Source organism: Saccopteryx leptura, chromosome X (assembly GCF_036850995.1).
Source record: "Saccopteryx leptura isolate mSacLep1 chromosome X, mSacLep1_pri_phased_curated, whole genome shotgun sequence".
Classification (NCBI taxonomy): domain Eukaryota; kingdom Metazoa; phylum Chordata; class Mammalia; order Chiroptera; family Emballonuridae; genus Saccopteryx; species Saccopteryx leptura.
The window spans coordinates 35,750,585-35,822,673 of NC_089516.1; the positions used below are offsets into that span (position 1 = coordinate 35,750,585).

A 72,089-nucleotide genomic window follows, 5' to 3' on the forward strand; every position below is an offset into this window, starting at 1 on the left:
ACTCCAACTTTCCACATTTATCACTTTCACTTCCCACATGAAGGTTTTCCTGCCTTTGTGGCATTGCACTCTAAACACAGTGAGAAATCCTGGAAGCGGTTTCCATCTTTGCTCTTTGGATCCAGCAGTGAGGAGGTTACAGGGGAGGTGAGGAATCACAAATGCTTTCTGTGAGACCCTCAGGGATGGATTGTCATATCCACTTTCTGTGCTCCAGTGTCAGAGCAGACAATGAGATGGCAGAAGGCCAGGCCTAGGATTCTGTCTACTTCATCAGTGGACTTCAAACAGATTTGCTCAATTCACCCTTGCCAAAAAAAAGAGCTTTGTGAAACTATGCCTGATACTCACACACAAATATAATTTATTTATTTATTCGTGTGTTTTTTTGTTTATTTATTTTTAAGTGAGGGTGGGAAATAGAGAGACGTACTCTGGCATATGCCCCTACTGGCAGCCACCAGCAACTCCCATCTGGGGCCAATGCTTTAATCCACTGAAGCTATTTTTAGTGCCTGAGGCCAAGGCTCTAATCAACGGAGCTATCCTCAGCTTCCATGGCCTGCACTCAAACCAATTAAGACATTGGCTTCAGGAAAGGAAGAAGGAGAGAAAAAGAACAGGAGGGGGAGATAAGCAGATGGTCACTTCTCTTGTGTGCCTTGACCAGGATTCAAACCTGGGACATACATACACCAGGCCAACACTTTATCCACTGAGCAAACTGGCCAGGGACACATACACCTTTTTAAACTTGTATTGAAAAATTTTCATATGGTTAAATTATTCCAAGGAATGATTTCCAGCTTACTGTAAATATTCATAATTTTAAATTACCCTTGCGTGCATTTTCCTTGAGAAAGTTCTGCCCATCTGGTGCCATGCTCGCAACCAAAATATTTGTAGCACCTGAGGTGGAGGCTCCAGGGAGCTATCCTCATTGCCCGGGCCAATGCACTTGAACAAATTGAGCCGTGGTTGCAGGAAGGGAAGAGAGAGAATAAGAGAGAGAGAGAGACAGCGAAGGGGGAGGGAAAGAGGTGACAAAGCAGTTTGTCACTTCTCCTGTGTTCCCTTATTGGGAGTCGAACCTGGGACATCCACACACTGGATCAATCAATGCTCTACCACTGAACCAACTGGTCAGGGCTCATCATCGATTCTAATAGGCTATGGTTTCCTGTGTTGCCATGGGAATTCTAAAGACACTGCCTCAAGGAAGAGTGTGTCCGTAGCAACAAAGCTTCCAGGGACTCGGTATCTGTGTATAGGGCTAGACCACAAAGTGCTCCATTACTTGCAGAGGCTGTTGTACCTGCCCCTGAGGCACTTTTGGATGCTGGGTTTTTACCTTCTGGGTGAACACCAGTGGGCACTGAGTCTGGTGACAGCAGATTTAGCCTGAACCTCCTCTTCCTCAAAGGAGTTAGAAATGCCTGCCACCACGGACTCAGAGCCACTCCACTGGCACAAATGCAGCTCCATCTTTAGCAACTGCTTTGGCTCTTGTGGCTGCCAGCCCTTGGCCTAAAGCTCAATCTTGAGCTCTTGAGCTTTTGAACCCATAGTTGTTTCTCTAACAACTGCCAGTAATAGTTTTCAGAGTCTAGGGAAACTAGAACTCTTGAACCTGAAATTACTTCTTCATCAATGGTTCAAGTTCAAGCTGTTGTTACTTCTCAGCCTGTAGCTCACTGGAGCTTCTCAGCCTGTAGCTCACTGGAGTTCTCAAAATTGGTCAGTCTCCTTCTCCAAAAACTGTTGTGGTTCAAGCCACTGTCTGCACTCAGTCCACAGCTCATCCTAGAGCTTTTGAGCTCATGCAGTGTCTTGCACAGAGCTTTTGGTTTCTTCTGCAGAGCTGTAAAAACCATGCAGCCTATGGCCCCCAACAGGATAGCTAAAGAGAACCGTATGCCAGAGAACAACAGCCACTCTTCTATTCCACCCATCAAGGTGTTGGTGGCTCCATACCGATCTGATCCGAATCCTACTCACAGCACAATATGTAATGCTGATGTTCGAGGCCAGGCAGGTTCACATTGGATTCGAGAAGATGGTAAAGGAACTGTGGAGACGGAAAGTGTTGGGCCATTTCCATTTAATAGATTCTCGCAATGGTGGACGAGCAAACAAGTTGAAAACACTGCATCTCAGAGCAGTACTTGGGCAAACAGCGAAATGGCCCCTTGCAGTGGCTGGCAAGAGATTCGCAATCTGCCCTCAGGGCAAGCACCCATAGCCTTACATAGGCGTCACCCACCTGGGTCTGCCACGTGCTCACACACTAATCATGCAAAGTGCAAGTGAGCAAGCCTAACACAGTTGTTTTCCCTACAGATACCCTGAGTTAGGACATGGAACTGAAATTCTCAGCACCAAGTTTGTGGTGTAGAGGACTAGGCAAAAAAGTGGCACAGAGTGAGGACTACATGTATCCTCAAAGGATCCCGCTGGAATATTCCACAGACCACTGATCAGCACAAGCATGTGAGGAAACTATGTGAAGCTGGGGGAAGAACCACCTGAAGAGAAGAAAGGTGACAATGCCCAGTGCTCAAGCAGGACAGGGACTGCTGACTGTCCCCACCGGCCAGGATGGCAGACCTTACAATTTGGGAGGCATCTGGTAGGGTGCTCCGAAAGGTCCCGCCTCAGTACTCTGAGAAAAAAGGACTCCTACACAGAAAGGGCCCACGCAGCAAATCTTCAAAACCAGACTCTAAAGGATCCAACTGATTCCAATTCAATGAGCAGCATCCAGAACAAAGCTCAAAAAAATACAGGTTGAGTTAAAGTAGGTTTACAGTTTTTCGTATGGCAAATAACACAATAATTCATAAATAATAATACAAAAATAAACACTGTGTTTCACATACAAATGTAAACCTACTTTTCCCCACACTGTATGATTAGTATTATAAAGATATCCAGCACTCGTCCAAATTATAATGTTTGGCATCCAATAAAAAACTACAGAAGCAGAAAAATCCAACCAACAATGAGGAGAGAAATCAAGCAATAGAGGCATCGAGGATGGAAAGAAAGAAAAACTGCCTTCTTTGCATATATGATCACCTACAGAGAAAAGCTGATGGTCTACAAAAGAACTACTAGACTAATTAGAGAAGGGTTTAGCAAATTTGCAGGATACACATATTTTTAGAGAGAGCTATTTTATTTATTTATTTTTTATTTTTTTACAGAGACAGAGAGAGAGTCAGAGGGATAGACAGGGACAGACAGACAGGAATGGAGACAGATGAGAAGCATCAATCATTAGTTTTTCATTGCGCATTGCGACTTCTTAGTTGTTCATTGATTGCTTTCTCATATGTGCCTTGACTGCGGGCCTTCAGCAGACTGAGTAATCCCCTGCTGGAGCCAGCGACCCTGGGTCCAAGCTGGTGAGCTTTTGCTCAAGCCAGATGAGCCCGTGCTCAAGCTGGTGACCTCGGGGTCTCGAACCTGGGTCCTTCCACATCCCAGTCCAACGCTCAATCCACTGTGCCACCGCCCAGTCAGGCAAGAGAGCTATTTTATTTTAAGAACATGCAAAAAAAAAAATAAGAGGCTTGGCTCTAGCTCAAGATCTCAGCAGTAGAGCATTGGCCCAGCATGTGGAAGTCCCAGGTTTGATTCACGGTCAGAGCACACAGGAGAAATACCTATCTACCCATCTGCTTCTCCACTCTTCCCCCTCTCCTTTCTATCTCTCTCTTCCCCTTCTGCAGCCAAGGCTCCATTGGAGCAAAGTTGGATCAGGCCTTAGGATGGCTCCATGGCCTCCGCCTCAGGCACTAGAATGGCTCCAGTTGGAACATAGCAACGCCCTGGATTGGGTAGAGCATCACCCCCTAGTGGGCATGCCCGGGGGTAGGGATACCAGTCTGGCGCATGCGGGAGTCTGTCTGCCTGCCTCCTGGATTCTCACCTGAGAAAAATACAAAAAAATAAAAAGAGGCTTAATTCTCTCTGTTGAAATAGGAGAAGAGACACATTCCTTCCTCTTTCTTGAAGCATTTACTTTAGAAAACCTGTTAGTTTCTCTTTGAAAGCATGTAAGTACTTTTTTATTTATTAGCGAGTGTGAGAGAGAGAGGCAGACAGACAGACACAGGAAGGGAGAGAGATGAGAAGCATCAACTCGTAGTTGTGGCACTTCAGTTATTCGTTGATTGCTTCTCATAGGTACCAATCCAGTGACCCCTTGCCCAAGCCATTGACCTTGGGCTCAAGCCAGCAATCATGGGCTTCAAGTTCTGGAACTTTGGGCTTAAGCCAGCAACCGTGAGATCATCTCTATGATCCCACGCTCAAGCCGGCAGTCCCACACTCAAGGTTGTGAGCCTGCACTGAAGTCAGATGAGCCCATGCTCAAGCTGGTGACTGTGGGGTTTCGAACCTGGATCCTAAGGGTCCAGGTTGATGCTCTATCCACGGTGCCACCACCAGTCAGGCAAAAACATGTAAATATTTTTTTTTTCATTTTTCTGAAGCTGGAAACAGGGAGAGACAGTCAGACAGACTCTCGCATGCGCCCGACCGGGATCCACCCGGCACGCCCACCAGGGGGCGACGCTCTGCCCATCCTGGGCGTCGCCATGTTGCGACCACAGCCACTCTAGCGCCTGGGGCAGAGGCCAAGGAGCCATCCCCAGCGCCCGGGCCATCTTTGCTCCAATGGAGCCTTGGCTGCAGGAGGGGAAGAGAGAGACAGAGAGGAAAGTGCGGCGGAGGGGTGGAGAAGCAAATGGGCGCTTCTCCTGTGTGCCCTGGCCGGGAATCGAACCCGGGTCCTCCGCACGCTAGGCCGACGCTCTACCGCTGAGCCAACTGGCCAGGGCACATGTAAATATTTTTAAAGACTAATAAAGCTTCTTGCCAGCTTTATGACCCAGGAATATGTTTTCAAGGACCTGGGAAACATCTCTTTAAAATGTAAACATCAAGCAAGCTTGTGTCCCTATCACTCAGTTTCTGTGGGAGGGTAGAAGCCTAACTTCAGTGGGCACCTGGCTCCAAGCTGCAAAACTAGATCCTGTCATAAAGATATGAGACACTTATTTTTCCCATGCAGAAAGCCAATTGTATTAGTCTACTCAAGCTGCTCTAACAAAATACCACACACTGGGTGCTTAAACCACAGAAATGTATTTTCTTATAGTTCTGGAGGCTAGAACCACAATCAAGGTGCCAGGAAATTCAGTTTCTGGTGAGGACTCTCTTCCTGGTTTGTAGACAGCCACCTTCTCCTACGTCCTCACATGGCCTTTCCTCAGTGCGTGCAGAGGGAGAGAGGGAGGGGAGAGCGCAGGTAAGCTCTGATGTCTTCTTATAAGGACACTGGTCTTTAGGACCTCATTTAACCTTAGTTACCTCTCAAAAGGCCACATCTCCAAAGACAGCCACACTGGGGTTTTGAGCTTCGATATATGAATTGGAGGAGTGGGGAGACACAAACATTCAGTCCAAACACTGGTGTACTGATACATATGGTACCCCAGTTGCCAGGTAAATTTCAGATAAAGTATGTGTGAGACCTGGTGGTGTCAAGGCCTCTTATTTGAGGACTAATACGTATATCTTGGGACTATATATGTAATCAGTTATATCTGCTTGCTATATATAGGGGTTAGATTTGTGTTTGCCTTTGGAATCTCTTGGCAGATTGCCTGTGATGTACATCACATTCTGGTGCAATGTTCACTCAGTAATAAACTTCTCCTTCGACCTCTGTGGAGACTTTTTCTAGGTTGGCAGAAGCTGCTGTTCTATTTTTTATTTCATAGCTCCTGAAAGTACCTGAAAAGAGCCCTCTTCAGAGTTGAGGAGACAGGGAAGGGTGGGCAGGAAAACAGGTATCACCATTGTCCATCCATTTCAAAGACGTCACATAAGGTTTCAAGGTGTAAGAGGACCTGGGAGAATAAGGAAGCACTGGGAAGCCTGGATTGGGCTTCTTGGCACCCTGCGTTTCTCTTCTACTTTTCCTGCATTTGTCCACTCCTCCATTTTTCCTTAGTCACATGGAGGTTCCGCAGAGCCATCAAAAGGAAACTCACTATCTCAGCTTCCTGGCAGCTTCACGTGGCAGTGCTCAGGTTGGTATGACACTGTGGCCAAGAGAGTGGGTGCTTGTATCAAACAGGTCAAGATTCAAGTTCTGCCTCTGCCACTTCCTAGCTGAGTGACCTTGAGAAAGTCACTTCGTTTCTCTGAGCTTCAATTCTTAGCCTATAAAATGTGTAACAGCACCTAGCTTAACGGGTTGTTGTGAGAATTATGTATAATAATGTAGGTAAAGTACATCGCATAGTGCCTCCACAAAGATAATTTTGTTTTTAATTATATTTTCCTAAGACTACACTACACTGCCTCCTTTCCTCCCCCAAACAATTAACCAGTTGTCCTGGCACTTTTCTTCTCTGATCTGAAACTAGGGCAGTAAAGCACAAAATTCTTAGTCTAGTGTTTCTGGATTCTCTGCTATGCTCATGCAAACTGGGCTATTTATTTATTATTTACGGCAGGAAACAAATGCAACAGTGACAGGGATGTGGGAAAACCAGCATTCTGGTGGGGGTGGCACAGTCTCTGGAGAGCTAGTTTGTATTGTAGCTTTACCTCTTGGAGTCTATATTAAGAAAACAACCAATCATGCAGAGGTTTATGAACACTAATCCCATTAAAACATTCTGTACAATAGGGAAAAATGAGTACGATTTAAGCATTGAACAATTACATTATAATACATCTTCTATGCATCCATTCAAGAAGATGTTTTTGAATAATTTTTAGACAAAGGAAAGGCTCAGATGTTGGATGAGAAAATTTCAGGAAAATAATTAGTGCTAACTTTGCAAAACTTAACTTGTTCAATGACTGTTATATATATATAATGTAGACCTAGAACTCTAAAAGTATAAAAGTATTTTAAAATGCTGACCGTAGTTAATGCTGGAAGAGAAGACACAGTAATTTTCATTTTCTTTCATTTCCTAAACTGTTTCAACTGCTTGTACTACTTGAATATTTGAACCCCAGAACCTTCCCTCCAACCCAAGGACAAAGGCAATAAAATCTAGATGTTGGAAAGAAACTCGGATACCACGTTTCTGCTCAGTTTTATTATCTGCTGAAGGCAATATTTAAGCACCAATCAAAACAAGAGGGCAGAGTGCCAAAGGGCCAGTACATGCAAACAATTGGGCCCCGCACAAATAAAGTGGCAACTACTGTAAAATTAATGGTCCAAGGTAACGATGCATTACCCAGGACAGGATAACCTTGTGGCCTCACACCCCTTTTGTGCGCTGAAATTTGGTAAAAAGCGGGGGTTCATAGTGCTGTATGTTCTGAAACATCATGTAAAGCCGGTTCATCAAGGAGGCAGCGGCATTTTGCAAGAGGTCAGAATCTTGAGCAATTAATCGGCTAAGAGGGGAAAAGAAAATCACTTTAGAGGCCATAACTCCTGGCCTTCCTCACGCCCCCCCCCCCCGTAACAATTAGACATACCCCTTGATTAGAGAGGTCCACAGGCTGTGACAGACCTGGGCCCCCTGGCCCTGCTTCACCAACCCGTGGCTGTCTGCACATCTCCAATAGAGTGCCCCACAAGCAGAGATTGGCCCCACCTCCTCCTGCTGCTACTCCCACCGAGTCCCTTCTAGAACTTACACTGTCAGCCAATTGCCAGTCACTGTGAACTCCCAATGCACCACCCCGCGGTAGGGCTCAGCACCTTCGCTCAGGACCATGCGGGCTACCTCCGCATTCATGTAGGATCGGAAAGGCACTGTGAGGGTGCTGCTGGAGTTAAGGAAAGTGCACCATCCGCACAGATTTCATGGTTCAGGCCCCCATGCTGTCAAGAGGCCAGGCATCCACCGGGCTGCCTCTCAGGCCACCCTCCAGGATGACCCTTCAAGGACCTCTGCGTCACAGCCCCTCTCAGACCACCCGTATGCCTCCAGGCCACCGCAGCTGCTCCTCTGGCCACCCTGGGTCCCCATTTTCCCCTAGGTCCCCACAGAAGTCTACCCCGCTCCTACCAGCCCGCAAAGCCTGTCCTGCCCATCCTCCTGTGTCCCCCTACCTCCTGTCCATCCCCTCACCCTTTACTTCCATGGGGAAAAGGAGACTATTTGAAAAAGATACAACACCAGCCCTTGGCTTTCCATGGGTCTGTCCGAGGCAGCGGCCTGTGCAGCCTGCCCCGAGTCCACGGATACCTCCTCGCCCTGGGGAGCGCCCTCAGCTGCTGCGCGCTCCCCTGCCACACTGCCTGTGTCTCCAGGGTCCACGGGGTTCCCCCCTGGGCTCCTGGGTGGTCCAGCACCACGGACCACACTGCCTGAGCCTTCCTTGTCCTCGTCCTCGGGGGCCTCCATGGCAGCTCGCGGGCCTCAAACGCCAACACACCGGGCGCTCACCACTAAGAGACCGGCCCTCCGCAAAGCCCCGCCCCTCCGCACGCAGCGCCTGCGCACACAGACCTTGGGGAGGCTCCTGCCATGGGATTGGTTCCCACAAATCCAGCCTTGCCACCTACTCTGCCCTTTCTCGAAGACCCCGTTGCTAGGGAGACACTGGCCCCCTCACGAAGCTCCTCCTCTCTGTGCCCCTCTCTGTGCCTGAGGCCCACACTGCAGACCCTCTCCATCTTAGAGGAGAGAGTGAGCGTGAAAGCCCGGGGTGCTACGGCCCCCAAGTAAGTTAAGGTGCAGAGTGGCAGAACGAGTGTAGATGAGTATAGATGGAGGGGCGCAGAAAGATGGGGCAAATGTGGCAGAGAAATAGGGTCAGGATGTGGCCAATTTAACCTTGCAGGGGGACTGGGAGAGCTGTTCCCTGAGGGGAAGAACTGGTCCAGGTCCTTGTGGGCCTTATGTGTCCATTTGTAAATGGTGAGTGTCAGAGTGCACGTAGGGAAACTGAGTCGTCTTAAGAAGTCTCTACTAGGCCCTGGCCGGTTGGCTCAGCGGTAGAGCGTCGGCCTGGCGTGCGGGGGACCCTGGTTCAATTCCCGGCCAGGGCACATAGGAGAGGCGCCCATTTGCTTCTCCACCCCCCCCCCTCCTTCCTCTCTGTCTCTGCGCTGGGGATGGCTCCTTGGCCTCTCTGCCCTAGGCGCTAGAGTGGCTCTGGTGGCGGCAGAGCGACGCCCCGGAGGTACAGAGCATCGCCCCCTGGTGGGTAGAGCGTCGCCCCTGGTGGGCGTGCCGGGAGGATCCCGGTCGGGCGCATGCGGAAGTCTGTCTGACTGTCTCTCCCCGTTTCCAGCTTCAGAAAAATTAAAAAAATAAATAAAGAAGTCTCTACTCGCCTCAGACTTTTAGAATTCTGAGAATAACTAGTATTTCTGAAAAAAAATGTATTAATGAGCTCCTTTCCCAACCAGTTCCCTCGGGCGAACCCAGAAACTTTTACCAAGGACGTGCTGTGAAAGTGCCCAAGTGCCCACAGAGACGCCCCCCCCCTCCCCACGCCAAGAAATTAAGTAGAGTTTTCCACTCCCCCGGCCTTGACAGCAGTTCCCAAACCACGCTCCGCCAGGCATGCAATAAGGGCTACTGCCTTATCCCAACAACCCCGTCCACCACCCCCACATAAAACCAAAGATGAAACAAAACATCAGATGGGGAAGCATGTGACTTCCAAGAAAAGGGGTCTCCCCCAAACTGGGAGATTAGTGCTGAGAAGTGTGTTCATGGCTGGTCACTCATCACGGCAGGCCCCGCCTTCACGACCTCATCTCAGCTCTATTACCTCCCCAAAGCCCCACTTCCAAATACCATGTTGGTGGGCGTCAGGGCTTCAATATATATATATATGAATTTTGCTGTGAGAGGACTCGAACATTCAGTCCATAGCAGAGTGCAACTCACTGACTTTATCTTTCTCTATGTGATTATTTTTAACAGGGAGCCGAGGTTTTATGTGACCAAACATAGAAACAACGTTTTCACTGATCGATAATCCATGCTAGCTGTTGTGAGAGGTATGACAGGAGGAGGAACCAAGGTCTCACAGGTCATCTTAGGTGAGGGCCAGGACAGAGACAGTAAACTAAGATTTTGAGATAAATATTTTTTAAACAATTCAAATCCAGTGCCCTGGTGGAGCTCCTGGAATCCAAGGAGGTATCGGGGTCAAGATCTGTGATGACGGCTATTTTACTTTCTTTCACCTTCACCCTTCCCCTCCTTGCCTGGGGACAGTGCTTTCCCAGCTCTCCTTTTCAGTGCTGCTGACTGCTCACCCTCTTGTGCCAGGCCCACCCCTCACACCTCAGGCCCAGGAAGTGACAGCGGCCATGTGTAGGTTCCTGTCTCTTATTTCTGGGCCACCCTTCTTCCTGCGGTTCTGGTTACCTACCTTCCCCAGCTCTTCTGTGACCTGTCGGCTGCCCTGGTGGATGTCGCTACTAAGGAGGCTCCCTTTACAGGCTGCCAATTGGGCTCAGCCAATGGAGGGTACTGGCAGGAGACCAGAAAGTGTGAGGACTGAGAACCAGGGCGATTTGTCCCCCACACACATTTTCTGAGACTCCCTGCAGTTCTGGGAGTGGCTGCATTCCTCAGCTCTTCCCAGGATGCAGTAGCACTGACCCCTATCCCTGCCCCTGTAGGCCCAGGCTTGCCCTGGTACCTGACCATCCCTTGGTAGCTGTGACATGCTGGTAAATGTTTAACAACTGGTTCTTAGGAGTGTGGGCAGATTGGGGGGAGTGGAAGTATGCATATACACATGTATATAAGTTTATTATAATTCTAATTTTGTTATAATTCTGACCCACATAAAGAATGTGTAGCACACAATTTACAAATAATAGTAAAATATAAAATACTCTTTATTGTAAATTTCATAGACCTCATGGATTCTCACAGATTGCTTTAGTTGACTTTTGACAAACTGTTGTGTCTGTAGCCAACCTGTGCTTGCAGGTGATGATAGGTGTGGCTCTGACACAAATGTCTCTTGATATTTTCATTCATGCGAATGAGTAAGGCAAAACTGAGACAACATATATACACATCCATCAGTCACGTGAACAACTTCTTTTCTGAGTCAAAAATAGTGTTGAAATATGGCAAAAGCATTTCCTCAAATTTTTAGGCTATTCACAATGGAACAACTACAGGCAAAACACAAACTTAAGACATTTAATGTCCTTATTAACATTTCCTCCATCACTTCCTGAGCAAAACAATAAACCAAGTCCGGGTTTGTAGCATTTGTTAATTTCTGTGGTGTCAGTATTCTAACCCTGGCCAATTTCAAGGCACCAGCAGATGTCATGGAACACAGTGTTGGGTAGAGATGTGTACTTGCTCACTATTATATAGTATTTCCACCATACAGCTCCAATAGACAAAATTAACCACAAGAGCACAGCAAACAGTAACATATAGTAAAGTAATTAGAAAGCAATATTTTCAAAAGATTTTATTTATTCCTTTTGGAGAGAGTGAAGTGGGGGAGGAGCAGGAAGCATCAACTCCCCTATATGCTTTCACTAGGGAAAATAATTTCACATGAGGTCTATGAAACTTACAATAAAGAGTATTTTATTCACAGGTATTTGAACTGGTGACCTCAGCATTCCAGGTCAATGCTTTATCCACTGTGCCACCACAGGTCAGGCAAAAAGCAATGGTTTTTTACCTTTTAAAAGTGTAATTTATTTAATCCTAAATTCATACAGTTAAAATTTTAATAATTATGCAAGATAAATGACTTCTGGAGACCACTATACAGCAAAGTGCCCATAGTCAACAATACTGTATTAATTACTTATAACGTGCTATGCAATGGGCAAAAATTAAAAACAATCCCTTTAAGAAAGTGGTTTTCAAACTTTTTGAAGTCGGGATGCATTTAAAATCCTACAAATAATTGTAGACACACTATATACAAATTTCTGAGAAATATATTATAATAATTAAGTCAAATATTAAAGAAAAAATATAAAATCCAAGTGTGCTTTTATGGTAATTAAATGAAATAAATATGACAAAATTCAATTTATTCTGACATTAAAAAACATTTTCAGCCCTGGCCGGTTGGCTCAGTGGTAGAGCATCGGCCTGGCATGCGGGAGTCCCGGGTTCGATTCCCAGCCAGGGCACACAGGAGAAGCGCCCATCTGCTTCTCCACCCCTCCCCCTCTCCTTCCTCTCTGTTTCTCTCTTCCCCTCCCACAGCCAAGGCTCCACTGGAGCAAAGTTGGCCCGGACGCTGAGGATGTCTCTTGGCCTCTGCCTCAGGCACTAGAATAGCTCTGGTTGCAACGGAGCAATGCCCCAGATGGGCAGAGCATCACCACCTGGTGGGCGTGCTGGGTGGATCGTGGTCGGGCGCATGTGGGAGTATGTCTGACTGCCTCCCCGTTTCCAGCTTCGGAAAAATACAAAAAAAAAAAAAAAGGAAAAAAAACCCAAAACATTTTTATGTTACATTTCTTCAGTTATGCTTTTTAGAATTTGTAAAAAAGAGGGGTTAAAAAATAAAAAATGACAAAAAGTTATCTTTTTATATATATAGTCACATTCTTAGTAAAATTTAGTAAATTCAACAGGTCCTGGCATGAATGTGTTGCTTTTTCATTCTTGTGTTTATGAGAAACATGAGCCTGATGTGTCCTAGCCATTTCTTCAATGTTTGGGCATATATTTGAAAGGCAAACTCTCATTTCCTCAACAATATATTGAAGAATTCCTCTCTTTTTACTCTTAATTGTGGTGAGTGCAGAAAACCCCCACCATACATATCATCTTAACTGGACACCAAACAAAGGATAGAAGAAACTTGCCTCCAGTCTTTCTGGGGAACATGGGGATAGTGTTCCACCAGAAAGCACCACAACTTAACAGCATTTTGCAACCTAATCAGGCAAATGAGGTGGGGGGTTGGGCAGACTGTCAACTTACAGCTAATTCCCCACACCTCTTTCCTCCAAAAATCTAAACTCCAAAATACCTGTTGGATTTTTGGTCTTCAACAGGCACATATTTCTCTGGAATACCATAGGGCGCACCTGGAAATCTTGTAGAGCGCACCGGTGCTCCCTGGCGCACACTTTGAGAACCACTGCTTTAAGATTAGGAACAAGTCAAGGGTGCCCCCTTTCACCACTCTTACTCAACGTAGTACTGTCACTCCTTTCCACAGCAATCAGACAAGAAGGAATAAAAGGCATCCAAATTGGAAAAGAAGAAGGAAAACTGTCATTATTTGCTGATGACATCATACTGTACATAGAAAACCCTAAAGTCTTAGTCAAAAAACTACTAGACCTGATAAATGAATTCGGCAAGGTGGCAGGCTTATAAAATCAATATTTAGAAATCAGTCGCATTTTTATACACCAACAATAAACTCTCAGAAAGAGAAATTAAGGAAACAATTCCCTTCACTATTGCAACAAAGTAATAAAGTACCTAGGTAAATTTAACCAAGGATGTAAAAGAATTGTACTTGAAAAATTATAAGACATTAAAAAAAGCAATCGAGGAAGATATAAACAAGTGGAAGCATAGACTGTGTTCATGCATAGTAAGAATAAACATCATTAAAATGTCTATACTACACAAAGCAATCTATAGATTCAATGTAATTCTTATTAAAATACCAATGGCATACTTCACAGATCTAGATCAAATGTTCCAAAACTGTATTTGAAACAACAAAAACAAAAAGAACCTGAATAGCCTCAGCAGTCTTGAAAATGAAGAACAAAGTGGGAGGTATCACGCTTCCTGATATCAAGTTATACTACAAGGCCATTATAATCAAAACTTTGTGGTATTGACATAAGGATAGGACACACAGATCAATGGAACAGAACAGAGAACTCAAAAGTAAACCTACGTAATTAGGGTCCATTGATATTTGACAAAAGAAGCAAGAGTATACAATGGAGTAGAGACAGTCTCTTTAATAAATGGTATTAGGAAAATTGGACTGTACATGCAAAAAAATGAAACTAGACCACCAACTTACACCATTCACAAAAGTAAATGCAAAATGCATAAAATACTTAAATATAAGTCATGAAACAATAAAAATCTTAGAAGAAAACACAGGCACTAAACTCTCTGATATCTCTCGTAGCAATATTTGTGCCAATATATTTTCACGTGCAAGTGGAATAAAGGACAAAATAAAAGGGACTATATCAATCTAAAAAACTTTAACACAGCAAAAGACACCATTAACAAAATAAAAAGACAGCCCACACAACGGGAGAACGCATTTGCCAATTTGTCTGATAAGGGGTTAATAACCAAAATTTATAAAGAATTTCTAAAACAACATCTGGAAGGTAAACAGTCCAATTAAAATATAGGCAAAGGACCTGAATAGACACTTCTCCAAGAGGACATGTAGATGGCCAATAGGCATATGAAAAAATGTTTAACTTCACTAATCATCAGAAAAATGCAAGATAAAACTACAATATAATACCATTCCACACTTGTCAGAATGGCTTTCACTAACAAATCAACAAAAAAGTGTTGGTGAGGGTGTAGAGAAAAGGGAACCCACCTGCACTACTGGTGGGAATGCAGACTGGTGCAGCCACTGTGGAAAACAGTATGGAGATTGCTCAAAACATTAAAAATGGAACTGCCTTTTGACCCAGATATCCCACTTTTAGAAATATATCCTAAGAACCACAAAACACTGATTCAAAAGATGATATGCACCCCCATCGTTATTGCAGCATTGTTTGCAATAGCCAAGATCTGGTAACAGCTCAAGTGTCCATCAGTGGAAGAATGGATAAAAAAACCATGGTTCATATACACCGTGGAATACTATGTGGCTATAAAAAGGAAGGAAATGTTACCTTTTGTGATGGCAAAGATGGACCTGGTGGTTATTATGCTAGGTGAAATAAGTCAAGCAGAGAAAGACAAGTATCATATGATCTCACTTATATGTGGAATCTAATGAACACAGTGAACTGAGGAATGGAATAGAGGCAGAGACGGGGTCAATGAGAGCAGAGCAACAGCTGTCAGAGGGGGATGAGGGGACAGGATCAGAGGTGAAGGGATTAGTGAAATTACATATACATAACACATAGATACAGATAACAGGACAGCATATCCCAGAGGAAAGGGAGGGAGGGAGTCAGAGGGAGAGGGGCAAAGGGTGTAATGAGGGGCACGTTTTGGGGAGTGAGGGTGTTATCTTGAGTGGGACACTTGAATAGATGTTAACACAATAAATTTTAAAAATTGATGTGTTGAACATGTAATAAAAAAACTTTCCCCTCCCCCCCAAAATTGATGTGTTAAGTATTATAAGTGTTCTTACCACACATACACAAAAAATAGTAAAGGGGATGGGAGAAAACCTTTGTTGATGACATGTCTGTGCCCCTGATGGTGCTGATGGTTACCCAGGGGCATGCTTTCCCCAAACTCATAGAGTTGTAGACATTAAATATGCACATCTTTTTACATATTAAACATTCCTCAGTAAAGTGATTTAGGGAATAAAATAAAATAAGCTTTTATTATTGGCTGCACTGAACATCCAGGTCTCAAATTTCTGACGATTTAGCTCTCAGGAGCCCACATGAGCCAGCTCCCACTCCCCACTGCTTATTTGTCCCTCGTCCTAGCTCACACCGCTCTACATAGTCCTTTCGTTAAGCACTCCTCAGCAAATGCTTTAAAGTTCCCACTTGTTTCCTGCTGGTGCCCGGACTAGCGCTCCAACAGTAGATGCAGGCATCTCAGAATTATTTGGGGTGTCCTCATGTATCAGTCGTGGTTCATTTGCAGATATCTCAAACTGCTCTGGCTCGTTTTACACAAGGAGTTTAACACAGAAACCTGGTGCTTGCAAACATTGTAAGGTCCAGAAGAATGGGTTGCAGGCTGAGGCTCTGGGAATGACTCAGAACACCACAGAAATGACCTGCCAAGGGCGGCGGTAGCCAGGCTATAAGGAAGGTAGGGAATCAGGAAGGTACCAACTCCACCATTGGTTCCAGGAACACGTACCCCTTGCTATGGTCCAAGTTATCAGAAAGTATTTAGGCTCCAGAGCCACACTGGCTGCTAGATCTGCACAGACCACAATAAAGGATACCTTGGACCCAGGCGTGTGCTGCTGAACTTTAACAATGTGCTCTCCAGAGGTTGGGAGGAACCCTGGTTTGTAGCAGTTGCTGATCACTATGGTGTACACATACACTGCCACCACAGCCAATTTCAAGCTGCCTATATGACGTCACTGCAAAACGATGCTCGTAGTCTGCTATCACCAGCAGGTCCAAGATGGCCCAGCACACCATCACTGCTTGCACCCTGCCCCTCAGCACACACAGACACTCTCTGATACTCACATGGAAAATTTGATATCTGGGACTTGCAGAAAGAAGGGCCAGAAGCAGACTTTCGCCTCATTTTGCATTCCGAATCACGGGTAAGTGCAATGAGTTGGCCAAACCTGAACAGTGTCCACAATGCTAGTTCCAAAATGAGCGAAGGAAGTGCAGTTTTTATTTCTTTACTGTGTGCAGCAGAAAAAAGCTCACTAGACAAAGGTTGGTAAGGGCCAAGCTGCAGAATCCACCAGTCCTCTCTTTGGCTGCTTGACATATATGCTTTTAATATGCAGTAATAGCTAGCACTTACTACGTTCCAGACACAAGCGGTTTACATGTATTAATCTATCACGTAAATTTTCAGACAATAATGGCTGTGACAGTCTCCCATTTGCCTTGATGAAACCATTCTACAAACAAATGATAACATACCCACTGTCTCACCAATGCTAACCACTCAAAGTCCAATCCATCTCACGGTGATGTTCTTTCCATCTCTTGGTATATGATGGAAAGTTCTATAGATATCATTAAGTCAAGTCCATCCAGTCTAATGTGTCATTTAAGGCCAATATTTCCTTGCTATTTTCTGTCTGGATGATCTGTCCAGTTTTGTAAGTTAGTTATTAAAGTCCCTTACTATTATTATATTATTGTCAATTTCTCCCTTTTAGTCTGTTGATAATTGCTTTGTATATTTTGGTGCTCCAAGGTTGGGTGTATAGTACTAAGTGATTGGTGAGTTCAGTCCATTTACATTTAGGGTGCTGATGGCTAGATGAAGACTTACTACAACCATTTTCTCATTTGTTTTTTTATTGCTCTGTGTCTCCTTGTTTATTTTCCCTCGTGTTTCTGTCTGCTATTTTAGTTGAGTGGTTTTCTATGGTTTTTCTGTTTCCTCTTTTTCTTTTATTCAGTGAGAGGAGTGGAGGCAGAGACAGACTCTCACGTGTGTCCTGACCAAGATCTACCCAACAAGCCCACTAGGGCATTGCTCCATTGCTCACCAACCGAGCTCTTCTCAGCACCTGAGGCAGAGGCCATGGAGCCATCCTCAGCGCCTGGGGCCAACTCGCTCCAATAGAGCCATGGCTGCAGAAGGGGAAGCGGGTGGGGGAAGGGTGGAGGAGCAGATGGGTGCTTATCCTGTGTGCCCTGACCGGGAATCAAACCCAGGACAAGCACACTCTGGGCTGTCACTCTACCACGGAGCCAACCAGCCTGGGCCTATTTCCTCCTTTTCTATCTTTCATGTCTCAGCTCTGGATTTTTGTTTTGTGATTACCATTAGGTCTGTATAAAATGTCTCATAGATACAATAGTCCTCTTTTTCCTGTTGCTATCTTATTTTATCCAGCTATACAAGTCCAGTCCTTTTTCTCTTCCTCTTTTATGTTTCTGTTATCAAAAATAACCCTTTCTTATGTTGTGAATTCATTACCGATTTGTAGCAGTTATAGTTATTTTTAGTGCCTTTTCAAAGGCACTAACGTGATACAAGTAAGTGTTTAATGCCCTATTTTGAGTTAGAGTTGCAATTTCCTGCTTCCAGCTGTCATGTTTTGAATATTCTTGCATTTTTGTTTTAGGTAGAACAGCTCCTTTCAACATTTCTTTTTTTATTATTAAAGATTCTCATTGTTTTTAAAGTATTTATTTTAATGTTTGTTGTATTGATTTTCTAGAGAGAGAAAGGGAGAGAGCTGGAGAAAGACAGGAATAATCTGTTCCTGTATGTGCCCTGACTGGGGATCAAACTGGCAACCTCAGCATTCCGGGATGATGCTCTAACCAACTGAGCGATATGGCCAGGGCTCAACATTTCTTATAATCCAAGGTTGGTAAATTCTCTCAATTTTTGTTTGTCTGGGAAATGACTTATTTCTTTTTTGTATCTAAAGGATAACTTTGCTGGGTATATTTCTTTTTTTAATTTATTGTGTTAACATGGTTTCAAGTGTCCCACTCCATATAACACCCTCAAACCCCCGCATCTTGACCCCCATGCCCCATGCAAAGTCTCTCTTTATTCCCATTTCACACTCTTTGCCCTTCCCCAGTACTTCCTTCCTCCTTTGGCTCTGGGACTTGCTGCCCTGTTATCTGTACCTATGTATTATGTAAATATAATTTGGCTAATCTCTTCACTTTCTTTGTTTCTTTTTCTTGAGGGTGTGTGTGTGTGTGTGTGTGTGTGTGTGTGTGTGTGTGTGTGTGTGTGTGTGTGTATGTGTGTGTGTGTGACAGAGACAGAGACAGAGAGAGGGACAGATAGGGACAGACAGACAGGAAGGAAGGGAGATGAGAAGCATCCACTCATAGTTGTGGCACCTTAGTTGTTCATTGATTGCTTTCTCATATGTGCCTTGACTGGGGGGGGGTACAGCAGAGCTAGTGACCCCTTGCTCAAGCCAGCGACCTTGGGCTTCAGTCCAGTGACCTTTGAGCTCAAGCCACCGACCATGGGGTTAGGTCTATGATCCCATGCTGAATCCAGAAACCCCGCACTCAAGCTGGTGAGCCTGCACTCAAGGCGGATAAGCTTGTGCTCAAACTGGTGAACTTGGGGTTTCGAACCTGAGATTTTGTGTCCCATTCCAATGCTTTATCCACTGCGCCACTGCCTGGTCAGGACCCTTCACCTTCTTTGATCCTATTTCCTTATCCTTCTTTCTTCTGATGGCTGTCCATCAGTTCCTTGTGACCCTGCCTGTTTCTATTTCATTCCTCAGTTTATTGTGTTCATTAGATTTCACGTATAAGTCAGAGCATATGATATTTGTTTTTCTCTTCCTGGCTTATTTCACTTAGCACAATAATCTCCAGGTCCATCCATGTTGTAGCAAATGGTAAGATTTTCTTCTTTCTCATGGCCACTTAGTTTTCCATCTTGTATATTCACCACAACGTTTTCATTTATTCATCCTCTGCTGAACACTTGGCTGTTTCCAGATCTTGCCTATTGTAAAGAATGCTGCAATAAATATGGGGGTGCATATCTTCTATTGAATTAGTGTTTTGGGATTCTTAGGATGTATTCTTAGAAGTGGGACAGGTAAGCCATAAAGAAGTTACATTTTCAGTTTTTTGAGGAAACCCCATACTGTTTTCCACAGTGACTACACCAGTCTGCATTCCCATCAGCAGTGCAGGAGGGTTCCCTTTTCTCCACACACTCGCCAGCAGTAGTTTGTGCTTTGTTAATGAGAGCCATTGTGAGAGATATGGGGTTGCATCTCATTGTAATTTTAATTTTTATTTCTCTAATGATTAGTGACATTGTGCATTATTTTCATATGCCTATTGGGCAACTGTATGTACTTTTTGGAGAAGTGTCTATTCAGGTTTTTTGTTCATTTTTTTTAGGTGAGAGGAGGGGAGATAGTAAGAGAGACTCCTGCATGGTCCCTGACCAGGACCCACTCCACCACCCCCATCTGGCACCAGGGCAAACAAAGCAATTGAAAGGTATATTTGAGAGGGCATGACCAGGTCGTTCCTGAGTGGGTCTCAGCCACAAATAGGTCATAAGTCATAATGACAGGAAGGAAACACTCAGCCAGTGCCAAAAAAGGCTTGAATGGTGATCTGCACAGAAGAACTATAGGACATGGTGGGAAAGTTCTGCAGAAAGTTGGCCACGATCAGTGGTACAGCGCTGGTGGAAATAGGCGATCTAATAAAGACAAGTCGTGGAGCTGAAAATTGACTCCTACCAGGAACATGATCATGCTGTTTCCTGCCGAAGTTACTCTGTAGAGAAACATCAGTGACAGGAGAGAACACTCTGGGATGTCTGGTGCTCAGACAGTCCCCCAAGAACGCATTCATTCACGTTGGTGTGGTTTCCAATTTCCTGGTAACACATTTTCTCTATCCTTAGTTCCAGGTGGGGAGAGAAAGCAAATGCACCACATCTTAATCAACAAGGAATGACGGATTATACTGTCTGGTTGGGTAAAGTGAACCAGCCCCTTGACACATGCTCATCTCTGAGGTTTTCAGCCTCTGAGCCAACAGCACCATCAGCAGCCCAGCCCGATCCTTGCATCTTCTGCTGGGAAAATAAAAAATAAAAAAGATCAGAACCTGGACTTGTGTGAACACAGTACTTGAAGAACAGAGAGCAGAGATTCGATCAAGGTTTCTGGGCAAGCCTCCCATGAAATTTCCCTTCAAGCTAAATGAGACCTGAACACAGGTAGAATCTGACTGTCTGTCATTCAAGGGCAGGAGGAAGATAGTGTGGTGGCACAGGAAAAGGGCCCAGGGACTCTTGTTTTACTCACTCAAACTCACCTCTCAAGGTCTTGGGCCCCTTCTCACCCTGAGGCTGGGACTTGAACATCTGCAATGGTTTTCTCCCACCATTCAACCAGCGAATCAGTGCTCCTCAGGGTGAAGAAGAAGGAAAGGAGAAAGTGAAGGTTGATAGGTCAGGAGACTCGGGGGAGCAGCTTTAACAACTGCCCTGTTGGGCACCTCTTGCTCTCTGATTCTTCTGTGCATGTGAACAGGTGGGTGGGGCTGGCAGGCCCAGCCAGCCAGCGCTGCTCTGGGCTTTGTCACAAGTATGCTTTTTGTTGGCAAGGTCTGGACTGGCTTCCCGTGCACTAGAATGATGAGATCTGAGAGCTTGGTGTGACAGCTGGCATGTGTCTGACTCTTACGACTGTGCTCTTGACTGAGCTCCTAACTACTGTGCTGAAATTTATAATCAATAAATCCCCAGGTGTGCACCTACATTTGGGCACCACTTGACTAATGTCAAACTCATTCCTATGCCCACTCCCCTCTAAGTCAATGCCATTTCCCACTTTGCATTCTATCGGTGTCTGGCACATATTAGGGGCTCACAAAAAGTTTGATCATTTTTTCAACTTATCCTAAAATCCCATCAGTCAAAAAGCTGTCCATTTCATTGAATAAACATTTATAGACTCTTGTTATGGAGCGAGGACTGAGAGGAATATTCCTTTAAATACCTCTCATATCCATTCCTTCTTCTTTACTGTTATGTTTTTAGAATTCAAGAATTTATTACCTTACACCAAGACTCACTACCAGCAACCTCTCAGACAGTCCATGGCCTCAAGGAGTTCACTATAGGATGGAAGTAACAGAAAAGGGAACAGACTATTATAATACAAAGTGACATGCAGTATATTGGGGAGGTTCAAGGGCCTACAAAAACACCCAGGCAGAGTACCTGACCAATTCTTATCAGGAGAGAAGTTACATCTCAGCGGAGACATGAGCAATGAGTAAGACCTAGCCAGTCAGTTCCTTCTACAGCCAGTCAGAGACAAGGAGGGAAGAGAGAAGAAACAAACGTCAATACATCCGTCTCTGCCAACCAACAACGGGGTGAGAAGATCTGACCCCTAATCTCGGATGAGGAGGGGTAGACAGTGGAAATAACTAACTCGATTCATAACTTTTCATCTCTGTTACCACGGACAGGTGCACGTGGTTAGAGCATCTCTTCTCTAGGTTGTGTCTGTGGACCAGCAGCATCAGCATCTTCTGGGACTTCCTAGAGAGTCCCAACTCAGGCCTACTGACTCAGGAACCCTGGAGGTAGAGCCTAGCAATCTGGGGACAGAGCCCTCTGGAAGGGGGTGGAGTACATGTACTGATGTCTCCGAAGTTTGAGAACTACTGGCTTCAAGTACACCTCACTCATTCCCTGGTGGTTTTCACTTTTGACCTAAAGCGAGAATGAGAGAACAGACATAAGAGGGTTTTCACATGTTCAATGATTGTACGGTTCCAACATCAGAATGAAAGTGAAAATACTCGCCCTCGTCCAAGAGAAACCAGCCTGCCCCCTATGCTTCTTCTGTGCCCAAGTAATCTGACAGCCTGGTGTTCTAAAAGAAATGCACCCTCCTGGCTGTTCCCCAGGGTTCTTAATCCACGTCTCTGTCATGTGACTCCAGCTTTTCACATTTCTCACTTTCACTTCCCACATGAAGGTTTTCCTGACTTCGTGGCATTGCACTCTGAACATAGTGAGAGATCCTGGAAGCAGTTTCCATCTTTGCCCTTTGGATCCAGCAGTGAGGAGCTCACAGGGGAGGTGAGGAATCACAAATGCTTTCTGTGAGACCTTCGGGGATGGATTGTCATATCCATTTTCTGTGCTCCAGTGTCAGAGCAGACAATTAGAGGGCAGAAGGCCAGGCCCAGGGTTCTGTCTACTTCATCAGTGGACTTCAAACAGGTTTGCTCAATCCGCCCACCCCCAATACAGAGAAAGATTTTTGTGAAACTATGCCTGATACTCACATACACAACATATTTATTTATTTCTTTGTTTATTTATTTATTTATTTATAAGTGAAAGGGGAGATAAAGTGACAGATTCCAGCATGGATCTTGAGTGGCATCCATCTTGCAACCACTGTCTGGGGCCGATACTCTAATAAAGTGAAGCTATTTTTAGTGCCTAAGGCAGATGCTCCAATCAACAGAGCTATCCTCATCTTCCAGGGCCAGCATTTGAACCAATTAAGCCACTGGCTGCAGGAAAGGAAGAAGGAGAAAAAAGGAAAGAGGGGGGGAATCAGACGGTTGCCTCTCTTGTGTGCCCTGACCAGGACTCTACCCTGGGACGTACATACACTGTGTCGACGCTCTATTCAATGAGCGACCAGCCATGGCCACACAGACATTTTTAAACTAGTTTTGGAAATTTTTCGTATGTTTAAATAGTTCCAAGGTATGATTTTTAGCTTACTGTAAATACTCATAAATTTTAACGACCCCTGCCTGCACTTCCTTGAGAAAGCTCTATTTAGCCTCAGCGGTGTGTGTGTGTGTGTTGGAAGAACAGGCACTAAGAGTACACAAGCTTCCAAAAGCCATGGATAGGGCTTGTTTCACAGCAACCTCCTGGGGAAGAGGTGGCTGCCATGTCATAAGGTACAGAACAGGCATTTTGGACGGTGGTCACCTCTTCATGGCACCAGTGTCACCTCGACCTTACACAGCTGTGCTTGTGTGAGCACACTGAGCCTTCTGTTGTGGGGACTCCGTCCCGAAGGTTAAGGAAAGCAGCCTCCACGCACTCAAAAATGACCTGTGTCAGCCCTGCTGGGTGGCTCTGTGGATAGAGTGTCATCCCAGTGCATTGAGCTCGTGGGTACGGTCCCATCAGGACACATATGAGAAGCAGGCACAGAGTGTACAACTAAATGGAACAACTAAGTGGAGCAGCAAGTTGATGCCCCCTCCTCTCACAAACGGAAAAATAAAAACTGAAAATGTCCTCCATCACTGAGACATTGGCGACATCATCCCCAAGGAGAAGACCCGAACGTGCTGTTACTGGGAACTCCACCGGCAGTATGTGTTTCTGGAAATGGCATTCCAGTCCCCCAGGCATAGCACAGAATCATGACAAAATTGCATCTGAGAGAGGGGCTGAGCAACTGGCTCTAATCGTCCTGGCTCCCCCCAAATTTGTAGCCAGGCCTCCTTGACAAGGAGCCCAAATTCTCAGAGATGGTGGTGGAGAAAATAAAAAAGAGAGCCTCTTCCTGATATGCCAAACTTTGTTTCCTCGAGATTAAATCCATTTTCAGATGAAGATAATGATATTATTGTAACCCTCCTCTTGTCAAGTCATAATACATTTGTCAGGCCTGACCGGTGGTGGCACAACGGATATAGTGTCAATGTGAGGTGCTGAGGAACTGGGTTCAAAACCCCGAGGTCTCCAGTTTAAGCACAGGGTTGCCAGCTCGAGCATGGGATCATTGATATGATCTCATGGTCTCTGACTTGAAGGCCAAGGTCGCTGGCTTGAGCAAGGGGTCACTGGCTCAGCTTGGGCCTCTGCCCTCCATCAAGACACATATGAGAAGCAAACAATAAACAACTAAAGTGACGCAACTACAAGTTGATGCTTCTCATCTCTCTCCCTCTCTCTCTCTCTCTCTCCAAAAAACAAAACAAAATGAGAAACTAAACCATATCTTTTTTATTTCAACCATGATGTCTTTAGTTACCCAAAACGTTGACTTTTTTCTTTTATAAATTTTAATATAATTTATTGTGTTTACATAGATTCTAGTGTTCCCCGGAGTGCATCCCCCCTCCACTGTGTTCCCCGCTACATCCCCCTTGTCCCCCTCCCTGTAACACCCTCCCCTCTTCCCTCCAGGATTTATTTTTCTGCTCTCATCCCATCCTATCATCCCCTTTCCCTCTGTCCGCTTTCCCTCTGGATCCTTTGATCCAGCCTCTGTCTCTGTTCTGTTCTTCAGTTCATATTGCTCATCGGATTCCTCTAATGAGTAAGATCATATAATATTTTTCTTTCTCAGCCTGGCTTTTTTCACTTAACATAGTAATTTCAAGGTCCATCCATGTTGTCGCAAAAAGTAGTATTTCCTTTTTTTTTCATGGCCACGTAGTAGTCCATTGTGTGTATTTACCACTACATTTTTCTTGGCCATGCTTACACTTTTTTTTTCATTATGCAAATAAGATGCAAAACCAACTTTTATTTCATTGGTGAAAATGCGCTATACAAAACGCTGAAAGTACTGGAGTATCTGCATGTTCCCTGATCCCCTCATTTTTTAAATTAATTTTAATGGGGTGACATTGATAAATCAGGGTACATATGTTCAGAGAAAACATCTCCAGGTTATTTTGACATTTGATTATGCTGCATACCCCTCACCCAAATTCATATTGCCTTCTGTCACCTTCTAATTGGTTTTCTTTGTGCCTGTACCCTCCCCCAACGCCCTCCTTCTCCTCCCCCTGCCCCGTAAATACCACACTCTTGTCCATGTCTCTGAGTCTCATTTTTGTGTCCCACCTATGTATGTAATCATTTAGTTCTTAGTTTTTTCTGATTTATTTATTTCACTCCGTATAATGTTATCAAGGTCCATCCATGCTGTTGTAAATGATCTGATGTCATCATTTCTTATGGCTGAGTAGTATTCCATAGTATATATGTACCAAAGCTTTTTAATCCACTCATCCACTGACGGACACTTGGGCTGTTTCCAGATCTTCGCTATTGTGAACAATGCTGCCATAAACATGGGGGTGCATTTCTCCTTTTGAAACAGTGCTATGGTGTTCTTGGGGTATATTCCTAAAAGTGGGATAGCTGGGTCAAAAGGCAGTTCGATTTTTAATTTTTTGAGGAATCTCCATACTGTTTTCCACAGTGGCTGCACCAGTCTGCATTCCCACCAGCAGTGCAGGAGGGTTCCCTTTTCTCCACATCCTCGCCAGCACTTATTCTGTGTTGTTTTCTTGATAAGCACCATTCTGGCTGGTGTGAGATGATATCTAATTGTGTTTTCAATTTGTATTTCTCTAATAATTAGAGATGTGGAGCATTTTTTCATATGCCAATTGGCCATCTGTATGTCCTCTTTGGAGAAGTGTCTTTTCATTTCTTTTGCCCATTTTTTGATTGGATTGTTTGTCTTCTTAGTGTTGAGTTTTACAAGTTCTTTATAAATTTTGGTTATTAACCCCTTATCAGACATATTGTCAAATATGTTCTCCCATTGTATAGTTTGTCTTTTTATTCTTTTCTTATTGTCTTTGGCTGCGCAAAAGCCTTTTAGTTTGATATCGCCCCATTTGTTTATCCTGTCTTTTATTTCACTTGCCTTTGGAGATAAATCAGCAAATATAATGCTTCGAGAGATGTCGGACAGCTTACTGACTATATTTTCTTCTAAGATGCTTATGGTTTCACGTCTTACATTTAAGTCTTTACTCCATTTTGAGTTTATTTTTGTGAATGGTGTAAGTTGCTGGTCTAGTTTCATTTTTTTCACGTAGCTGTCCAATTTTCCCAACACCATTTGTTGAAGAGGCTGTCTTTTCTCCATTGTCTGCTCTTACTTCCTTTGTCAAATATCACTTGTTTATAGGGGTGTGGGTTTATTTCTGGATTCTCTGTTCTGTTCCATTGATCTATATGCCTGTTCTTATGCCAGTACCAATCTGTTTTGAGTACAATGGCCTTGTAGTATAAATTGATATCAGGAAGTGTGATACCTCCTACTTTATTGTTCCTTTTCAAGATTGCTGAGGCTATTTGTATTCTTTTTTGGTTCCATATAAATTTTTGGAATATGTGTTCTATACCTTTCAAGTATGTCATTGGTATTTTAATTGGTATTGCATAGAATTTATAAATTGCTTTGGGTAATATAGACATTTTAATGATGTTTAATCTTTCTAACCATGAGTACGATATATGCTTCTGCTTGTTTGTATCTTCCTTGATTTCTTTTATCAATGTTTTATAATTTTCCAAGTACAAGCCTTTAATCTCCTTGGGTAAATTTAGTCCTAGGTACTTTATTTTTTTGGTTGCAAGAGTGAAGGGGATTGTTTCCTTAATTTCTTTTTCTGACAGTTCATTGTTGGTGTATAAAAATGCCTCAGATTTCTGAGTATTAATTTTATATCCTGCCACTTTGCTGAATTCATTTATCAGGTGCAGTAGTTTTTTGACTGAGACTTTAGGGTTTTTTATATATAATATCATATCATCGGCAAATAATGATAGTTTTAGTTCTTCTTTTCCAATTTAGATGCCTTTTATTTCTTCTTCTTGTTTGATTGCTATTGCTAGGACTTCCAGTACTATGTGAATAAGAGTGGTGAAAGGGGGCACCCCTGCCTTGTTCCTGATCTTAAGGGATTGCTTTTAATTTTTGCCCTTTGAGTATGATATTGGCTGTGGGTTTGTCATGAATGGCCTTTATCATGTTGAGGTGTGTTCCTTGTATTCCCACTTTGCTGAGAGTTTTGATCATGAATAGGTGCTGGATTTTATCAAATGCTTTTTCTGCATCTATTGAAATTATTATGTGGTTATTCTCCTTTCTTTAGTTTATGTGATGAATCACATTGATTGATTTGTGAATATTGTGCCAGCCTTGCCACCCCAGAATAAATCCCACTTGATCATGGTGTATGATTTTTTTCATATATTGCTGGATCCTATTGGCTAATATTTTGTTGAGTATTTTAGAATCTAGATTCATCAGGGATATTGGCCTATAATTTTCTTTTTTTGTGTTGTCTTTGTCTGGTTTTGGAATTAGAATTATGCTCGCCTCATAAAAGGAGATTGGAAGTCTTCCTTCCTCTTGAATTTTTTGAAATAGCTTGAGAAAGATAGGAGTTAGTTCTTCTTTGAATATTTGGTAAAATTCACTTTTGAAGCCACCTGGCCCAGGGCTTTTGTTTTGTTGGGAGTTCTTTGTTAACTGTTTCAATCTCATTTGTTGTAATTGGTCTGTTTAGGTTTTCTGATTCTTTCACATTGATTTTAAAATGATTATATGATTCAAAGAATTTGTCCATTTCATCTAGATTGTTTATTTTTTTGGCATACAGTTCTTCATAGTATTTTCTTACACTATTTTGTGTTTCTGTTGTGTCAGTTGTTATTTTACACTCTCATTTCTAATTTTATTTATTTGAGTCCTCTCTCTTTTTTTCTTGGTGAGTCTAGTTAAAAGTTTATCGATCTTGTTTACCTTTTCAAAGAACTAGCTTCTGGTTTCATTGATCCTCTGTATTGTTTCTTTAGCCTCTATATCATTTATTTCCACTCTGATCCTTATTATTTCCTTCCTTCTACTTCCTCTAAGCTTTACTTGCTGTTCTTTTTCTAGTTCTTTTAGTTGCAGGGTTAAGTTGTTTGTTTGAGCTTTTTCTAGCTTCTTAAGGTATGCCTGTAATGCTATGAACTGTCCTCTTAGGACTGCTTTTGCTGTGTCCCACAGATTTTGAGTTGTTGTATGCTCATTTTCATTTGTTTCAAGGAAATTTTTTATTTCTTCCTTAATCTCACTGTTGATCCATTCGTTATTTGATAACATGCTGTTTAGTTTCCAAGTGTTTGAGTGATTTTCATTTTTTCTATTGTAGTTGATTACTAGTTTTATGCCATTGTGATCAGAGAAGATGCTTGATATGATTTCAATCTTAAATTTGTTTGAGACTCATTTTATGCCCTAATATGTGGTCTATCCTAGAGAATGTACCATGCACAATTGAAAAGAAAGTATATTCTGCTGCTCTAGGGTGAAAGGTTCTGAAGATAGCTATTAAATCCTGTTGATCTTGTGTGTCCCTTAATTCTGCTGTTTCTTTGTCAATTTTCTTCTTTGAGGATTTATCCAGTTATGTTAGTGGGGTATTGAAATCCCCTATTATTATAGTATTGCTGTTGATATTGTCCCTTATGTCCATCAAAGTCTGCTTTATATATTTAGGTGCTCCTATATTAGGTGCGTTGATATTTATAATGGTTATCTCTTCATTTTGGGTTGCTCCCTTCATCATTATGTAGTGACCTTCTTTATCCCTTACTATATATAGTCTTTGTTTTAAAGTCTATTTTATCAGATATATGTATTGCTACCCCAGCTTTCTTTTCATTTCCATTTTCATGAAATATTTTTTTATATACTTTTACTTTCAGTCTATGTGTATCTTTTGTTTTGAGGTGAGACTCTTGTAGACAGCATATGTACTGGTCCTGTTTTCTTACCCATTCAATTACCCTATGTCTTTTGATTGGAGCACTTAATCCATTTACATTTAAGATTATTATTGATATGTAGTTGTTTATTGCCACTTTTTTCTTTAAATCTACATTCTTCTTTTACTACATTTTTTTCCTCCACTTTGTTCTGTCTACAGCAGGCCCCATAACATTACTTTTTTTTTAAATTATTTTTTATTATTAAATTTAATGCAGTGACATTGATAAATCAGGGTACATATGTTGAGAGAAAACATCTCCAGATTATTTTGACATTTGATTGTGCTGTATACCCCTCCCCCAAAGTCAAATTGTTTTCTGTCACCTTCTATCTTGTTTTCTTTGTGCCCCTCCCTCCCCCACCCCTCTCTCCTTCCTCGCCCCATCCCCCCTCCCCCCACCCCCCCACCCCTGTTGTCATCACATTCTTGTTCATGTCTCTGAGTCTCATTTTTATGCCCCATTTATGTATGGATTCATATAGTTCTTAGTTTTTTCTGATTTACTTATTTCACGCCATATAATGTTATCAAGGTCCATCCATGTTACTGTAAATGATCTGATGTCATCATTTCTTATGGCTGAGTAGTATTCCATAGTATATATGTACCAAAGCTTTTTAATCCACTCGTCCTCTTACGGACACTTGGGTTATTTCCAGATCTTCGCTATTGTGAACAATGCTGCCATAAACATGGGGGTGCATTTCTCCTTCTAGAGCCGTTCTATGGTGATCTTGGGGTATATTCCTAAAAGTGGGATAGCTGGGTCAAAAGGCAGTTCGATTTTCAGTTTTTTGAGGAATCTCCATACGGTTTTCCACAGTGGCTACACCAGTCTGCATTCCCACCAGCAGTGCAGGAGGGTTCCCTTTTCTCCACATCCTCGCCAGCACTTATTCCATGTTGTTTTGTTGATGAGCACCACTGTGGCTGGTGTGAGGTGATATCTCATTGTGGTTTTAATTTGCATTTCTCTAATGATTAGTGATGTTGAACATTTTTTCATATGCCTATTGGCCATCTGTATGTCCTCTTTGGAGAAGTGTCTATTCCTTTCTTTTTCCCATTTTTTGATTGGATTGTTTGTCTTCCTGATGTTGAGATTTATAAGTTCTTTATAAATTTTGGTTATTAACCCCTTATCAGATGTATTGTCAAATATGTTCTCCCATTGTGTAGTTTGTCTTTTTATTCTGTTCTTGTTGTCTTTAGCTGTGCAAAAGCTTTTTAGTTTGATATAGTCCCATTTGTTTATCCTGTCTTTTATTTCACTTCCCTGTGGAGATAAATCAGCAAGTATATTGCTCCGAGAGATGTCGGAGAGCTTACTGCCTATGTTTTCTTCTAAGATGCTTATGGTTTCATGGCCTACATTTAAGTCTTTTATCCATTTTGAGTTTATTTTTGTGAGTGGTGTAAGCTGGTGATAGAGTTTCATTTTTTTGCAGGTAGCTCTCCAATTTTCCCAACACCATTTGTTAATAAGCTGTCTTTACTCCATTGTATTTCCTTACCTCCTTTGTCAAATATCAGTTGTCCATAGAGCTGTGGGTTTATTTCTGGGTTTTCTGTTCTGTTCCATTGATCTATATGCTTGTTCTTATGCCAGTACCAGGCTGTTTTGAGTACAATGGCCTTGTAGTATAACTTGATAACAGGAAGTGTGATACCTCCCACTTTATTCTACTTTTTTAAGATTGCTGAGGCTATTCGTGTTCTCTTTGGTTCCACATAAATTTTTGGAATATGTGATCTATATCTTTGAAGTATGTCATTGGTATTTTAATTGGTATTGCATTGAATTTATAGATTGCTTTGGGTAATATAGACATTTTAATGATGTTTAATCTTCCTAACCATGAGCACAGTATATGCTTCCACTTGTTTGTATCTTCCTTGATTTCTTTTATCAATGCTTTGTAATTTTCTGAGTACAAGTCTTTAGTCTCCTTGGTTAAGTTTACTCCTAGAGTAGGTTAAAGTTTAACTCTTTTTCCATAACTATCACCATCGCCTGACTAGTTGGTCCCCAGATCTGAGGTCCACCTGAAACAGGTACAAAGGACATCCCTCTAGGCACAAGCTTGCCAAGAACTTCAGAGACCTCTGAATCTCAGTTACCTTATAGCCTTTGGCTTCTACCCTATTTACCACAGTTCAGGATGGCAGGGACATCAGGATAGGTGATAAGAAACTCCATTCTTCTTGTTAGGGACAGAAAAAGGCCAACCGTACCTAGCACACCTCCAACTTTGACTAACACTCTAGGAAGAGAGACACCTGCCAGAGTCATTTGGGTCACGGTGTATATCAGGAAAGTAAGACCAATCTTCCATCCACAGTCAGGTTGGGGAAGGGAGAGTTTACTTGGGGGAGAAGAAGGGTTACCTCTGTTGGCCTTATTAACCAGGGAGAGAGTTTTAGAAAATACAAAATGACCTTGGCAAGAAAAACCTCAGGATAAATATTGGAGGTATACACCAACAGCATTACTGAAGTTATGATTAACCTCTATGGACAGTCGCAATTATTAGAATGGTCCTGGTGGAGCAAATAGATTGACTCTTGAGGCCAAGAGTGACGACAAATAACAAGGTCTCTCTGCAACCTCACAGCCCAACACAACTTTTATTTACTTATTCAACAGTCATTGATGCTTCCAATATGTGCCAGCCACCATTTAAGAGGTAGAAGAAGACACCATCCTTGCCATCATGGAGCTCACAGTCTGTTGAGATCAACAGAGATATGATCGATGAATCACAGGACTCAGTAGTGAGTAATATGGTTGGGGAAGCCTGGAATGCTGTAGACACCTAAGGGAGGAACTACCTCTGTTTAGGCATCAAGGCAGGTGTCTGGATGGAGGTGACACACAAACTGCGGCCTCCCTGCAACTGAGGCGCGCTGAAACAGGAGAGGCAGCAGCTACTGCTGATTACACTTCTTCCAGTCTGGGCACTGCGTTCACAGCCCTTCAGCTGCAGGAATCCTGGGAGTTTGGGGGCGGGAGTGGTGGTCAAGGAGAACCAATATAGCCAATGTACAAAGTCAAAAGTGTCTTTTTTTTAAAATGCACTTATTGACCCCAGACAGAGAAAGGAGGGGGAGAAGAGAGATACAAAAAACATCACAACGTTTTTGTATGCTCCCTGACCAGGGAAAGAACTGGAGATCTTTGCCTATCCAGACGATGCTCTAACCAACTGAGCCTCTGGCCAGGACAAAAGTGTGTTTAATATCAACATGGCAGCACTTATATCCTACAGGAATTCCACATGAGGTCAATGACCCTGGAGAGCCAGTCTCCTCTATTTATATCTATTTAGTAGCCTCGACCTCAGCATCTCCCCTCCAGGCAACTCTTCAACATCTAGACAGAAAGACTATCCTTAAGGTCTGTGAAAAACAACTCCATGTGTGCACTTTACTTATCTCGGTTCATTCTTGTAAACTAACAGGTGAAATAAGTGATATCACAATGCACAGGTCTGTATTCTCAGTGAGCAGAGGGCCGAATTGCAGAAGCCTGGCAAAGTGGGTTCCGGGCCCTGAAGGGGAGGCTATACTCCCATCTGTGCAAAGGGCTCCGGGTGGCCCACAACTTGGAGAATTGCTAGAAAACTGCCTTTTCCAGCCCAGGATCTCTACAGAGGGGAATATAGGATGGCCCCACTGCAGAAAAAGCACACGTTAAGCTAAGAGGATATTATCTTGGGCTTTGGGGATGTGGACGCACAGCAAATCGTCCTTTTTGGACTCTCTCATAATGCATCTTGTCACCCTAACAGGGCACACAGCCATTGTGCCATTACCGTCACTGACTCTCGCCTTTAGGCCCTTGTGTACTTCTTCCTTAGAAATCTGTCCACCACTGAAATTTGTTATATATTGGTCATTGTCCCCAATATGCTGGCCAATTTCCTGTCCAGCAGCCAGCAGATGCCCATGCTGGGCTGTGCCTTCCCAATGCACCTCTTCATGGCTCAGGGAAGAGCAGGGTGTTCCCTCCTAGCCTGATGGCCTATGCCTGCCCTGTACCCATCTGCAACCCCCTGCATGACACACTCACCATCACCAGGGCCCTATGCCTGCACATGCTGGCTCTCGCACAAGTCAGCGGCTTTGCACTCTCACTCACCCTTACCACACTAACAACCCTCTTGCTTTCTTTGTCAGTCCCACAAGATCAGTCATTTCTCCTGTGACATCCCTGCTGTGCTATTCCTGACCTGCTGAGACATGCAGACAATGAGATTGCGGTTTTCCTGGTCAGCGTTCTCATCTTGAATACTCTTGTCTTGCTGATACTGCTCTCCTATGGGTTCACTTTCGCTGCCATCCTCAGATTCCACTCACTGAGGGCAGAGGCAAAGCCTTTTCCACTTGTGCCAGGCACCTGCTGGTCTCTCCTCTGCACTACGGCCATGTGATATTCAGCTACATTTGGTGCCCATCTCCCTCTGGACCTCACACTCAGTCAACAATACATTTCCTTATAGTCTAAGCCCAAAGGACACTCTTAACTGGCTCACAGGAAAACACCATGGGCATCAGCCATTTTCAACTTGCCTGCTCCCCTGCATTTGTGGATCCTCTTACGTAACCCATCATGCTTAGGCGAGGACCCCATCTGCTGCAGTAAAGAGCCTGCAAATCATGCTACACCCTAGAAGAAGACAAAATTGTGTCCTTACCTAGACCAGTGTGACTCCCATGCTCTTCCCCATGATCTATAGCCTCAATAACAGAGAAGAAGTGGAAAGGCAGAGCCTGTCCACAGACTGAATCCTGCATCACCAGAAAATAACCTAGAGATCACCTGGGATACAACAAAGCGAACCAAAGCAGCAGCAGGGGCAGCAGCACTGTCGGGGGATGGGGCATTGCGGCCTGCTGCACTCCCATCCTGCTCAAGATCCTCACTAGGGCCCTTCACTCTGTGCCCCAGTCTGGACTCTGGGCCAGGTGACTCCTCCTACTTCCAATAGTTAAAGGGCCACTTGCCCCTGGCAGCCTGTGCCGACTGCCCCTCCTCTAACCTGACCTGCGGGCTTGTGCGGGTGCCTGTCCACTGTGGCCCCACGTGCTTACTCATCACCCAGTACTGAAACGATTTGTCTGTCTCCCTGACTGGCCTGGAGGCCTGGTGAAGGCAAGAACCATGGTGAACCTCTGTTACCACAGGACCTGGCACATAACAGGTATTCGGTAAGCAGTGATTGAACTCTGCTCTGTTCGTAGGAGCACGAGCTGTGGTTATCTTCAGACCCTAATTGCTAATGGAATGAAAGCCTTCAATATCCTGCTGAACCAAGGCCTCTGTGATTCAGGGACTCAGGTCAGAGATGATGATCTCAAGAAAAATGTTTGCTGACACCATTGCCACCCCACATGCTGGGCTAATTGCCACGGATGCTTGAATTTTTCTCCATCAAAGCACTTAGCAAGAAATAATTGGTGAGTGAATAAATGAATAGAGGATGGAGCATCTTGTCTATACCAAGCACTGGGCATAGCATGGAGGATACAGAAAAGCACAAACTCGGTCCCTGCCCTCCAGGAGCTCAACAATTTAGCCTGGGGGTTGAGGCACCAAAACACTTTTTTTTGTCATTATCACAATTGTTACAAGCTCTTCATAGGCAGGAGGGATCTGTCCCAACAGCAAACCTAGGAACACCCACATTCTGTTAAGAGTGTCAGGAAAGGGGGCCTGGGTCCTTGATGACCCCTCATTGGACAACTAAACCAGCATGGTGCCCATCTCCCTCTGGACTTCACACTCAGTCAACAATACATTTCCTTATAGTCTAAGCCCAAAGGACACTCTTAACTGGCTCACAGAAAACACCATGAGCATCAGCCATTTCCAACTTGCCTGCTCCCCTGCATTTGTGGATCCTCTTACTTACCCCATCATGCTTAGGCCACGACCCCATCTGCTGCAGCAAAGAGGCTGCAAAAAATGTTTCCATTTTTCCTTATGTAAATAATGATTCGACAGAATTCTTATATATGATTTTGCCTGAATGATTATTTCCTCAAGACTTATTCCAGAAGGTAGTATTGCTGAGTTAGACATGTATGTTTCTGTTTATTGTTTAAGGCTGTTGGTCTACACTACACAGCTGTTGTCCAGAAAGTGTGTCTTCCCACCAGAATTCTAGTTTGCCCACGTCCTTATAACAGTAGGTCTGATTTGGCCAAAAGTAAAGAAAGGAAGAAGAAAGAACAAAACTTAGTTTGCACACGAAGGTAAATCATCTCAGAAACACTTAGAATTGGAATTCTGTGGCTTACTAAAGTTTCATATCAGTGGAGAAGAGTGTTGAGAGGATTAGTTAAGCGTCTGGGGGAGGAGTTAACTCTCTCTAATATACAGTGCCTTGTTTCCTGCAGCCTTGCCAAACTTGCTTATGCTTTTCGCAGCTCTCCTGAGGATTCCATCAGATTTTCTTCATAGGTAATCAGATTGTCTGCAGATAAGGCAGTTTTATTTTTTTCCTTTCCAATCTGGATGATTGTTTCTGATTGATTTCTCTCCTCATAAGATCGAGTTTTCTTGCTTCTTTGCGTACCTGGCACCTTAATCAGGTGGAAGACTGAATTTTTGATTTGGGTGACATTTGTGTCTCCAAACCTACTCTTGAGCTTTGTTCTCGGATTCTGTTATGTTACATAGAAATAGTTTGGCTCTATTAGATTAGGAAATAATCTTTCCTAGCCTCGTTCTTTTAAAACATCAGAAATGGATTTTAAATTTGATGAAATATCTCCACCACATCTATTGGCTTTGTCACCAAACATGCACTCTTATCCCCTTGGTGCCAGTATCCTTAATTCTTCCTAGGCATGTGCAGTACCCTTCCCTGACCAATCAGAACACAGCTTTCCTTCAGCCATGGTGATCTCATCCACCCACTGACACCTGCAGGGGTAGAGGGCGTGCAGGCAGGCACTGGACAGAAAGGAAGTCGGGGCAAGAAAGGCAAATCTCAGACAACTAAATCTTGGATAGAGCCATGCCTAAAGCCAGGTACTACCCCTTACGCTTTCAGTTACATAGACCCAGAAACTCTCCCTTTGGCTCAAGTCAGTGTGGATAATTTTAATTGTTTTGTCTTTTTCTTCCCGACTTGCAATAGAAAAATCTTGACTACTACTGAATTGAGGAACCACAGTTTTATTTATCATTTAACCTATTTTTGTGATCCCAAAATTTGGACCTCCCATATGTCAAGGAAGAAATGAGACTATTTTCTTGTTAAGGGGTTGGCTCCGTGCTGATCAAGCCATGTTATGGCAGAAGATGGGACAAATGTCTTTTGTGGTAAGACTCCCAAGGAGCAGCAGGGGAGGGACTGCCAGGGGCAGCTGCAGGAAAGGGACAAGGAGAAGGACCATCCCGTTCTCTACAGTGCTCCCAAATTTGGCTCAGAAAAGGGCCATACAGTGAAGATGGAGACGCCTATGCCTTCCACATTATTTTTAATGCCTCTGTAGTATTCTGCACAATGTATATGCCATGATCATTTTAACCAGTCTCATATATAGGCCTTCAGGTTGTTTCTGACTTTTCGGTATTGTAAACAAGGCTGAAATGAATACCCTGCTGCATTTCTTTTTCTGCGACACATTTTGTACCATAGATATTTAGAACAGGAACTGTTGGATCAAAGAATAAGCCCTTTTAAAGATATATTATACAATTTACCCCCAACGCATTTCAGAAAGTTTGCACGAATTTAACTCCAACGAATAGTAGGTGGAATTGTCCATTTTCTTACTTCCCACCCTGTATAGGCAAGCTTCTTTTATTGCAATTTACAGATACTGCATTTTCATCAATATCAAGGCAAAACCATCACCAGCCAAGAAATTAGGACTCACTGAAGTCTCCGATGATGGTTAGCATTTTTTTTTTTAGCAATAAAGCATTATTAAATTGAGGTATGTACATTGATTCTTTAGATATAATGATTTTGCACACCTAATAAACTACAGTATACTGTGAACATAAGTTTTATATGCACTGGAAAAACGAAATATTTCTGACTCACTTTTTTGCAATATTACCTTTATTTGTGGTGGTTTTGAACCAAAACTGCAATCTCTGTGCTATGCTTCTGTCTGTGATCTAAGGCTGCCGTAACAGAATACCACAGACTAGGTGGCTTAAACAACAGAAATATATTTTTCTCACAGTGCTAGAGACTCCAAGTCCAAGATTAAGCTACCAGCAGGGTTGATTTCTGGAAAGGGCTTCTCCTTGAGTTAGAGACAGGTACCTTCTCACTGTGTCCTTACATGGCTTTTCTTCTGCATGTATGTAGAGAGAAAGAGGAGCCCTCAGCTGTCCACTCCTGTTTCTGTGACACCAGTCTTGTTGGATTAGAGGCTAGCCTTGATGACTTAATTTTTTTTTGAATTTTTCTGAAGCTGTAAACAGGGAGAGACAGTCAGACAGACTCCCGCATGCGCCCAACCGGGATCCACCCAGAACGCCCACCAGGGGCCACGCTCTGCCCACCAGGGGGCGATGCTCTACCCCTCTGGGGCGTCGCTCTGCCATGACCAGAGCCACTCTAGCGCCTGGGGCAGAGGCCAAGGAGCCATCCCCAGCGCCCGGGTCATCTTTGCTCCAATGGAGCCTTGGCTGTGGGAGGGAAAGAGAGAGACAGAGAGGAAGGAGAGGGGGAGGGGTGGAGAAGCAGATGGGCGCTTCTCCTGTGTGCCCTGGCCGGGAATCAAACCTGGGACTTCTGCACGCCAGACCGACGCTCTACCACTGAGCCAACCGGCCAGGGCACAAAACATTTTTTATCTTAAATCTCTGCCCGTATAGTAACTGAAATCATATCTCAAAAGCATTTCTTTTTTTTATATATGACAAGAATGAGAGAATGGGACACAGAGAAAGACAGACAGGGAGAGAGAGAGATGAGAAGCATCAGTTTTGTGTTGCTCATTGATTGCTTTCTCATATGTGTCTTGCCCTGGGTTCTCCAGCTGGTAAATAAAAATACCTTTTAGAAATCAATACATAAAAATAACAAACAACGCAGAAGAAAACTGTAAATGACAGGAACATAAACTTCACAAAATGAGAATCATAAACATCATATCTGGATGTGGTATGACCTATTTATATAAACTATATAATATGTTACAAATGCAGATTAATATATCCTTTAAAAATCTGGAAGAAAACAGAAAAAACTGTTTATAATGGTCAGTACAGACTCAGATTATGACAAATTTTTACTTTCTAACAACACACCATTTTATAAAGCATGAGTGGTTTTATAATAAGCCTATATTACAGTTGAAAAACCATTGAAAGTATCAAAGCATCCAGAACTGTAAATACATTCTGATTCCAACTGTGTTTCCCTGCTGAAAATAATCACGTGACACATTTGTAGTTCAAAAAGAAACCTGGAGGAAATCAAAATGTTCACAGTGGCTCTCTGTGGGTGGTAAGAGTGTGAAGCCTATTTTCCCATCATTCTATCAGTTTCTCTAACTGCACAACTTATCCGATGACCATGTTTTACTTCCATCAATGGAAAACAATGTTTTAGAATAAAAAATATGCAAGAGAGATATATGATCTTTCCTGGAATGGGGAAAACCCCGGTACACAAAATAGGATTCATCAAGCAGACCATCTGCATTAAATTCCAAGCTCCTGTGTTACTGGACTCACCCACAAGGCACCAGGCACGTGCCAGTCCCACTGTGGAAAAGGAGTGTGGCCTTGACTTGATGTGACTCCTGCCCAGGAGGCGTTCTTCCCCAGGGACCTTAAACAGAGCCCTTCTCATCTCCTTGTTTTTCAGGGTGTAGAGCAGTGGTAGTCAACCCGGTCCCTACCGCCCACTAGTGGGTGTTCCACCTTTCATGGTGGGCGGTATCAGAGCAACCAAAGTATAAATAAAAAGATAGATTTAACTATAGTAAGTTGTTTTATAAAGATTTATTCTGCCAAACTTAGCAAAAATCCGACATAAAGTACTTGGTAAGTAATTATTATTATATGCTTTAACTTGCTGTAACTCTGCTTTATAAATTTTATAAAGTTACTTCCCTACTTATAAATCGCCATTACTGTGGAACCGGTGGGCAGTTAGAAAATGTTACTACTAACAGAGATACAAAAGTGGGCGGTAGGTATAAAAAGGTTGACTACCCCTGGTGTAGATGATGGGGTTGAGCATGGGAGTGAGGACCACATACAGCACAGAGAGCACCCAGTCCCGCAAGCCAGAGTATGGAGAGCTGGGAAGGATGTAGCAGCGGGCTGAAGTGATACAGAAAATACAGACCACAGCCCTGGACAGATAGCTCGGTGGGTTAGACTCTGTATCACCTGAAGCGCAGAAGTTGCCAGTTTGAACCCTGGGTCAGGGCACATAGAGGAACGGATCGATGTTCCTGCCCCCCTTTCCTCTTCCTCTCTCGCTGAAGTCAATAAATAAAAATACCTCCAGAAAGAGAATAGAAAAGAAAATACAGACCACAGTGATGTCAGTGCCACAGGTTGAAAAAAACCTTTCTTTGCCCCTCAGCAGAGCGAATCCTGAGGAGAGCAGCTACAATGTGTAGATGGGAGATCCCAACCAGGGCGCAGGGTGCCAGAGTCACTAGAAAACTGGAGAAGAACAGGGCAAGTTCATTTGCTTGCATGCTGGAGCAAGAGAGTTTGAGCAGCAGAAGGAGGTCACAGAAGAAGTGGGTGAAAGGTGAGGCCCACAGAACTTCAGTAGAGCTGCAAGGATGGGGTGGGTGAGTGTGTTGATCGAGGAAAGAAGGCAAGAGATTGAAGCTGGTCTGGTCGGGGTCCTTTACCCCATGAGGGCTAGGTAGTGCAGTGGCTGGCACATGGCTGCATACTGGTCATAGGACATGGCTGTGAGCAGGAAGCACTCCCAAGGTGCCAGGAAGTGGACCAAGAGCATCTGGGTAAGACAAGCGTGACGAAATGGTCCACACTGGTGCCAGTGGATGCACCAGAGCCCGTGACACCATGTTGGAGATACAAGCAGTGCCCGGCAGTGAGAGGTGACTGAGAAGCAGCACATGGGAGGGTGGAGTCGGGAGTCCATTACAATAAGGCTGACAATTCCCAGGTTCCCAACCATAGCCACTGTGTAGCCCGGCAGAAAGATGGAAAAGCATAAGGGCCTCAACTCCCTGTGGCCGTCAACCCTTCCAGATGAAACTGGGATGCTACAGTCCCATTTTTCCAGCTGCATGAAACCACGCACAGGAACCTGCACCTATGGAGTCCAACTCAGGGACAGATGAGGGTCTAAGTTTGGAGTTCCAATTTACAAAGGGGCGTGGGGTTGAAAGAAGGCCCAGAGACAAAGAAGACAGGTTTCAAGCTTACAAGAAAGTCTCAGAATGAGAGTAACAAGGTTAGGCTCCAGAAGCCAGTGGTAAGGTAGAGGCCAGGAGAATGGAAATGGTAACCCCATCAGCCCCCGCACCAAGAGAAGGTGTGCCGACCTTGAAGTCACAGTGAGTTCACCCCTGTAAGGATATCAAGGTCAACCCCTCAGAAACTTCTCCCTGAATAAATAACCCTGGACCTTGTAATTATCTGAAATGGCGCCATTATTTCTCCATCACCAACCCAGCAGAGCGCCAATTCAGGATCATTGATAACACATCAGTGAGGTCCCTCCTCCTGCTTCCCAAAACCTTTCAGTGCCTCCCATATCACTCAGAGCCAAAACCAAAGTCCTCCCAGCGGCCTACCAGATCCTCTGTGATACGCCCTGTCCTCTCCTCCCTGATCATCAGGCATGAGGTCTTTCAGCTCCTTGTCCCATATGGCATCTTCAGACTTATTCACAGCAACAAACATTCCGGCCTATTTCCTGCCCTGGTGCAAGAGGATTCCACCCTCCTATCTAAGGCTAATTTCTCTCTCTGCTCTCTTGATCTCAACCCTTGGAAATTCTTTTACATATGAAAGTATTAAATGCCACTGAATTGTTCACTTTAAAATGGTTACTTTCGTTTATATCAATTTTGCCTCAATAAAAAATAAAATAAAATAAAATAAAATAAAGGCTTTTTCAGACACACAGAAGCAGCAATCATTTGTGGTAAGCAGAAAGCCTGCACTCTAAGAAATGTTAAGGACATTCTCCACAAGGAAGGATGATATCAAATGGAAACTTGGATCGACATGAAGGAACAAAAGGTCCCAGAAGCGGAAAATATGTAGCAAAGGTAAAGTAATTTTTCTCATTTTAAAATTTCTTTAAGTCATTGCAAACTGTTTATAGCAAAAATATTGACAACATAGTATGGGGTTTATAACCTCTATAGAAATGAAACACATGACAGCAATTGTACAAAAGACACGAGTGCGTGATTGGAAGTATATTGATGTAAGGCCTTACATTACATGTGAAATGACTTTAAGTTATTTGAAAGTAGTCTATAATAAAACACAGAAACACTAGACCTAAATATATATTGGAGATAAAGTACAATTCTAAAAATTATTCAATCTAAAAGAAGTCATGCAAAGGTAAAAAGAGGAATGCAGAACACCTGGAAGGAATATAAAATGAGTAGCAGCCCCTGGCCTGTTGGCTCAGTGGTAGAGCTTCGGCCTGGCATGCAGGAGTTCCGAGTTCGATTCCCGACCAAGGCACACAGGAGAAGTGCCCATCTGCTTCTCCACCCCTCCCCCTCTCCTTCCTCTCTGTCTCTCTCTTACCCTCCCGCTGCCAAGGCTCCATTGGAGCAAAGTTTGCCCAGGTGCCGAGGATGGCTCTTTGCCCTCTGCCTCAGGCGCTAGAATGGCTCTGATTGCTGCAGAGTGACACCCCAAGATGGGCAGAGCATTGCTCCCTGGCGGGCATACTGGGTGGATCCCGGTCAGGGGCATACGGGAGTCTGGCTGACTGCCTCCCCATTTCCAACTTTGGAAAAATACAAAAAATAAAATAAAAAATAAAATACAATAAAATAAAATGAGTAGCAGAATGATACATATAAACTCTGCATATCACTAATTACATTAATTGTAAATGGTCCAAATGCTGCAATTAGAAAGCAGAGATTGTCAGACTAGAAAAAAAATAAAACAAAACAATATGCTAAGTATAAGAAATCCACTTTAAGTATAAAAACATCGATATGATAAAGGTAATAAGATGGATAAAGATATGCCATGCAAACTATAAACATAAGAAAGTTTGAGTGGTTCTATTTATAGCAGGCCAAGTACACTTCAGGACAAGGAATATGATGGGATGGAGAACATTTGATAATGATAAAGGGGTGAGATTGTGAGGAAGATATAATAATTTTAAATATATATCACTACAAATAACAGAGCTTCAAAATGCATGAAACAAAACGCACAGGAAAGAAAGGAGAAATAGATAAACCCACAGTCAGAGGTAAATATTTTAACACTCCTCTTTTAGTAATTGATAGAAACTTATTGCAGAAAGTCACACAGAGAGGAACAAATTGAAATCTAAATATGTAACTAGGAAAATAACGTGAAGGTAAGAGCAGACATGAATGAAATGTAAGATGGACAAAGGATAGAGAAAAATCCATAAAACCTAAAGCTTTTTTAGTACCAGTAAACCTGATAAAAAGTGTAACCAGAGAATATTAGGAACAATATATGTGAACAAATTTGCTAATTTAGATGAAATGCATAAACTCCCTTAATGACCCACATTACCTAAACTGACACAAGGAGAATTAGAAAACATGAATATTCCTAAATCTATGAAAAAAATGGAACAGAAAACTCCAAGCTCACATGGCTTTATTAATGAATACTATCAAATACTTAAAGAAGAAATCCTGCCAATTCTTTCAGAAAGTAGACTTGGGGAAACACTTCCCAAATCATTTTATCAGGCCAGCATAACATAATACTCAAACCAGATGAAGACATTGCAAGAAAAGAAATCCATAGACCAATATTCTTCAAGAAGTTGTACACACACACAAAACAACTTAAATATTAGCAAATTTAATTTAGCATTATATAAAGAAGATGATACATCATGATGACCAAGTGAGATTTAGCTCAAAAATAAAATATTGGTTTTGCATTAAAAAAATGAACCTGTGTCATTCACCATATTAAAAAAAATACAAGACAAAAAAATGATCATTTCCATAGATGCAGGAAATGCATTTGACAATACTCAACAACCACTCATGATGAAAACTGCTCAGAACTGTACAAATAGAAGGAACCTCTCTTAACCTGATAAAGGGAATCTACAAAAAGTCCTACAGCTGACATGATACTTAATGGTAAGAGATAGAATTCTGTTCATCATTGTCCTGGAAGTTATAGGCAATGCACTACGAAAGAATGAGAAATCAAACTCATAGAAATTGGGAAAAAATGAAACAGAATCATCTTTATTCAGAGATGACATGTTTGCGAACGTAGAAAATTCTATCTATACTTGAACAGGCGGTGGCACAGCAGATAGAGCATCAGCCTGGGACTCTGAGGACCCAGGTTAGAAACCCCGAGGTCACTGACTTGAGCCCAGAGGTTGCTGGCTTGAAGCTCAAGGTCACTGGCTCGAGCAAGGGGTCACTGGCTCAGCTGAAGCTCCCCCCCACACACACAAGGCATGTATGAGAAAGCAATCAGTGAACAACTATGAAACAATCAATGCTGCAACTATGAGTTGATGCTTCTCATCTCTCTCCTTTCCTGTCTGTCTGACCCTCTGTTCCCCAACCCTCTCTCTCTTTCTCCTTCTCTCTACTTAAAAAAAAAAAATATCCTATCTACAAAAAGAAAAGGGAAAATTTAAAAATCACTGTCATTTTCAATGGTACCCCAAAACATGAAATACTTAGTGATGCACTTAATAAAATATGTGAAAAAATTTTAAAGGAAAACTAAAAACTGTTGATAACAGAAATTAAAGAAAATCTACATAAGTGGAGAAGCATGTCATGTTCATGGACTGGAAGACCCAGCATTCTCACCACATTATTCTATAAATTTTGTGTAAAGCTAATAAAAATCCTGAATTTGCAGAAGTTGGCAAACTGATTCTAAAATGTATGTGGAAATGGGCCCTGGCCGGTTAGTTCAGTGGTAGAGCATCGGCCTGTGTGAGATGTTCTGGTGATTTATTGAACCTGAGAAAGAAGTGGAAACCCCTGAATTTTTAGCAGTTGGTCAGAAGGTAGGTTGTCTGAGAACCCCAGAGATTGCAAATGTTGTCTGTAGTGGAGGGGGTGGGATGGAGAAGCTGATGGTCACTTCTCCCATGTGCCCTGATCTGGACTTGAACCCGGGACTTCCACAGGCCGAGCCCAGCTCTACCATTGAGCAAACCATCCAGGGCCAAAACCTTTCTTTAAATGGGCAAAGGATATGAACACTCTAGTTACAAAGGAGGAAAACCCCCAAGTTCCCAAGTATGTACTAGAAGTGGAGATGAGAACAGCCACAGCAAAGAGCACCCTGACGTGACTGAGTCAAATAAGGATGCCCATCCCTAAAACACAGCAGTTCTGCTCCTGGGAATTTGTCACCTATCCCCTTAAGGGTTATGTATGAGGGTGCTCATCACAGCATTGTTTGCAGTGGTGGGAGTCAGAGCCATCTAGATGTCCCACTGATTGCACTTCTGCCCTTTTTTTCAGACTGTTAGGTGGGTCTGCTTAATTCATGATCTTGTTGTGATGCGAACATTCGCAGAAGCCAACACTAGATGATCGCTCAGTATGTTCCTTCGGGTTTCCCTCACATATCTGACCACACGGCCTATGCCTGCTTTCTACCTGAGCATGGGGATCCAGTTCTGTACCGACATATGTTTCTTCAGTGATAATGATGAAAACCTATTTTCTAACCTTAATACTAAAACTTACCATCTCCGTTCAAGCCTCCACCTTTGCAGCTCCCACAGAAGAAAACAAAACAGAACTCATTTCTGAGGTCGTCTATAATTGACTGAGACACTTGAAGTCCCACACAGCTTTCATACAAGAACATGTCTTCACCTCTAGAATCACCTGGCCCCTTTCCTTTACTCATGTTTCTCTGTTACTCTGGAATGAATCAAATCATTTCTGTAGCCTGTACTTTCCTCTGAAAAAAATGTGTGGCTTTACATTTGGACAATCTGAATCATTTGCTTTCTAAGCAGTTAGTTCACTGACACCATTCACTCATGCTTGCTGACTGTTGCTTTCTCACCTCTTTCAAACAGGTCTAGCTTATTGTCTGCAAACATCGACAGGCATTTCAATCTAAACGTCATCTTTATTAGTGATCAAACCAGAGGTGGGATTCAAATAGTTTAATAGTCAGTTCTCTGCCCTAATGACCATTTTAAGTATAAGAAGATATAACAAAAGGTAGTTTATTATTTCACGCGTTTAATACTTAAGTAAGAACAATAAAAGACATACTCAAAATGAGATTATAAGAGTTTTAAAATATTAGTGAAAAAATGTTAAATAATACCTGACAAGCCTGATCGGGTGGTTGTGCAGTGGATAGAGCGTCGGACTGAGATGCAAATGACCCAGGTTCGAGACCCCGAGGTCGCCAGTTTGAGCAAAGCTCACCAGCTTGGACCCAAGGTCGCTGGCTTGAGCAAGGGGTTACTTGGTCTGCTGAAGGCCCATGGTCAAGGCACATATGAGAAAGCAATCAATGAACAATTAAGGAGGGGTCGGGAACCTATGGTTCGTGAGCGAGATGTGGCTCGTTTGATGGCTGCATCTAGCTCGCAGACAAATCTTTAATAAAAAAATAATGTTAATAATATAAAACATTCTCATGTATTACAATCCATTCATTTCCTTCTGCTCATGTTCATGGTGGCTGGAGCCAATCACAACTGTCCTCCAGGACAACACCAAATTTTTATTGGATAATGCGTAAAGTACCTGGGTCGTTGTATGGCTCTCACGGAATTACATTTTAAAATATGTGGCGTTTATGGCTCTCTCAGCCAATAAGGTTCCCGACCCCAGAACTAAGGTGTCACAGCAAAGAACTAATGATTGATGCTTCTCATCTCTCTCCGTTCCTATCTGTCTGTCCCTGTCTATCCCTCTCTCTGACTCTCTGTCACTGTAGAAAAAAAAAATACCTGACAAAAACAATAAAACTGTTATTCAAGGTATTTCCAACGACAGCTTGTTTACTGAAGTAACAAATGTGAGGGAATAAAAATGTAGTATTTCATCAAAGGTGTCAGGAGTTTTATCAAATGAATAAATATTACAAGCATAGTTTCATCAATTTTTTTTCACCTATGTACAGAATGAACATTAACACTGCTGCTTAGAATACGCTGTTGTGCAGATGAACGTTAACAAAGAGTAAGGAATGTAAACTTGTGATTTCTACATTGGGCAGCCACCCAGGCACCCACCTTAGAGAACCCTGATTACATGTGCCATTTTAACAACCAGTTCACCAAACTCAACAAAAAAGTAGGTATCGGTTCTACCGAACTGGTGTGAGCAGGCTGAATCCCACGCTGGATAAAACTGACTGGGAAGAATGTGGATTAGGTGGGAGAGCCAAGTGAACTTGCTAACTTCCCTCTGGCCAGCCTAGAGCTTGGGACGGCCCACCTAAGGGGAACACTGGAGCTGAAGACCAATGTACTACAGCACAATTCTGATGCTCCCTGGACTAAGGTCAGAGTTCCCATGTGGAGACCACCGTTTTCCACAAGACTCCCCTCATTGCAGACAACGTTTGCAATCTCTAGGATTTTCAGATCACCACCTTCTGACCAATTGCTCAAAATTCAGCGGTTTCCACTACTCCCTCAGGTTCAGTAAATCACTAGAACATCTCACAAAACTCAGGAAAACACTACACTCACTGTTACAATTTTATTATAAAAGTTGCAAATGAGGGTAAACCAGTGAAGAGATGTCAGGTCTGGGAGAGTCCCAGACACAAAGCTCCCACGTCCTCAGGGTGTGTCACTCTTGCAGCATATCAATGGGTATCATCAATCAGGAAGCTCTCCGGAGCTCGTGTCCAGAGTGTTTCATTAGGGTTCATTCTGCAGTCATGATTGAATTCAATCTCCAGGCACCCTTTCCTTCCTGGAGGTCACACTGATATCACCTGGTTCAAAGCCTCAACTCTCTAACCACACGTCACTCTGGCACGGTCAGCTCCCATCCTACAACTATCTTAGGGGCTCACCATGAGTCACTTCGTTTAGCATAAACTTAGATGTGGGCCAAAAATGCTCACTGCTGGCAAAAAAGTTACAAGGTATACCAAGCATCAGAAAAATCAACCCATTATGAGGAGATAAATTAATCAAAAGAAAACACTCCGATTATAAGGAAGGAGAAAAACTTTATCTGAGGAGAAAATCAAGTGGGAACTACTAAACAGTGACTAAAACTCATCAGTGACACTAGTAAGATTGCAGGATAAAAGCTATGTTAAAGGGAACTGAAACCCCCACCAAACATTTAACCCTGGTCCCAGCACCTTTTCTCACCGACCTGAAACAACTCCAGCCAGCCATTGAATCCTTATTTTACTGTGCCTGAGTTTTTCTCTTCTTGTACACTAGGCCAGGCATCCCCAACCCCCGGTCCACGGACCGGTACCGGTCCACAGAGAAAGAATAAATTACTTACATTATTTCCGTTTTATTTATGTTTAAGTCTGAACGATGTTTTATTTTTTAAAAATGACCAGATTCCCTGTTACATCCGTCTAAGACTCATTCTTGACGCTTGTCTCAGTCATGTGATACATTTATCCGTTCCACTCTAAAGGCCGGTCTGTGAAACTATTTTCTGACATTAAACCATTCCGTGGCCCAAAAAAGGTTGGGGACCACTGCACTAGACCAACTTGGCCCCACAAGCAACCACGGAGGCTAAGGAGCCCCACATGCAGCTGGCACCAGAGAAGGTGAAGGTGGAGGTGAAGAAGTTTGTGAAGATTGGCGAGCTGGGCTACACAGTGACCAAGCAGAAGAACACAGAGATGGGCCAGCAGAGCCTAGTCTTCCAGGTCTACTACCCTGAGATTGTCGAGGGCATTACACTAAGTAAGCTACAGCTTCCTGTGTGCCTACGAGCAGAGGATCGATTCCACAGAGACGTGCCGGCAGTAACTGCTGACGGCGGCTGAGCCCTACAAGACCATCGCCTTCCAGGTGCATTTTGGGAGACTGACAAGGCCCAGAGCAAGGTTTGGGTCACTGGAATTGGGAAAACAAACAGTTCTTCCTTCACTTCCATTTCAACATGGAGAAGCCACGTCCCTGCAGAGCCTCCTCACAGGGCCTCCTGGTGGGAAGCAGCTCTCAAGCCCAGTGTTTGTCTCTGCCCCAGCTGGGCGGCCTGCCTCTGCCCCCCATGCTGCCCAGTGGGCTTGCATCCTCAGGGTCCCCAGGTGACCCCCTCCAGCTTTCTAGGTCCATCTGCCAGCGCCAGTGGCCCACCCACCAACCTGTGGGGCCCAACATCCAGCTCCCGGGATCCATCCGCCAGACCAGCAGTCCACCCAGCGACCTCTGGGGTCTATCTTCCCTCTGCTAGGGTCCACCCTCCACATATGTTGAAGTCTACCCTCCAGCCTCCTGCGGTCCACCCACCTCCTCCTGGGGTTCATCCTCCAGCTCCTGGACTTCCCCACTCCATTCACAGGGTCCAGTCTCCCCCATGACCTCTGAGGGCCCTGGGAACATTCTGCCCCTTCCCTCAGCCAACTGCAAAGACAACCCTCCTTGGAAGTCTTCTCGCCTGTCTTACCTGTCCCTCCAGGGGACAGTGTTAGTGTTTTGTTAGTGGGTTGTCCCTTGTCCCCAGACCTCACTAAACAGTCTCTCTGAGGGGAAAATAAAAACTTTCTTTAAAGAAGATAATGTTCATATATTCAATGAAATATTTTCATGGGAAATTAATGCTAAACTTGCAAAATCACACTATTAATAATCTTATACATTTGTATTATTATTAGCCACTTAATGTACAAATACAAGCACAAAACTAAAAAAGCATTCCAAAATGTTGACAGTAGTTAATGACGATGTCAGGACAGAATTGATTTTCGTTTCCTTCCATTTCCTAACTGCCTTCAAGTGCTTTGTACCAGTATGTGAATCTGGGAACCTCCCCACCTCTCCAACATGAACACAAAGGCGAGAAAATGTGCAAGTGCAGTAGGTGAAAAGAAACTCAGACACAGAGCGCTAGCTCAGCTTTGTTTTCTGCTGTACAAACCTTTAATCATCCCATTCCTCAAGCAACAGGGAAGCAAAGCAAGTGGGCTTAGAGAGCATAATGCCAATAGGGGGAAACAACGAGGCCCCTGGAAAAGAGAGGCGCTACTCCAGGCCCCAAGTCTCTGTGCGTTGCCCAGTAGGGGGTCACAGGTTAGGTCCCAGCCCCTTTCCCCAGGTGAGCCGTGGTGGAAACTAAGGCCAAATGCACCGAATATTCCGCATCACCACGCGGAACTTATCTAAGAAGGCGTTGACAGAAACTTGGAGGAGACCAGGGTCTTCTGCAGTCCACCTGCTAAAAGTGGGGGGGGGGTAAACATCAAGTTAAAGGTGATGACCGTCTCTTCCACCCAGCACACCACACCCCTTCCTGAGACCTAACACTTGTGTGTCTCCTTGTATCCATTACAGAGCCCTTCTCCACCTAAGACTGGCTCTTAGGCCCTGAACGCTTGCCCTCTCCTCCCCCATCTTGGCCCCTTCTAGGACTGACACAGCCAGGACTCTGCCCTTCACTTTGAACTCCTTTCGAACAGTTGGCTGGTGCTGTTGGAGGGGTTGGTCCATGGCCCTGCGGGCAATCTCTGCCTCCACGGGACACCGGAAATGCACCCTGAGCTTGCTGGAGGGAGAGGGGGTTAAGGCACCACCAGCAACTGAACTTGAATTTGCCAGTGCCTCCCTCAGACTTCCCTATTCCTCAGAGGGTGGCTGTCACCCCAGGCCTCCCCTCAGGTCATGCACCCCCACTCCCCACCGCCACCGCCCAGTCGAGCCACCCACACCCCCCACCTGGTCCCATAACACCGCCCAGTCGAGCCAGCTCAGGCCACGCTGGCCTGCCTCCCTCCTCACTCGCTCCATCCTGTCCGACCTCCCCACTCCCTCAGGCCTGCTTCCCACCCTCCAGCCTCCTCGGGTGTCCACTCCCTTCCCACCAGGCTACCGCAGGTTCCCCTGCACGCTCCCACTTTGGACTCCTCCAGGCTGCCCTGTGCCCTGTCCCCGAAAGCCAGCTCTGGACTTGCAGGGCGTCCCTGACCATCCCTTGGCCACTAGGCCTCAGGGGCTCATTGGAAAGGATACAAGACCATCTTCCGGTTTCGTGGTCTTACAGCCACTGATGATGCTGCTTCTCTACGTGGCCCTGACGCTTGTGCTGCCCCTGCATCAGTGGGAGCACCGACGGCTGCCGACCTCATCCCTTCTCGGTCTCCAGGACCACCCAGGCCACTAGCGCCACCCTGGTTGTCAGAGGCACCAAGGTCAACCCGGCACTGGGGGCCGCCAGGACCAGCGTGGCCTTCTAGGACCCCGGGGGGACCACGGCTGTCAGGGCCCGCAGGGCCACCTTGGTCTTCAGGGTCGCTGAGGCTGCCCCCTGCACCGGCTCTAACACCTACATCTTCGTCTACACCCTGCATGGTGGCTGCAACTTCCGTGCAGCCTTCAGAGGCCTACTCGAACCGGACGGCTCCCTCAGCCCGCCGAAGGAAATGGCGGACAGACCTGTTTGCGCAGGCGCTCTGGGAAGTCCAAGTGCGGGACGCCCGGAAGGGGCGGAGCTCCTGAAGCGGCGGGGCTTCAGACGGAGCCTCACTCCCGCGTTGCTGTACGCTGCGCGCGGGAAACAGTCACTTGCCCAGGGGCCTCGCAAGAAAAGTTTCTGGAAACTGGTGGCAGGAACTGCTGGTGCTCAGAAGTCGGAAGGAAAGGCTGAGGAGCCAGCCATGCAGGCTGAAAACCCAGGCCGAGGCCGTGAGGTTGCCGGTGCCAAAGGCCAGGACGGTCTGAGTGACCCTGGCAGTCCGGGTGGCCCTGGAGGCCAGGAGCGCCCCGGTAGAGGCGGCAGCGGAGAGGCCGGTGCCCCTGCCAGTGGAAGTCCACAGGTCTTGCGGGCACTCCTCTCCCCCGGACCGGGTGGAGATGCCTTGCCAGGGTCCAGTGAGCGTGCGGTGTCCACAGCCAGAAGGCCAACAAGACGACTGTCCAAGTTGTATCCTATTTGGGGACTGGTCGGGTGCCAGTGTGGCAGACGTAGGCGAGGTAAAGGGACGGAGTGAAAAGAGGGTCAACCTGGCAGTACCGAGTGTTGAAGGAAGAGGGGGGACCGGGGCTGCTGAGGGGGTGGACTAGGGGTGGCCAGTTGAGATGGGGGCTGGGGGAAGCCCGAGGGAGCAGGAAGGAGGAGAGCAGGTGTGAATGGATTAAGACAGGTGAAAGAGGTCTGAGGGGAAATAGGCAAAGTCAGCATGGCATGGTGCCTTAACTGAGTCTCCCTTATCTTCCTCACTGTGCCTTTCCCATCACTCGTAGAGGCAGAGATGGCCCGCCAGTTCCTGACCACACACGCCCAACCCTACCCAGGGGAGGTTGGGAAGGAGCTTATAGTGTCTGACAATCTCCTGATTGTTAGTTCTGTAAAGGGCCAAGGTGGGGGGCGTAGTGATGACAGGGAGCTAAGGTCAGTCATTGGAGAATCATTTTAATAGTGGCTGAATTGGAGACCCCCAAAGATCAGGTCTGAGGAGGATCCTGTGCTATACTGGGCCTGTCAGCACCTGAGGGTCAGACAGCTAGGTGCAGCGTCTTCAAATTTAACTTGATTTTCTTTTTTCCTCATTTAGCCAACTGACTACTGAAGATCCTGTTGAAATCTAAACTTCTGTCCCCTCCTGTCTCAACCAGCTTTCACTGTTCGTTCTTCCCCCATGTTTCTTCATTGAGCCTAGGCCACAAAAAGGGATCTACGACTGCCAGTGGATCTGTCACTGACGAATTGATTCCTATGGGAATTGCCACTTGATTATGGGCACCTAATTGCTTATATTGGCCCTTTGACATCCCTCAACACTATTGTTTCTCTGCTGCTGGAGGAGGGGGTTCTTAATTGTTACAGCAGAAAATAAAACTAGACTGCTTGCTACTTTTGTCTGGGTTTGTTTTCAGTTACTGGGCCTCTGCATTTTCTTGCCTTTGTCCCTGATTTGGAGGGGAGGTCTGGGATTGTTATTCTAGTCAACTGAAAACAATTTAGGAACCTGAAGAAAAAGAAAATGAATTCTGTCATGCCATTCAGCATTAACAGCCGTCAGTATTTTGGAATATTTTCTTAGTTTTATTGTTGCAATTATATGTTAAATGTACAATAACATACAAGGTAAACATTTTGCAAGTTCAGGATTAAACATTTTTTTGAACGCCTGGTGGTTGGTGGTACAGTAGAAAGAATATCGACCTGGGATGCTGAGGTCCCAGATTCAAGAGCACGAGGTTGCCAGCTTGATTGTGGGCTCAACCAGCTTGAGCACAAGCTCACCTATTTAAGCACCAGCTCACCAATTTGAGCGCTGGGTTGCCAGCTTGAGTGTGGGATCATCGACATGATCCCATGGTCGCTGACTTGAGTCCAAGGTCACTGGCTTGAGCAAGGGACCTGAAAGCCAGTTGCCACGGCCACCATCACAGCCACCTGGCCCATGCAGTTTTACATTAGATTCGGACAGTTGGTAATGAAACAACGGAGCCAAGAACTGGTGGGCCATCATCTTTATCCTAGCTTGCATCTGGCGGGCAAGTAAAAACACACACTGGTATCCAAAACCACTCATTCAGTGCTCACAAAGCTACTGACTTAACCGAGTTTCCTAGAATCAAAGGTTTCTAGCTCACCAGACTTATTCACCTATGTTCTCTATCTCCTCTCTGCACAAACTGGCTTCTACTTCAGCACTCCACCATTTTGGCTACTTCTCTCCTCAACGTGGCCTTTCTCTGCTCTTTCTAATGCTAATCTCAAGAACCGAGAGAGAGCAAGCTCCCAGTCTGCTCCACTTTATAGTGTAGAAATCCAAACCTTTAATCCAATATACAAACAAGGAAGTCACTGATACAAAGTCACTTATCTGAGGCATAATGGGATTCCTCATGAGAGTGAACCACCCTACATATAAAAGGGTGGGAAAGGCTTAGTCTTAAAACTAAGTCCTAGGCTATAAGGATCTTGCCAGCTCACAGCCTGTCCTCCTACATTCAATGCAAACTATAAGCAAGCAAACATATATATCATATTTACAAACTTATTTGACCAACAGGGCCACTGGCTGGACTTGAGCACCATGCCCACCAAGGCATATATTAGAAGTAATCAATGAACCACTAAAGTGACGCAAGTACAAACTGATGTTTCTCATCTCTCTCCCTGTGGTAAGGGGCAAAGAACTGTAAAACTTAGTATTGGCAACGCCATTTTAAAGAGGAAAAGTCAGGTTTTTGTCCCATCCTTTCTTTGGAAAATGGAGGGAGAAGGATATGGACGTTTCCTGACTTGCAAGGACAACTGTGTCATTTAGTTTAGCTCTCTGAAAGGATTAAGGTTATCTGTAGAACTTACTTTCCCTTTCAATAAGAGACAAAATTTACATACCACCCTACACTGATTTTAACTCTCCCTCCCTTCCTGGAATCCTGAGATTAACATATACCTCTTGGCAAAGGAGGGGAGATAGACACTAAAAGGTTTATGAATGTCTTGGATATGTAAAACGAGATCACTATTGTGTTACCTTGAAAGTTTTAACGTTTTTTATAGATCCCCTAGACAACTGTTATAAGCTTGTTAATAATTGTGTCATGATGTCATGCTCCCCCCAACCTGTATGTAATCAAGGGTATATAACCAGTCTCAGAGTTATATTCGACACTGCATGATTTGGGTCAGCTACACCCCGTTAGTCATATGCAGCCGGCTTAATAAATCTCCTCCTAAAAATTCATATGGACTTGCTGTTTCTATGTAAACCCGCGGAAGTGAGGTACGGTACTTTACAACATCACTTTCTGTCTTTGTTTCTCTGTCTTTGTCTCTCTCTTGCTTGCATGCAAAAAATATTTTCTTCTGAACTCTTTTCATTTAATATGATCCTTTTCTCTTTGTTTTTTTATGTCTTTACGTATAATTAGATGACATTGTTGCAAAGCCAGGGGCCAAGGCCACTATCATAGCAGCCCGGCCAATGCAGGTTCGCATTGGATTCGGACAGTCGGTAAAGAAACAACGGAGCCAAAAACTGGTGGGCCATTAGCTTTAATTCTAGCTTGCACCTGACGGGCAAGTAAAAACACACACTGGGCTCCAAAACCCACTCACATTCAGTGCTCACAAAGCTACCGACTTATCCGAGTTTTCTAGAATCAAAGGTTTCTAGTTCACCAGACTTAGTAACCTCTGTTCCCCATCTCCTTCCTTCTCTCTGCACAAACTCTGCACTAACTGGCTTCTCACTCAACACTCCGCCATCTTAGCTGCTTCTCCTGGCCTCTTCCACGTGGCCTTTCTCTGCTCTCTGCTCTCTAATACTAATCTCAGGAACCAAGAGAGCAAGCTCCTGTTCTGCCCCTATTTTATAGTGTAGAAATCCAAACCTTTAATCCAATATACAAAATAGGGAAGTCTCTAATACAAAGTCACTTTCTGAGGCATAATGGGATTGTACCACCCCACATCAAAAAGGGTGGGAAAGGCTTAATCCCAAAACCAAGCCCCAGGCTACAACAATCCTGCCTGCCCACAGCCCGCCCCAAACACACATTAATATCACCTGGGCAATGGCCTCCACATGGGCAGCGTCATCTTTAACAAAGTGAGCATAATACATTTTATCTGCCCAACAATCCACCCCTATGCTCACTTTACTACCCACAATTTATATCACTGGCATCCCCGTACAAGGAAATTAGGCACATTACACAAATTACAACATGACAAATCATACAGTTTCAACAATCACAAAGGTACACTTCACCAGTCTCTGAGCACTTTGCCCAAAGCACAAAATGTCCTCGGCCTTCTTTCTAGCCACGGGAAAAGCTTCCCGGGGCAGGGGAGTGCTTCCAGCAAAGCCACCCCCCACCCCATCAGGGTATTTCACATTGTCCAAAATCCGTAATCCGTAAATCCATCCAACAAAGGAGTTAATGCCCACTCCGGTCGTAGTCCAGGAAATCAGTCTGTGCACATGGGGGCATCAGCCACCCCCCTCATCCCTGCCATCCTGGCAGGTCTTACACTGTCCCAAAGAGCAGCATGTGGCAATGGCAGTCAGCATTTCCATCTCTGCTCTGGAGAACATGTCCAACCCTATGTCCCAAAATCGCAGACCTACCAGGGCCGTAGTAGGTGCTCCTTCCAGCTGGGCTCTCATCTTATGGAGACTGCAGATTGCAACTCCAGCCCAATTCTCCTCATATTCCAAAGGGGAACTGAAAACATCAGCTCCCGCTGCCGGGCTCGAGCCCCGGGCTGCCGCAGCCTTCTGCTCTGCAGACCTTGCAGCTCCGGACCTGGTCTCAGCCTCAGCCTCAGCCTCAGCCTCAGCCCTGGCCTCCTGCCGCTTCTGGCTCTCCACAACATCCAGGGTGTTGGGCAGATAAAATATATTATGCTCACTTTGTTAAAGATGGCGCTGCCCACGAGGAGGCGATCGCCCAGGTGATATTAATGTGTGTCTCTGTGGGCAGGTAGAATCCTTGTAGCCTGGGGCTTGGTTTTGGGATTAAGCCTTTCCCACCCTTTTTGATGTGGGGCAGTACAATCCAATCATGCCTCAGAGAAGTGACTTTGTATTAGAGACTTCCCTATTTTATATATTGGATTAAAGGTTGTGAAGCTACACTATAAAATGAGGGCAGAACGAGAGCTTACGCTCTTGGTTCCTGGGATGATTAGCATGAGAGAGCAGAGGGAGCAGAGCAGAGAGCAGAAAGAGGCCATGTAGCCAGGAGAAGCAGCCAAGATGGCGGAGTATTGAGTGAGAGGCCAGTTTGTGCAGTTTGATGCTGGAGAAGGAAGGAGATGGGGAACTGAGGAGAATAAGGCTGGTGAGCTAGAAACCTTTGATTCTAGGAAACTCGGATAAGTCAGTGGCTTTGTGAGCACTGAATGTGAGTGGGTTTCGGAGCCCAGTGTGTGTTTTTACTTGCCCGCCGGGTGCAAGCTAGGATTAAAGACTATGGCCCACCAGTTTGTGGCTGCATTGTTTCTTTACCGACTGTCCGAATCCAATGCGAACCTGCGTGAGCCGGGCTGCTGTGATAGTGGCCCTGGCCGTGGCTTCTGGCTTTACACGGGGCAATCTGCAACTCACGAACCTGTGAATCCTCCTCCAGCAGCTGCTCCATTTCCAGGCGAATCTCACAAACCTGGTCGACCTCCTCCTCCAGCACTTCCTCCAGCTCCAGGGTCAGCATCTGTTTCTCCCACGTTTGCTCCAGCTCCTTCCACTGCTCGGTTTGCAGGTCCCGGGCAGCCTCTTCCACAGAGCTCTCAGTTTCCTCACGCATGGCTATAAAAGTCAGCCAGCCTATAATCCCCAAAAGGACAGCCATGGGGAACTCTAACACTAGCCAGTCCTCTACTCCACCACTCAAAGGCTCCTTGCCGATCTGTATTGAATCCTGCCACAGACTACACCAAATGTAAAGCCAGAAGTCAGGGCTACCATCACAGCAGCCCGGCCCATGCAGGTTCGCATTGGATTCGGACAGTCGGTAAAGAAACAACGGAGCCAAGAACTGGTGGGCCATTAGCTTTAATTCTAGCTTGCACCCGGCGGGCAAGTAAAAACACACACTGGGCTCCAAAACCCACTCACATTCAGTGCTCACAAAGCTACTGACTTATCCGAGTTTTCTAGAATCAAAGGTTTCTAGCTCACCAGACTTAGTCACCTCTGTTCCCCATATCCTTCCTTCTCTCTGCACAAACTCTCCACTAACTGGCTTCTCACTCAACACTCCGCCATCTTGGCTGCTTCTCCTGGCCTCTTCCACGTGGCCTTTCTCTGCTCTCTAATACTAATCTCAGGAACCAAGAGAGCAAGCTCCTGTTCTGCCCCTATTTTATAGTGTAGAAATCCAAACCTTTAATCTAATATACAAAATAGGGAAGTCTCTAATACAAAGTCACTTTCTGAGGCATAATGGGATTGTACCACCCCACATCAAAAAGGGTGGGAAAGGCCCTGGCCGGTTGGCTCAGCGGTAGAGAGTAGGCCTGGCATGCAGGGGACCCAGGTTCGATTCCCGGCCAGGGCACATAGGAGAAGCGCCCATTTGCTTCTCCACCCCCACCCCCTCCTTCCTCTCTGTCTCTCTTCCCCTCCCGCAGCCAAGGCTCCATTGGAGCAAGGATGGCCCAGGCGCTGGGGATGGCTCCTTGGCCTCTGCCCCAGGCGCTAGAGTGGCTCTGGTGGCGGCAGAGCGACGCTCCGGAGGGGCAGAGCATCGCCCCCTGGTGGGCAGAGCATCGCCCCTGGTGGGCGTGCCGGGTGGATCCCGGTCGGGCGCATGTGGGAGTCTGTCTGTCTCTCCCTGCTTCCAGCTTCGGAAAAATACAAAAAAAAAAAAATGGTGGGAAAGGCTTAATCTCAAAACCAAGCCCCAGGCTACAACGATCCTGCCTGCCCACAGCCCGCCCCCAACACACATTAATATCACCTGGGCAACAGCCTCCACGTGGGCAGCATCATCTTTAACAAAGTGAGCATAATACATTTTATCTTCCCAACAATTGTATTTTATTTTTTATTTAGAAAATTAAATTTACAGTGTGACTGTATGGCCAGGAGCTGCCATCGTGGCCATTCACATGCAGGTTCCCATTGGATTGGGGCAGATGGTAAAGAAATGGTGGAGTTAGAGGATGGTGGGCCACTCTATTTATTGGTGTCTCACCAAGACAGGCAAGCCACAAGAGAAGACAAGGGAAGAGCAGAAAGCCTCCTTTTCCCATGAAGGGCAAGGGATCAGGGAAGCCCCTGCAATAGTGACAGCAGGAACCAAGGGAGAGCAAGCACCAGGTCTGCTCCACTTTATAGTATAGAAATCAAAACCCTTTAATCCAATATACAAACAAGGAAGTCTCTGATACAAAGTCACTTATCTGAGGCATAATGGGAATCCTCATGAGAGTGCACCACCTAAATCAGGGGTCCCCAAACTTTTTACACAGGGGGCCAGTTCACTGTCCCTCAGACCGTTGGAGGGCTGGACTATAAAAAAAACTATGGGCCTAACCTGTGGTGGTGCAGTGGATAAAGCATCGACCTGGAAATGTTGAGGTCAGTGGTTCGAAACCCTGGGCTTGACTGCTCAAGGCACATATGGGAGTTGATGCTTCCAGCTCCTCCTCCCCTTCTCTCTCTCTGTCTCTCCTCTCTGTCTCTCTCTGTCTCTCCCTCTCCTCTCTAAAATGAATAAATAAAAAAAAACTATGAACAAATCCCTATGCACACTGCACATATCTTATTTTAAAGTAAAAAAACAAAACGGGAACAAATACAATATTTAAAATAAAGGAGAAGTAAATTTAAATCAACAAACTGACCAGTATTTCAATGGGAACTATGCTCCTCTCACTGACCACCAATGAAAGAGTTGCCCCTTCCGGAAGTGTGGCGGGGGCCAGATAAATGGCCTCAGGGGGCCACATGCGGCCTGCAGGCCATAGTTTGGGGACCCCTGACCTACATCATGCAACAGTCAAGGGTTTGGGGAAAAGCTTAGTCTTAAAACTAAGCCTCAGGCTATAACGACCTGGCCTGCTTACAGCCTGTCCCCCCCACACAATGCAAACTATAAGAGAGCAAACATATAAATCAATTTATTTACAAACTTATTTGATCAACAGTGACATTGATCAATCAGAGCGTATATGTTTCAGGTTGAAGTGTTGATTGTGTTGTTTATATTGATACATCACCCAAAGTCAAATCATTCTGTGTCACCACATTCTTGTCCTTCTTTATTCCCTCCCCCACCTCCTCCATCACAACCCCTCCCCCTGGTAACCACTTTGATCTACATCCATGAATCTGTTTTATATCCCACTTATGTGTGAAATCATATAGTTCTTAGCATTTTCTGATTGTTGGGCAGATAAAACATATTATACTCACTTTGTTAAAGATGGCGCTGCCCACGTAAAAGCCCGTCGCCCAGGTGATATTAATGTGTGTTGGGGACGGGTTGTGGGCAGACAGGATCCTTGTAACCTGGGGCTTGGTTTTGGGACTAAGCCTTTCCCACCCTTTATGATGTAGGGTGGTGCACTCTCATGAGGAATCCCATTATGCCTCAGATAAGTGCTTTGTATCAGAGACTTCCTTATTTGTATATTGGATTAAAGGTTTTGATTTCTGCACTATAAAATGGGGGCAGACCGGGAGCTTGCTTTCTCTCTCTTGGTTTCTGAGATTAGCATTAGAGAGCAGAGCAGAGAAAGGCCACGTGGAGGAGACCAGGAGAAGGAGCCAAGATGGCGGAGTTTTGAAAGAGAAGCCAGTTTGTGCAGAGTTTGTGTAGGGAGAAGGAAGGAGATGGGGAACAGAAGTGAATAAGTCTGGTGAGCTAGAAACCTTTGATTCTAGGAAACTCGGATAAGTCAGTAGCTTTGTGAGCACTGAATGTGAGTGGGTTTTGGAGCCCAGTGTGTTTTTACTTGCCCGCTGAGTGCAAGCTAGGATTAAAGATGGCCCACCAGTTCTTGGCTCTGTTGTTTCTTTACCGACTGTCCGAATCCAATGCGAACCTGCATGGGCCAGGCTGCTGTGATGGTGGCCTTCGATACTGCTTTTACGCTGATTTACTTATTTCACTCAGTATAATGTTTTCAAGGTTTGTTCATGTGGCCGTAAATGGCACTATGTCATCATTTCTTATGGCTGAGTAATATTCCATTGTATATATGTACATGTTCTTTATCCAATCTTTTATCAAAGGACACTTTGGTTGTTTCCATGTCTTGGCCACTGTGAATAATGCTGTGATGAACATGGAGGCGCATCTCCTCTTGTGTACCAATGTTTTTGAGTTTTGGGGGTAGATACCCAGTAGAGGGATTGCTGGGTCATATAGTAGTTTGGTTCTTAACTTTCTGAGGAACCACTATACTTTCTTCTATAATGACTGTACCAGTTTAATTCCTACCAGCAGTGAATGAGGGTTCCTTTTTCTCCACAGCCTCTCCAACACTTGTTATTAACTGCCTTGTTGATAATAGCCAATCTAACGTGTGAGGTGCTATCTCATTAGAGTTTTTATCTGCATTTCTCTAATAATTAGTGAAGATGAGCATTTTTTTCATATATGCTGGCCTTTGCTCTCTTCTTAGGAGAAATATCTGCAGGTCTTGTCCCCATTTTTTAATTGAATTGTTTGCTTATTTGTGGCTGAGCCTTGTGAGTCCTTTATATATTTTGGATATTAACATCTTTTTGGAGCTGTTGTTTGTAAATATCATCTCCCATTTGGTTGGCAGCTTTTTTGTTTTCTTGTTGGTTTCTTTTGATGTGCAGAAGCTTTTTAGTTTGATATAGTCCCATTCATTTATGATTGCCTATACTTCCCTTGCCTTTGGGGTCAAATTCAAAATTTGTTTTCTAAGGCCAAAGTCCATGAATTTAGTACCTATGTTTTCTTCTATGCAATTTATTGCTTCAGATCTTACATTTAGGTCTTTGATCCATTTTGAATTAACTTTTTTGCATGGGGACAAACTTTAGTCAAGTTTCATTCTTTTACATGTGTCTTTCCAATTTTTCCACACTATTTATTGAAGAGGTTTTCTTTTCTCCATTGTGTATTTTGGGTTTGTTTGTCAAAGATCATCTGTCCATATACATATGGTTTTATTTCTGGGATCTCGATTCTGTTCCATTGGTCTGTATGTCCATTTTTCTGCCAATACCATGCTGTTTTGATTATTGTGCTCTAGCATAATTTGAAGTCAGGCAATGTGCAACCCCCAGCTCCATTCTTTTTCCTCAGGATTGATTTGGCTATTCAGAGTTTTTATGGTTCCATCCAAACCTAGTGATTTTTATTCTATTTCTTTTTTTTTTTTTTTTTTTTTTTTTTTTTTTTTTTTTTTTGCGTTTTTCTGAAGCTGGAAACAGGGAGAGACAGTCAGACAGACTCCCGCATGCGCCCGACCGGGATCCACCCGGCACGCCCACCATGGGGCGACGCTCTGCCCACCAGGGGGCGATGCTCTGCCCATCCTGGGCGTCACCATGTTGCGACCAGAGCCACTCTAGCGCCTGGGGCAGAGGCCACAGAGCCATCCCCAGTGCCCGGGCCATCTTTGCTCCAGTGGAGCCTTGGCTGCGGGAGGGGAAGAGAGAGACAGAGAGGAAAGTGCGGCGGAGGGGTGGAGAAGCAAATGGGCGCTTCTCCTATGTGCCCTGGCCGGGAATCGAACCCAGGTCCTCCGCACGCTAGGCCGACGCTCTACCGCTGAGCCAACCGGCCAGGGTATTCTATTTCTTTAAAAACTGACATTGGCATTTTGATGAGGATTGCATTAAATTTGTATATTACTTTGGATAATATGGCCATGTTGATTCTTCCAATACATGAACATGGAACATTTTTACATTCATTGTGTCTTTTTAAATTTCTTTTAACAAGGTTTTGTAGTTTTCTTTTTTAAATTTTTTAATTTTAATTTATTGTGTTTACATGGATTCAAGTGTCCCACTGAATATAACTCCCTCACCCCCCACCGCTGTGTCCCTTTTCATACCCCCTTTGCACCCGTCCCCTAATTCCCTCCCCCCTTCCCTCTAGGATTTGCTGTCTTGTTATGTATACCTCTGTGTTACATATATATGTGTAGTTTCACTAATCCCTTTACCTTCTCTGTTCCTATCCCCTTATCCCCCTTCCCTCTGAATGCTGTTCCTCTGGTCCCTGTGACCCTGCCTCTGCCTCTATTCCATACCTCAGTTCACTCTGTTCATTAGATTACACATATAAGTGAGATCACATGATATTTGTCTTTCTCTCCCTGGCTTATTTCATTCTCTCCCTGGCTTATTTCACTTAGCATAATAATCTCCAGGTTGATCCTGGTATTGCAAAAGGTAAGATTTCCTTTTTTTTTTTTTTTTCATGGTGGCATAGTATTTCATTGTGTTTATGTACCACTACTTTTTAATCTACTTGTCCACTGACGAACACTTGGGCTGTTTCCAGACCTTGGCTATTGTAAACAATGTTGCAGGAAACATGGGAGTGCATATCTTTTTTCGAATCAGTGATTTGGTATTCTTAGAATATATTCCTAAAACTGGGATAGCTGGGTCAAAACGCAGTTCCATTTTTAATTTTTTGAGGAAACTCCATACAGTTCTGCACAGTGGATGCACAAGTCTGCATTCCCACCAGCAGTGCAGGAGTGTTTCCTTTTCTCTACATCTTTGCCAGCACTTGTGTGTTTTGTTAATGAGCGCCATTCTGACAGTGTGAGGTTGTATCTTATTGTGGTTTAAATTTGCATTTCAATGATGATTAGTAACATTGAAAGTTTTTCCATATGCCTATTGGCCATTTGTATATTCTCTTTAGAAAAGTGTCTATTCAGTTCTTTTGCCCATTTTTTAATTGGATTGTTTACCTTCCTGGTGTGGAGTTTTAGAGGTTCTTTATAAATTTTGGTTATTAACCCCTTATCAGACATATTTGCAAATATGTCTCCCATTGTGTGGGTTGTCTTTTTATTTTGTTCATGGTCTCTTTTGCTGTGCAAAAGATTTTTAGTTTGGTATAGTCCCATTTTTTCATCCTGTCCTTTATTTCACTTGCCTGTGGAGATAAATCAGTAAAAATATAGCTACAAGAGATATTGGAGAGTTTACTGTCCATGTTTTCTTCAAAAATGTTTATGGTTTCATGACTTACATTTAAGCCTTTTATCCATTTTGAGTTTATCTTTATGAATGTTGTAAGTTGGTGGTCTAGTTTCATTTTTTTTGCAGGTAGCTGTCCAATTTTCCAAACACCATTTATTGAAGAGACTATCTTTACTCCATTGTATACTCTTACCTCCTTTGTCAAATATCAATTGGCCATAAAGGTGTGAGTTTATGTCTCAGTTCTCTGTTCTCTTCTATTGATCTTTATGCCTGTTCTTATGCCAGTACCAAGCTGTTTTGAGTACAATGGCCTTGTAGTATAACTTAATATCAGGAAGTGTGATAGGCTATTCGTGTTCTTTTTTGGTTCCATATAAATTTTTGGAATTTTTGTTCTATATCTTTGAAGTATGCATTGGTATTTTAATAGGAATTACATTGACTTTATAGATTGCTTTGGGTAATATAAACATTTTAATGATGTTTACTCTTCCTATCCATGAACACGGTATATGCTTCCACTTGTTTCTATCTTCCTTGTTTTCTTTTATCAATGTTTTATAATTTTCCAAGTACAAGTCCTTTTCCTCCTTGGCTAAATTTATTCATAGGTACTTTATTTATTTATTTATTTATTTATTTATTTATTTATTTATTTATTTATTTATTTATTTTGCTGTTGTTGCAATAGTGATGGGGATTGTTTCCTTAATTTCTCTTTCAGACAGTTTATTGTAGGTGTATAATAATGCCACTGATTTCTGAATATTGATTTTATAATTCTACCACCTTGCCAAATTAATTTATCAGGTCTAGCAGTTTTTTGACTGAGACTTTAGGGGTTTTTATGTATAGGATCATGTCATCAACATATGATAGTTTTACTTCTTCTTTTCCAATTTAGATGCCTTTTCTTTCTTCTTCTTGTCTGATTGCTGTGGTTAGGACTTCCAGAGATAAGTTGAATAAGAGTGGTGATAGGGGTAACCCCTGCCTTGTTCCTGGTCTTAAGGGGATTGCTTTTAATTTTTGCCCATTGAGTATGATGTTGGCTGTGGGTTTGTCATAGATGGCCTTTATCATGTTAATGTATATTCCCAATATTCCCACTTTGCTGAGAGTTTTGATTATAAGTGGGTGCTGGATTTTATCAAGTGCTTTTTCTGCATCCCTTGATATTATCATGTGATTTTTATTCTTCCTTTTTTTATGTGATGAATCACATTTATTGATTTGTGAATATTGTACCAGACTTACCTCCCCAGAATAAATCTCACTTGATCATGATGTATGATTTTTTTGTGTGTATTGCTAGATCCGGGTTGCTAATATTTTGTTGTGAATTTTAGCATCTAAATTCATCAGGGATATTGGCCTATAGTTTTCGTTATTTGTAGTGTCTTTACCTGGTTTTAGAATGAGGATTCTTGCCTCATAAAAGGAGCTTGGAAGTCTTCCTTCCTCTTGAATGTTTTGAAGTAGCTTGAGGATAGGTGTTATTTCTTCTTTAAATATTTGGTAAAATTCGCCTGTGAAGCCATCTGGTCCAAGACTTGTCTGCTGGGAGACTTTGATAACTGTTTTAATTTTAGTTTTTGTAATCTTTCTGTGTAGGTTTTCTGATTCTTCAAGATTAAGTTTTGGAAGATTATATGTTTCTAGGAATTTGTCCATTTTGCCTAGGTTGTCCAATTTTTTGGCATGCAGATCTTCATAGTATTTTTTTATATAATCCTTTGTATTTCTGTGGTATCAGTTGTTACTTCTCCACTTTCATTTCTAATTTTATTTATTTGAGCCCTCTCTCTTTTTCTCTGGATGAGTCTGGTGAAAGGTTCTTTAGTCTTGTTTACCTTTTCAAAAACCCAGTCTTGGTTTTATTTATCTTATGTATTTTTTTTTCAGCCTCTATGTCATTTATTTCTGCTCTGATCTTTATTATTTCCTTCCTTCTGCTTCCTCTGGGATTTATTTGTTGTTCTTTTTATAGTTCTTTTATTTTTTTAATTTTTTTAAAGATTTTTTTTTTATTTTACTTATTGATTTTTAGAAAGAGGAGAGAGAGAGAGAGAGAGAAGGGGGAGGAGCAGGAAGCATCAACTCCCATATGTGCCTTGACCAGGCAAGCCCAGGGTTTTGAACTGGCAACCTCAGTGTTCCAGGTCAATGCTTTATCTCACTGCGCCATCACAGGTCAGGCTTTCTAGTTCTTTTAGATGCAGGGTATAAGTTGTTTATTTGAGCTTTTTCTTGGTTCTTAAGGTATGCCTGTCATGCTATGTGAACTTTCCTCTCAAGACTGCTTTTGGTCTTTCCCATAAATTTGTTTCAAGAAAATTTTTATTTATTTATTTATTTATTATTTTTATTTTTACTTTTTACAGAGACAGAGAGAGAGTCAGAGAGAGGGATAGATAGGGACAGACAGACAGGAATGGAGAGATGAGAAGCATCAATCATTAGTTTTTTGTTGTGCATTGCAACACCTTAATTGTTCATTGATTGCTTTCTCATATATGCCTTGACCGCAGGCCTTCAGCAGACCAACTAACCCCTTGTTTGAGTCAGCGACCTTGGGTCCAAGCTGGTGAGCTTTTGCTCAAACCAGATGAGCCTGCGCTCAAGCTAGTGACCTCGGGGTCTCGAACGTGGGTCCTCAGCATCACAGTCTAATGCTCTATCCACTGCGCCACCACCTGGTCAGGCTGTTTCAAGAAAATATTTGTTTCTTCCTTGATCTTGTTGTTAACCCATTCATTAATAAATAACATGCTATTTAGCCTCCAAGTGTTTGAATGTTTTTCTATTGTAGTTGATTTCTAGTTTCATGCCATTGTGATCAGAGAAGATGCTTGATATGATTTCAATCTTCTTAAATTTATTGAGACTTGTTTTGTGTCCTAACATGTACTCTCTCCTAAAGAATGTATCATGAGCACTTGAGAAGGATGTATATTCTGCTGCTTTGGGCTGAAATGTTCTGAAGATTTCTATTAAATCCAGTTGAACTAGTATGTCATTTAAGGCCACTGTTTCTTTGTTAATTTTCTGTCTGGAGGATCTATCCACTGATGTTAGTGGAGTATTAAAATCTCCTCCTATTATGGTGTATTGCTGTTGATCTCTCCTTTAATGTCCATCAAAATCTGCTTTATATATTTAGGTGCACCTATATTAGGCACATAGATATTTACAATGTTTATATCCTCCTTTTGGAGTGCTCTCTTTATCATTATGTAGTGAATTTCTTTATCCCTTACTATAGCCTTTGTTTTAAAGTCTATTTTGTCAGATATAAGTATTGCTACCCCAGCTTTTTTTATATTTCCATTTGTGTGAAATACTTTTTCATCCCTTCCTTCACTTTCAGTCTATGTGTATCTTTTGTTCTAAGGTGGATCCCTTGTATGTACAGGTCCTGTTTTTGTTTTGTTTTTTATCAACATAGCTATCCTATTTCTTTTGATTGAAGCATTTAATCCATTTACATTTAAGGTTATTATTGATATGAAGTTGTTTATTGCCACTTTATTCTTTAAATCTACAATCCTCTTTTTCTTGTTGTTGTTGTTTTTCCTTTGCTCTTTTTATAGTAGGCGCCTTAACATTTCTTGCAGTACTGGTTTGGTTGTAATTAATATTAATTCTTTGATTTTTTTTTTTTTTTTTTGGTATGGGAAGTTTTTTATTTTTCCTTCAATTTCAATGATAGCCTTGCTGGATAAAGAAGTCCTGGTTTTAGGTTCTTGCTTTGCATCACTTTGAATATTTCTTGCCAATCCCTTCTGGCCCCAAGTGTTTCTGTTGAGAAGTCAGATATCATCCTTATGGAGGCTCCTCTTTAGGTAATTAACTGCTTTTCTCTTGCAGCTTTTAGTATTCTTTCTTTGTTCCTTAACTTTGACACCTTAACTATTATGTGTCCTGCTGTAGGCCTCCTTGGGTTCCTCTTTAATGGAACTCTCTATGCTTCTTGAACTTGTGTGACTTTTTCATTCTTCAATTTAGGAAAATTTTCAGCTATGATTTCTTCAAACAGGTTCTCTATTCTTTGTTTTTTCTCTTCTGCTTCAGGAACCCCTCTGATGCAGATGTTGTTTCTTTTCATGTTGTCACAGAGCTCTCTTAGAGTTTCTTCAGACTTTTTGAGCCTCTTTTCTTTTTGCTGCTCTGCTTCCATGCTTTCATTTATCTTGTCTTCTAAATTACAAAATAAATCATCTGATTCATCCAGCCTGCTATTAATTCCTTCTAGTGCAGTCATTTCTGATATTGTATTTGTCATTTCTGACTGGTTATTTTTAAAGATTTCAATGTCCTTTTTGATGTTTGCTATCTCTTTATTTAGGTGTTCATTATGTCCATCCATTGTTACTCTAAGATCCTTGAGCATCCTAAAAATCATTGTTTAAAACTCTGCATCTAGTAGTTTGATTACTTTCATCTCATTCAGTTATTTTTCTGTGAACTTCTCTTGTTAATTCATTTGGATCACATTTCTCTGTCTGCCCATTTTGTTTGCGTATGGTGGTACCTTGAGATACGAATTTAATTCATTCTGTAACTGAGCTAGTAAGTCAGTCAACTCATATATCAAAAACTGCCAATACTGGACCCATGCACCTATGCACCAACTTGAGGCAGCTTCCCGAATCACAACTTGTATCTTGGAATTTCACTTGGATCTCAAACAAAAATACGGAGAGTTGCAGCTCGTACCTTTAAAAAATTCGTATGTTGGTCTGTTTGTATCTCAAGATACCACTGTATTAGGTAGCACTGTCTGACTTTGAAATTTTTCTGTTGTCTTTATGAAGAAGATGGGCTTGGTGGTACTGTCTTACAGGCCACTTGTTTTCCTTGTTCTAGGAATGCTTCTTGAGGATAGTATTTCCCTTCTTGTTGTATGTGCATATTAGATGCAGTTGGTTATTTCGTGTATATGGTTATCACTTTAGGATGGCTGGCTCTAAGGGTCAACCTTGATTATGTGATTTAAACACTGTGCAATGTCTGTCCTGTTGGACATATTTATTCTCCACAGTGTCTTGTACCTGCTAAACTCAATTTTTGGTTGTTCTGCTTGTGTAGGTGGTTGAGTCTAGGGTTGCTGCTGTCTGCTACCCACTACCAGTAGTGTTGGCTCTAGTTCTTTTTGGGTTGGCATCAGCTGTTGTTTGTAACCCACTGTGGGCTACCAGTCCATGGCACTGCAATTTTCACTCTGTGTCTGTGTTTTCTGTGTCTGGGTACTGTGGGAGGGGCCAACCTTTGTATAAGGATCAGCTTCCTCCTGCTTAGAGATGACAACAGCTCTGTAAAAGCCCCAAGCTCTGTAAGATTTGTCTCTACTTTTCAGCTGCTCCTCCTCCTCTTACAGCTGTCTAGTCTTCCCATAGTCTTCTGTAGTAAGATTGTAGTGTGGGTTCAGATTGGCCTCACCCAACCAACCCCTCTACAGGTTACATGCTTAGTGGGTTAGGGCAGCTGAGGTTGTGAATACAATGTTTGTAGGACCCTCTACTTCGGGAATCTCTTGGTCAGGAGCTCAGTACAGCGAATGTGGCCCCTACTCCAGAGCTTGATTCCTCAGCCAATTTTGGATACTCAAATTTTATTTCTCCTCAACAAGGTGAGCAGCAGATACGGACTGAGTGTGGCTGACAGTCCCCTCTGCAGAAATTCTCTCAGCTGTTGAGACCCTGGTCTCAGAGAGGAAGACTGAGAGAGTCTTCTCCTGGGGCTGACTGTGCACCTCATGAAGGTGGCTAAGCAAGCCCTCCACCAAATCCAACAATAGTCTCACAGGCAGACGTCCCCAAACTACGGCCCGTGGGCCACATGCAGCCCCCTGAGGCCATTTATCCGGCCCCCCACCGCACTTCTGGAAGGGCCACCTCTTTCATTGGTGGTCAGTGAGAGGAGCACTGTATGTGGCGGCCCTCCAACGGTCTGAGGGACAGTGAACTGGCCCTCTGTGTAAAAAGTTCGGGGACCCCTGCTCACGGGGAATGACACGTTAAATGTCCATGCTTCAACCTTCTCTCCCTTCCCCCTGTGGAATCTAGCCTAGCAGGACAGAATATCCCATGCCCAGGCCAGCTGACTATGAAGCTCCACTCTATCTAATACACATGAGCCGCTGTGCTAGTGCTGATCACAGAAAGCAGAACTTGCTTCAGCTGGGTCCAGTTTGAGGAGCTTTTCCTTAGGATACCACTCGAGCAAGGGTTGTTAGGTCCTGAACCGATGCTTTCCACAGCTGGCCCCTGGATGTGACAGCCCTGGGCCTCCCAAGCAGGAACCCAGTGCAGACCAATGGAAGACACTTCTCATGACTAGCCCTCAGCAACCTCTTGGAGCAACAAACAATTTAGAGTTTTTGGCTGCTTCTACTGGGCCCAGGTATACATGGAAATACCAAGCTGCACTATTAGGCTGGCTTTTTCCCACTCTGGTCCTGGGGGAAAGTCCACTCAAACAACCAATTTTCCCTGAGTCTTGCCTCCTGCAGCCTGTCTTCTGGCTGCTTCTTGGGCTCAGCCACTGAAAAAACCTTTGCTAGAGTATAGAGCCTGAGGTAATTCAGCAAATAGGAAGGGTGGTGGGTGTGGCTCTGCCTTTTGGCCCCCAGTGTCAGCCTTCCAGACTTTTTTCACAGACCTCAGTAGGGTGAGGCCCCAGGAGTCTGATGGGTGTGGCCTCTGAGACCCAGAGGTGTGGTCTGCCCACCCACAGTTTCAACTGAGTCTTTTATGAGGTGGAAGCACTAGTCATAGTTTTGGGAGAGTGCGGGGAAAGCTCCAGTCTCAACACCAGAAAACTAAGTCACTGACATGCCCCTTGCTTCCTAGCCTCTCAGAGAAACCTGAACCATCACCATCCCTGGGGTAGAAGAGACACCCGAGGATGAAGCAGCTTCTTTTCCCCAGGCTGATGCCACTTAGAGGGGATGGCTCCACCCAAAAAAGATGGCAATTCCAGTACTGGACAATAATTCAGCACAGGGGTTTCAGTGGCTGTCCCCCACAGTTTCTCTCCTTGGGCCTCCAACTTAACATTCTCCTCCCGCAACTCCAGTCCTCTCAGCTCTCCCCTGCCAGAGCCCTGGGTAAAAGGCTGTGAACAAGGTTTTCTGCGTGGGTCCTTTAAGATGGAGTCTGCATCTGTGAGTTCTGTCTCTTTCTCGTGAACAGAAACCTGGCTTTTTTCACAGCTAAATGCTGTCTGGGCTCCTCTTCTAGGCTCTGGGGCTCTAGGCTGGGGCTCCAGGCCTGGGGCTGGGGACCCACACCTCTCAGGGCAACCCAAACTGCAGTGAGAGTCCTCTGGACCCTCAGCTGCCACTCGCTCCTGGGAGCGGGGCCACCCTTTCCACATCTCTGTCCTTCCTACCAGTCTCAGTGTGGCTTCTTCAGTGATACTTGGTTATAGATTCCTCTTAGTTTAGTCCAAAGTTGGTTTTTCAAGATGATTGTTCTTAAATTAAGTTGTAATCTAATTTGATCCTGGGAGGTGGCAGTTGGAACATCTGCCTATTCTGTTGCCATTTTTCTTCTCCCTGTAGTTTTCAGTGTATAGGTTCTTCATATCTTTTGTTAAGTACATTCTTAGGTATTCTTTGTTGTTGCAATTTTAAGAGGAATTTTTCTTAGTTCATTGGCATGCAACAGGTACAAAACTTGAAAATAATTATGCAAAGCAGGGTTAAAAGTAATATTATAATTTGTTTGTATGATGGTTATAAACATAGTCCAAGCCTGAAGCTAACCAACTAAATAAATCTCAGAAGACAAGAGGTTATCAGATAAAATTTGTTGTAAACAATGTGCTTGTTCCCTAATCTTGTGTAACTGGATTTGTACCTCTATGGAGGTGTTGATCCATGTGCAACAGGTGATATTCATTGTTGTACAAATGCCTTTTTGTTCAGCAAGCTGGAAAACAAGGGCTATGCAATTGTTTAATACAACATTAGTTGGTGAGCCAAGAGATAACTGTTAGGCTGCTACTGCTTTGACTATAGAATCAACTGGCTCGCCTAATGTTAGGGAGAGATTTCTGATCATGCAATCATTAGCACTTACTCTGACCTAGGGAGAAAAGCTCTCCCTATGAATATGGACCAAGAGTCATATATGCCACCTGGAAGTGCCCATTTAAGGCAGTTGTGGAGATTTAATGAGACAGATCAATTGGAGGCTTCTGATTTGTTATGGTTGTTAACAGGGACAGTTTAATATCTCAGTAAGCATTGATTTCAAATTCACCAATATTCTTATGCTCATGAGAAATTCCATCTACCAAAGACAAAATGAAACCATGTAGACTACAGAGGACCCCAGATAAGGATTGGTTATTGATATTCTCATTTGCTGGGCTTTCCTGATTGGTCTTTTTAAGCTAGGGGTCAGAGAATTTTGGATTACATTCTGAGAGGCACCATCCCAGCCTAAAGGAGTCTTTTTATAAAAGCCCTGCAAGGAGGAGTTAGTCTGTTTGTATTTCCCTTAGATGCAGGGAGACAAATTTTATTGAAGTAAGGACAAGAATGTGGGAAGTGAAAGCATTATGATTGATAAAGGTGGAGTTGTTCAGTCAAACCCATACAGGTATGACTGAGGAAAGGATGAAACAAGGTATGGGAACAGAATACCTGATCATAGTAGTCTAACCCAATAAGTAACATCCATGAGCTTGTGAGAATAACTGATGGTGTCATTTGGGATTAAAGAGAAATTAGTTACAGCTATGATCTAGGGGTCTCTGACATTGTGAACAGATCAGAATTTCTGGTGACAGATCCAACAGTCAGAAATGTTTCCTTTTGCAATACACTGGGAAATATGGATAAGAGCATTGTTTCCAAGAAGGAGAGGGAGAAAAAATAAGCAAGAGTGGGACAAAGGTGTACAGGCCTGGCCTAGTCATCTTAGGAAAGCTGTGTTCTTTAGCTGTCATGTTTCAATTCCTGGAGGATTTTATTCTCAGGTCACCAGATGGTATGCAAGGCTAGTCAGGTTTTGGTGTTCTTTATATGTGACATGTGAATCTAACAGTCTGTAACCTGGAGCTTAGCAGCACAAGGTTTGGTTAACAATACCTGATAGGGGCCTTTCTAGTGAGATTGAAGAGAGCCTTTTTTGGAGGTGTTTTTATTTTCTAATAAAAAACAGAGTCCCCGGTTTGCAAATTACAGTGTTTGAGGTCTTTGTCTCC

At 43.8% G+C, this 72,089-nt stretch overlaps 1 pseudogene; it reads left to right on the forward strand.

The window, feature by feature from the left end:
- The first annotated feature begins 8,519 nt into the window (after positions 1 to 8,519).
- LOC136385962 (splicing factor 3A subunit 2 pseudogene) lies at positions 8,520 to 48,617 on the forward strand (annotated as a pseudogene).
- The last annotated feature ends 23,472 nt before the right edge of the window (positions 48,618 to 72,089 follow it).